The 72,089-nt window shown below is 40.0% G+C and overlaps 1 protein-coding gene across 1 annotated transcript; it reads left to right on the top strand.

The window, feature by feature from the left end:
* The first annotated feature begins 42,282 nt into the window (after positions 1-42,282).
* Positions 42,283-70,295, top strand: ST6GAL2 (ST6 beta-galactoside alpha-2,6-sialyltransferase 2). Its single transcript, XM_088530528.1, has 6 exons — positions 42,283-42,353; positions 45,782-46,784; positions 51,012-51,109; positions 54,032-54,133; positions 55,097-55,271; positions 69,008-70,295. Exons 1-6 carry the CDS (start codon positions 42,345-42,347, stop codon positions 69,274-69,276), a joined length of 1,656 nt encoding a protein of 551 aa, XP_088386654.1. The 5' UTR covers positions 42,283-42,344; the 3' UTR covers positions 69,277-70,295.
* Positions 70,296-72,089: the final 1,794 nt, after the last annotated feature.

The raw sequence follows: 72,089 nt of genomic DNA, 5'->3' as shown, positions 1-72,089 counted from the left end.
CCTATTGTTACAAAACTGTGCAGCTAAGGGGCAAGGTCAGATGATAGCAAGGGATTAAATTATCTTGTGTTAGAGCACTGCTGATTTCTTAGGTAGATGTTACTCCTCTCATCTAAAAGTTAGTTACCATAGGCTTCTAGTCTTTTACAAAGCAAAAATAAAGCACAAATGCCCTAAATTTTGTCAAAAATAAATGCCAAGATGCTGCTCTTGTTATTCCTTGATATAGCTTGGAATAAAGGCCCACCTAGCCCTGGTGTATTGTGGCTTCATTCATTCCTCAGCAGCAGGGGAAGGAGTAACATGTGATTCTTTCAGAAATGTCGGAATGTGCATCAGTTTCTTCAGAAGAAGATGTTCATCTGCTTGTTTCAAGGATGAATGCAAATAAAGGAACTGAAACAATGTAGGAGGAATAGAAAGCAGGAACACAAGTGTAATTCATAGCTCTGCCTCTGAAATCATGTGCTCATGCATGAAACAGGTTGCCTCTGACCTATTCAATCTGATCTGCTCAGTCTTTTGAAGTTCAAAAGCATGTGTTTTGATCTGGAATATATAGAAGCATAGATTGTACCTATGTTTTTATAGACATCCCTCCCCGCCTCAAAAAAAAATCACAATCTTGCTTTAATTTTATTGGTGAGATGAATATGGTCGAATCTTGCATGCCTCCAGTCACTGCAGCTGCTCTGTTTCAGTACAATCTGAGTGGAAAATGGCTCACAAAAGTACGTGAGTCATCTCCATTTCTTACAGTTCTGTGATACTGTCAGGGATGTAGTAAGCTGTACTTAGACTGCTCTCCAGCTTAGGTACATCTCTCTCAGAAAGCCTCCAAGAAACTGCAGGAAATTCAGAAAAAAAGCAACAAAAATGATTAATGGACTTGAGGGATTAATTTCAAAAAGAAGATTAAAAGAAATAAATATGCATAGCTCAGTTTTCTAAGTGATTAAGGGGAAATTGGATAACTCTATACAAGCATCTGCAGGTGCAAAGAAACTGAGAGAACCTGTTTAGGATGATTTAAGGAAATACCCGGTGATGAAAGAATAGCATTGATCAAAGGAAATGGAGACTAAACTCTTGGAAATCTTTTGTAACATCAGTTGTAACCAAGAAGTGGATCACTTCATCCTAGGAGACATTGGAAGTTTAACTGCTTTGACCATTTAAAGCAAGAGTGGACAAATTCTCTAGCATGCTTTAGGGATGGAAAAGATGAATAAAAGCAAAGGGAATCAACTTCTGAGAAGTAGGAACATACCACTGTGAAGAAGGTGTTCCTGTGCAGCTCAAGGGCAGTGAATCAAGTGCGTTGATTGTTCAAGTTAGTAGATTACACTAAACCAGGAGAAGAGAGAGGCATGCCAGAAGGAAGAGCTACCAAAAAGATAGACCTTGACAGGCTGGAAGAGTGGGCCACAAGATTTGCATGAGGTTTAACAAAGATAAATGTCCTACATCTGGGATGGAATAATCCAAAGCAGTGATACAAGCTGGGGACTTCTTTCAAGTGAAGTAGTTATTCACTGTACTTTGTGTTTATTAGGCCGCAACAGGAATGTGTTATCCCAGTTTGTTCACCTCAGTTGAAGAGAAACATTGATAAATTAGAGAGGGACAAAGAGGGGCCACCAAGAATATTAGGAAATGAGAGAACCTTATGTGAAGATAGGTTGAAGGAGTTGGGTTGTTCAGCTGGGAGATTAAAAGGCTGAGGAGGGACCTAGTTACTGTCTTCCAATACTTAAAACAGGGAATAGGAATATGGAGGTTCTCTCTTCACAAGAATGCACAGTGATGGGACAAGAGGCAAATGGAATGAGTTTCTTCAGGAAAAATTCTGTCTCAATAAGAAAAAAAATCTTCACTGTGGGAAAAATTAAACACTGGAATAGATTGTCAAGAGAGTGGTGTGATCTCTCTTGCTGGCTCAGCCAGAAAGGACCCCGGGTAACCTAATAATCTGAGGCTCTGACTTCATCAAGGAGCATAAGTCCGTTCTAGCCTAGACTTTTGTGTGATTTTTATGATGCCATGACAATGACCATATCATGCTGCACAGACCTGGATGCAGGACTGTAGAGGGAATTAGAAAGCCCACTCATGTTATATGGAAAACTTAGATGACCTGTCTTATATCCATTTGAATTTTGCTCAGTTCTTTTGCAGAGGCCAAGCACATCCCTAAACTTCTATCAGTCTAGACACTTTCTTAGTTTGCTTTCTTTTTAAGGTTTAACTCACTTCCCTTTTATGCTTACCTAAGGAAAGGCCTTTGAAAAATTCCTATTTTTCTTTCTGAATGGCAGTTGCTGAATTTTTTTTCCTCAGATCCAAAGAAATGGCATGAAGGCACATTTAATTTTAGTTCACTGTAGCCAGTTTGTTTGCTATGGGATGGAGACACATCTCCAAACTTATGTGATCCTAAAAGAGATTTGTACATAGTGAACCCTTTTCCTATCCCAAATAAAATTAAAAACAAAAACAAAAAATCAAACAGATACTTGAAACAGCAATCCAAGCTAATGATTCAAAAAAAAAAAGAGCAATTTTGAGTTAACTGAAATGTGTCAGCTTTGACCTCCATAGCAAACCAAATCTTTAATTATGAAGCAGCCAGTTTCAATAAGTTATTTATTTCACGTGTTTCTGTGTGAATCAGGAGATTGGCAAAGTTGACCCTCTCTTATGAACTTTTTAAATGCCAAACAGCAGCATTTTCCAATGCTGGGTCAAGATAACTTTATGCAATATTTGCCAGCCACCAAACTCCGGATAGTGACATAGAAGACCAGTCAAGAAAAGTTCAGGACGCATTAGAAAGATACAACAGTTGTTTCTTTAAATGCTCTTGTTTTGTCTTTGCTGTCCAGGAGGATTTCATCCCATATTTGGGCCTTTGCTTAAAAAGGCAAAATGTGTCCTTCCAAAAGAATAAAAGTATGAGCTGTGAAAGAGGCAATCTGCACGCCCTAAGTTAAACTCTAATGAAGTTATCTAGCCCAAGAGGAACACAGCAGATCCTCCATCTTCCTCTGTCAAGCCAACGTTTCTATGGGCCTTTAAATTCACACTTAATACCGCTTTGCAGCCTTGCAAAAGTGATATTTTTCCTCCTGTGCCAAGCATATTTATCAGTCTCATGACTTGCATTTTAAAAAGTTAGAGATTTGAGTGCTCTAGAGCACACCAGCGTGCTTTAGGGAGTTCCTGGATTAACAGGATACAAACTGTGCCCTAACTTATAAATATGTAACTATATTACATATGCAACCCTATTTGTAAAGTACAAGTTAGTCCATGTCATATAATAACTTGTCATTTAATTGTGGTGTTCATAAAGTTCCACACAGATGCTGAAAGGACATCCTGTTACAGAAGATTTACAGTCCTAAATTCTACATGGCTGAGATTTTCAGAATTCCAAACATAGTGCTGTTCACCTTGTAGAAAAAGCAGATGCAAACATAGCAGTTTGCTTGGCATTTAGGAAAGAAAAGATAAAAGCTTAATAAAAATCTTGAGAAATAAACTAATAATTTATAAAAAATGAATCAAACTCAATTTTCATAGGCTTATAAGTGCACATGCATTCTGGAGATTAGCAAGAAACTTAATTATCAGTATAGTGCCTTTGAGAAATTTGTCAGATCACGTATTTATGATTGTTCTGATTTTCTTCCTGCCGATGTCCCAGTCTGACTTTCCCTCTAATTCCTGGAATAAATGAAAAGAAAAAGCTTAATTTTAATGCCCTAGAGACTTTAAGAGTGACTTTCATATCAGAACAAATTTGAAATTATTTTAACATGGAAGAAAATAAATTTACTTGGTTAGTATTTTTTTTGTATTTATATTTTGTATTATTTCAGCTCTGATTTTAAATGAGTTCTCTTCACCTTGCTTTGCTTTCTATTTGTTTCTTCAATGAAATCCAATATCAGTGTTAGTCACATTACTAAAGTCTTTTGGAAAACTAACCTGAAGATTTTACTCCTATCTGAATCTGCATAGGTCTGATGGAATGTGATAACCAGCCCCTTTGCTATTTAACTGGTCAATAAACTGCAATCTTGTCTAAGGTTATGGACAATTTGAATGATTTTGAAAGAACAAAGGCTGATTTCAACATTGTATCTATGCATTACAGCTACTCTGTGCGTGTTTGGTCTCAGCAGTTTATCATGCTTTAATCAGGAAGGATTAATCAGGCAATAAACAGATGTTACTGTTTCTGTAACATGCACCCCTGTATTCCCAAAGAGGGCTATGGTCTTCTCTAACTCCATGATTTGGGTATCACAATGTCAGAAGCACAGCAAGCCCTGGTGAGTGCTCACAAGGAGGAAGTAAAATTCCCCGCACAATTTAGACTTCAGAGTGTGTTTTCATCTCTGCTTCTGACTGCTGGTGAGAAACCTGATTCTGGGATATGTCTTAGAAAAGCAATGTCAAAACTCAGCAAGAAGATTCAAGTCATTACAGTCAAAGTTAATGAGACATTTCTAGCTCAGTCTTCTGGAACAGCCCAGTAGAAGGGTACCTGTGGTAATATCAGCTTCAGACATGAAAAAATGTCATGCCCTGAGAAAATCACAATTGTTTTAAAAGTACTTTTCTTCCCAAGTTCTGTATTCTCTATTTGCTTTCTGTTTTCAGAGCCTGGAAGGTATTGCACTCTCCCTCCTTTCAAGAATTTCTTCCCAACTGTAAAAGCTAACATTGTCTTTTTGTGAGATTGGAAGCAGGGGGGTACTTGCTGAAAACTGAAATTACCCTGATGCTAGGCAGCCATGCCTACGCATAACACCTCCTGAGGGCAGGACATGCCTTGTGCTGGTTTGCCCCATGAGTCTAGTATCTTCAGCTATCTCCTGGATGACAAATATCTCCTGCCAAAGCTCAGTGCTGTCACCAGCAATGTCCTTCATCACCCCTGTGTCCTTCCTTCTGCCTTGCCAGCCAGAGTGCCTGGAGGTCCAGCCCCATGCTCAGCCCTCCAGCTGCTGCAGCTTCTCCATCATTCATTCTTCCACCTGGCCAGCAGTCTCAGGCCCTGCTTCTCAACCTTCAGGCCTCCCAGTTTCTGCATCTCCTTCCATTTTGCTGAAGTCCTGCTTGTATCTGCCATGTAGGTGCTGAACCTTTCTTGCTGAACCTATGCCTTTCTTGGAAAGACCTAGGCCACATTCCCTTTCCCAGATTTCCTTTTCAGAGAGTAATGGCTGCTTGGAAGGGAACTGCAGACTTGCTACCACAGCTCGATATGCCTCGTTTTCACACTATCCATCACAACCCAGGACAGGAGATACGTGACCCGAACCTTTTACCACCCAGCTGCATTTGTACCCTATCTCGATCCAGAATTAGTAATGATCTATGTGCATTATTACTCTTCTTTAAGTTTCTACAAAATGTAGCTATCAATTACATGCATATTAATACATAACAGTTTCAATTTGAAAGAGAGGTTGTGCATTGAGGTTTATACTTCATTCTGCTATCTGTAGCAGGCATTTCCCTACTAATGGAGGAGCAGCTGGTCTACAGTTATGCTAAGCAGAGGGACTGCCTTAGTTTATTTTACTAGTCTGTCTTCTGACTACCCAAACAGCATCAAGGCAGGAAAGGGCCCTTTGGAGAAAGGTATTAAAATGTGTTAAAATTCTTCATTGAGTTTCCTTACAAACATGCCTTGGGCAGGGTAAGGGAAAGTCTGAACTAAACAGATCCACTGGGCTTAGAGGAATAAGAGGAGAGACATGCCGCCAAGTTGAGGTCCTCCCATGAAGGTCATGTGCCCAACAAGGGTCTTGCTCCAACAATTGATTCCGCCTAAAATATCTGTGGAAACATCCTCACAATGGCAGGAGGGAGACAGAGGCTAACCTATGACTACCTGTAAATCAACTTTCCATTCATTCCTGTGCATCTCTCTGGAAAAACAGCAATGCTATCATTGATCTCTGGACTGCCAAAATAAAGTCACTCTTACCTTCATTTTTGTCTAGTGATCAGAGTGATTTGGGGACAACTGGAAAACTACAGATGTTCCATTTCCCAGTCAAATAATGAGCTATAAAGTAATTTTAGTGAAATATCTGGTATATCCCAGCATGTCCATGAAGACTTGGGGAGAAGCAGAGTGCACTTTGAAGCAGCAGATAGCACTTCGAACACTGGTCAGTCAGGCCACCAGTTGAAGGGGACATCCTCTAGGGACCAGCGTTAGTCAACATTTCCTGAGTGTCCTGCACAGAGATGGGTAGGGTCAGGCCTCCTGTGAGTTGGCAGCTAGAACGAGAAGAGAGTAAGATTTTCCATTGCTTGAGGGACACCACTTCAAAGTAAAGGCTACATAATCAATACTCCCATCTAGTGGTGAAACTATACCCTATGGCTTAGACATGTCAGTCATCAACCAGTTTCCCAGGTGCTATAAAAGCTGGATGGACCACATCCCAGGGCAGTGCCACCTCTGGGACTTCTGCAGGGCTTTGCACCTTGACATAGAAATCCACATACATTCAGAAGTTGAGGAGACACCAACTAATAATCTCAGTCACCTCAGTCAAAACTACCGTGTTAATAAATAAAAAGATAACATAGAATCATAGAATGCTTAAGGTTGGAAGGGACCTCTAGAGGTCATCTAGTCCAACCCCGCTGCACACGCAGGGTCACCTAGAGCACAGCTGGAGTATTATTATTATTATTATTTAGGGGAGGAGATGTGGAATAGCATTCTCAACATTTCTTGAGTAAATTTCACTAAGACATAAGTGCCTGCATTATTTTGGCTTTGATTCCTAAAGCATGTAGGATTCCTTTCAGAATGCTATCTAGGGTTAATAACTAGCAACACGTTATCATTTGTGGTGTTGTTATGTTGATTACCATCCAATTAATATGCTGATATTCTAAAATGCTGCTAAACTTGTGATTATTAGCCAGAACAAAAATGTTTTTTTTAAAAAAAAAAAGTTTATGTTTGAAAGCTTACAGTAAGAGGTGAACAATTGTTGTGCTCAATTTGTGACATTATGAGAAGTCACCCTATGACACCATTGTAAACCATTTCGCAAGGTCTGCTCAGTTCTTCCTAATAAGCTTATTTTCAATTGTTATGCTTGGAAGATGAGCAGATCAGAAGGGAAATAGTTCTGTTCTTCTCACCGAATCTTTTTTTTTAAAGGTACAGCAGCTGCCTAAAGTATATACCCAGAAGCAAAATTCATTAATGATGCTGAAACACTGGTTCCTCACAAGAATGAGTTGTACAATTGGGAAAGAACTTTAAAATATCATCTCCTGTTAGACAGTAATTGCCACTGCTCTGTTTTGACCTCACTGCCATCCTTTTTATAATACCTATGTGTGATCATGCAAAATAGGAAAATAATTATAATGTCTGTCTCTTACACACCCTTTCCATCAATATATTTCAGAGCACTTTACGCTATCAGAATCCCCATTTCACAGAGCCATAATTCCCAAATTGCAGTCCAGTTGTGACAGTGCTAAACATGAGCCCAAGGACAGGCCATTCCTTTAATTCCTTTTGATGATGGAGTGCTCTGGATTAGACATCTGCAGTAGCTGGAGAAGAAGAAGACACAGCTGTTCTGCAAGTGGCAGGACTTTGACCCATGCATTTGACAGAGCTTGGTTCAAGCTTTTCAGAAGTGCACAAACAGGAGCTACAGATTTATTTGTTAACCTGAGGAGGAGAGAGAGAGGGGGGTACATGGATAGTACTTGGCTAGGCATCAGCAGAATTTCTAAACTATTTTCTCCAAAAGCTAATCCAGTATTGGCAAACTACAAATTTAATGACTTTGTACATGATCCAGAGTGAATCCATACAATAGCTGATGACAGATTTGTTAATGGAGGATTCTGTGTTTATTGGTGGAAATGAAATAATCCAATACTAGACAGTCAACCTTGAGAGAAATTCAACAATAGCTGTTTCAGGTTGAGTGAAAGTAAGCAAAAGCACTGCCGAAACTATTGGGATGCCACAAGTGCCACTAAAATCTGTTTCTAATGAGAACACAATGTGCAGTGCATGCACCTTGTATGAATGCTATGCACCCATATGTGAAGGTGACCCTGCGTGTGCAGGGGGGTTGGACTAGATGATCTCTAGAGGTCCCTTCCAACCCTAAGCATTCTATGATTCTGTGATTCTAAGGGAGCATCTGTGGCAAGTACGAGAGAACACACAAGCCAGTTTGGATGGCTGTCACAAGAATGCATGCTACCAGAATGAAAGAAAAATCACTTTGCAAAATGACAGCAATGCAGAATAATGCTTGCATGGAAAAGAAACCAGAGCTGTTGTCTTAGAGAGGAAGAAAGTTAGAGAAAATAAAGACTGGATCAGAAATAGTATCACCTCTCTGGTTCCAAAAAAGTACAGGTTGTGACATATAGAGCTTGTCCCTACAATGAAATGCCACTGCAAATACCGACCTAGATTCAGGTGCATCAGCCAAAACATTGCTTGCAAAAGTGCACTGGCAGTCACGTCTCTCCAAACCTTGCACAGATGTCAACTAGAGATTTTTGATAATGGATAGGATGGCTGATCATCCTATAAAGTGTGTCCATAAGCATATTGCATGCACAAACACATGTGGATTCAATTTGCAGGTTGTATAAAACCACCACTGCTATATTAAGGACTTGAGAATTTTTGTTGTCGAGACATAACTTGATGTGAATCTGTATCATGCTCCAGACAACAAAGGAAAGGAACAAGAGCATCATCAGAGCATAATATTTTAATCTCTTTATTTCAGTTTAGGCTAACCTTAAGAAACTGAGAGCAAGATGTGCTACTGTTGCTGCATGTTCTACTTAAAAGGATATTGGGGATGGCAATTTATCCTGCCAAATTTACCTTGCCTTTCAGAAGTGTTGGTAGCACTGAGATCACTTGTAGCCTGAGTTTCAATGGGATGCTGGCAGGAATCCACCTTCATCAAAATAAAGTAACTAATATAAATTCAGGTGGATGCATCAAAGCAATGACTTGTGGCTCTGTTACTTCAGGTAGAGCAGTGAGTGGTTTACATATTCAGCTCCCCCCATCTCTACAGCAATAACCTACACACAGACTGAAAAAAAGCGAGAAATGTATGCAATTGTGTTCAGCTGTGAGGGTTTCCATCAATATGTGTGTGGGAGAGAAGTGATTGTGGAATCTCATCATATGTTACCCATCCTGTCTGTGTTGTAAAACCACCTGAGAAACCTAATATAAAAATAGCTTTGTACCTCTTTGGATCCAATTTTAATAATGTGGCTTGACATTAAGCACCAGGACTCTCCAATACATAGATTAAGCAGATTTTAATTCTTTATTAATTTAACACATCTTCTTATTATTTTACACTTGGTAGGGAAGGGGAAGATGTAAGAAACCAAAAGGAGATGCTACAATAAATACATCTTGATTAATTTCATCACAAGATTGAAATTACTAGTGACAAAGAATCATCAATAAATAAAGTGACCTTGAAACCTCCAATTACGTGAGTCATTTAAAAGAGAGAAGACATGACAAAAAAGGCAGAGCACTTGACTGTTTATTTTCACCTCCTCTGCATTCCTCTGTCAAAAGATGAAGAACAGAAAAGCACAAGCATCTGTGCTAAAGAAATATCTATGAGCATTAATTAATTATAATACTACTCCTCCATGTGCTGGATATGGTGTCACTCTCTCATGAACCCTTTACTCCTTCCACTATTATCAACTCCATTATTCGAGATGCTTCTCAGCAGGTGTACATGACGCACTCTTTCAAAAGCTTCTTTGTGATGAAAAATTCGCAATGGCTTAATGCATATTCCCTTATGCCACAGATCATTAAAAGCCCAGTCACATAGCCAGTTCAAAAGCCCAACAATATTCAAGCTGACAACAAGACCCAGCTACACTGATAAAAAGCCTGGCTTATCTGTTAAGGCCAAACAAACCACTTGAGAGTACGGCCCAGCCTAAGTGGGCTGAGGTCTACCCTTTCACCATCCCAAAGTCTTCATGAAGGGAGCGTGAAGCAGGGGTTAATCTTGCACCCAGGGTGAGAGACTGGAGAGGCCTGCAGAGCTGGGGCAGGGACCTTTGAAGAAAAGCAGAGCAGGGCAGCTTAGAGCCTCCTTTGCAGCCACTGTGGCTTGGGGGATAGCTTGGCAGAAGCTGGTGGGCTCTGACGCAGAGCACCACTTGCTTGCAGCAACTCACTGAATAACTGCAATCCCCAGGGTCATTGGAAGAACACTGCACTGTGCTGAGGGATACACTACTGTATCCTGCATGCCAGAAAAACCTCCCTCTGCTCTCAGGGATTCTCTGTATTCAAGTGAAACCTTTAGCTTTTAAGGAAATTTTCCAGGACCTTGGTGCTGCATGGGCAAAAGAACAGAGACTTAAAGTGAAGACACAGCAGACACACTATATATATAAGATATATGTATTATATATATATAGCAGAAATGACTAAATGTGTATCAGTCTGCAACTACTGGTATTTCACTTCAGTACTTGTTACATAGATCCATGTGTTTTATTTGCAAAAATAAAAATACTCCCCATATGTAGTGTTAAAAGAAAAAAAAAAAGCCTCCAATAGTTTTTGGCACACTGAATAAGCATTGCATGTTCAGACACCGTGTTTTAGAGCCCACTTCCATAAAGGCAAGTAACTGTGCACTGTAGTAAAAGATGGAACTCCCATCATTTGTTTCACTCTCGTTCCTCATTGAAATCTTACCTTTCCCAACACAAAACCACTGCTAGAAACTGATCTGTTGCCACGGTACAAAATGATGAGAAAACTGTAAATGAGAAATCTGGCTGCAGACACTCAGAAAATTCCCTGCCAAAAGTTGCTCTATTTACACACATACACAGTGCAGTGTATATGCATTACAGATGTGGAGTGTAATTAATGGGCAATATTACCTGTCTCCTGTTTTCAAAGTTGTTGTTTCAAGATGATGTCACATACAGAAAATAGTCCCTGGCTAAATTATACTCCCATGGCTGCAGGGAGAGAAGAAATTTAGGACTATTCACAACATAAGCACAGGTCCTTTGCTTCATTTTTACCTTAAGAATGACATACAAGTACATTAACTTGTGCTCAGACCCTTGTCTTATTTACAATTCTTTTATACTCTATTTTCATATATTTAGGGGAAGTCAGACCGAAAACATGTTGTTATAGCTATGTACAATCTGTTCTTCCTCCTTTCTGAATGTTTACTTTACAAGGCTGTTTGTCAGAGAGGCAGAGGACAAACAGAACCCCATTTTATATTGGTAAAACTAAATTCAGACTGGATATAGTGCAGAAATGGTGTAGCCGTTCTTTCAGTGAGGTGTTTGATCCTGCCTCAGAGGTTCATCCTGCCTCTATAGAAAAGAATAACAAATTCCCATTGGTTCCAGGGTTAGAGCAGAGTTTGGTTTCAAAACATCAGCTGAATAGCTCTCTGGTGAGCAATGGTGTCAGATGCTCACACCCTTCATTAGGATAGTATGCTGCAAGAGAAATTTTTAAAAAAATTTGCAGCTTGTTTCACTAACTACACCATGATGATCCTACTTCTAAGGCATGATATACCTCTATGCAAATTCATTTATGAAGTGTAGATGCTCCATTATAATGCAGATATGTTTACTACTATTCCCACACTGTTTGGCACTCACTAGGCTTTTTTTTTTTTTTTTTTTGGCATTTGGATCCCACCACATAGGATTTATGTGCTTTGAAACTAGTTACATCTCAGTGCGCTCCTGCACTGCCTCAGGCCCCAGGTATGCTGGCACAATTCCTTGGTCTTACACCTCTTCATAGGAGTAGGATCCCATTGATAGCAGGATCTCACATATTCCCAGAACTTAGAGACACCCTTTTTCTGACCACCTGCTGTGGTTTTACTTTGGGTTTACTCTCATTTTTTCTGGGAATAAATGATAGCTGAAGCAAGAAGACGTTGTTAGAGTTGAGGAAAACGGTCCTTAGCAACTACAGGAAATGTACAGATCTAGATGGACCAGGTCTGCAAACTCTTATCTATATTTACCAGATTGTTTCCTCACCACTCAGGAGCTTTCTTTGTCCTTAGGTCAAAGTCCAATTCTCTCTTGTTGCCCTTCTGTGTATGGCTCCCCTTGCCTTGGCTCCTCCCTTCCTTTTTCTCCCATTGCTTTCCCTTTCTCTCCCTTCCTTTCCCTTTCCTCCCTTACCCCGCTAGTCTGTATTTCTACTCTCACAAGTTTTATTTCTGTTTCTCCAAATGGCTGGTGATAGATCCCCGTCTAAGCAACAGTTCCTTCTGACATGGCCTGTTCAGACTTTAGTAACAGACCTAAGGAATCGTCCTGTTGTTTAAGGTATAGTGGCCAGTTATTAGTCCAAGAGGATTTCCATTTAATAGAGAAACACAGATGTCCAGCCATTTCCCTTAACTGGATGCATGTCACTCTTCCTTTAGTTTTCCCCCAGCAGGCAGATGGGCCAAATGTTCCAGAGGTTGCAATTTGATATTGATATGCATCACTGTCCCTGATGCGAAACAGAATAAACTTCATATGGAGGCCCCAAGCTGACACCATTGTTTGCTGCAAAATTCCCAGATGTTATGATTCATATGTTTTCATGATGCTCATATGGATAGAAAAATATATTATATTTTCCCTGCAGTCAAATGAACTCAAGGGTTTCCAATTATGGTCACACTTGCAGTCTTATTAGCACAAAATTTAATTTGCATTAATCAGACTGAGGTGGGTAGAGCGCGAAATTAACCTGACTTTATTTTGCATTGTACAGTAAACTGACTTAGTAGCATCACTATAGAAATCTGAGTTGTGAATCTGAGTTGTAGATGAGAGGAAAAATGGAGAATAAACAGGGAAATACGTAATTACTACTGTACTAAAAGGAACAAAATCTTCAGTTCAGTTGTTGGGAGAAATGTTTCATTTCCTTGATAAATCAAAAGGCCCATTGCTCTCAGTTGCACTGGTATTTTGTCTCTGGAGCCGAGAATGGAGGTTGGACCCAGAGATTTTTCTTTAGCATCCCCTCCGTTCTGAGAGCTATATATGTTAGTCAAGCTTGCCAAGAACTTTCCAAACTGCTATTTTGCCAGAAAATTTCAATTTAATGAAAATAGAAAGACATTAGTTTCAATGAAATTTCCATTCCCATTTCAAGAATCCTGTCCAAAACTGGAGGGAAAGAGGAGCCCTCAATAGGGGCTGGCCAGTAGCCACGGCTTGTACAGCAGGAATATGGGCTTCAAGTGTCTGCTCCTGGAGAGGGAGACTAGGCACTTACTCCTGAAATCTTTCACATCCAAAGAAGTGCTCTGACAACTGGCTTTTCTGGAAATGCATTTTCCCTTGAACATATTCAAAAGGCTTCTGTTTTGCCTCAATGAAGAACAAATTCTTGCCATTTTCTTTTTCTCTCTCTCTCTTTTTGTCTTTTTCTATTTTTCAAAATGAAACTCTCACTTTCCAGCCAACACTAACATTAATTCCCTTTTACCAATTTTCTGCCACCTTATCCAAGGCTGCTAAATGGACCTTTGAGATGGAGACTGCAACTACAGCCACCTCCATCTGAAAGAGCATTTCCCTATAAATAACAACAAAAACAAAACAGCACTTCTCAAGTGGTGGTCTCTAACCTTTTCGATAAGATTTGAACTCATTTTTTTTTCCCCATCCCCTGTCAGGAATAGAGAGATTTCCTTCTGTCTCATAGCTGACTGCAAATTTAAGAAGCAAAGTAGCACATCAAGAAAGCTGCAGAAAAGGTGGGGGATAAAAGGCACAGGTTCTGAGAAAGGAGAGAGAAATGCATCCATTTCCTTCAGCGAACACATGGAAAATTGACAGAGTAAAGTTCAGGGTAACATAGGAGGCTCTGGGCAAGGTGTTATTAACTGAGAAATGCAACGAATCCTGACATAGGCCTCAGTCTATGGACCTGAGAGAACTAGCATGCCAACACCAAGCAGAGGACAGCGTCAGGTCCTGGCTGTGACAGAGGCCAAATCCACTCTATTTTTGCCCCATTTAGCTCTGCCTGTCAGCTGATGTTGGACTGGCACAAGGATTTGCGGAGGCAGAGTGCGGAAAAGCAGCAGAGGGCAAGCTGGAGGCTGCGGCATCTTCAGCTGGGGCAAGAGACTGAGGAAAAGGGATTACAGTGGTTACTGCTGTGGATGATATGTGCATAAATTCCACCTGTCTCCTGACAACAGGACAAATCCTACTCTAGTTTACACCCAGTGCCATAAAGGGGACAGAATGTTCCCTGCGCAAAACAGTCCTCTGAAGATTTTTTTTCAGGAAAAGAAGAAATTTTATCAGCAAGTGGGAAACACTGCTTACTATTTGCTATCTTTAAACTGTGAAATGTACTGGAAAATAAAGACTTTAATTAAAATTGTCATTTAAATGCCTGTTCCTTGTAGAAAAGTGAGAGCATTTCAAACCATAGCTTATATGTTCTTATTTACTTTCCTATTTTTCATACAATAGCTTCTATTTAACTAATTTCTGCAACATTTTAATATATTTAGAGAGATAATTGAGGCATATTTATGTGCCTTACAAAGCAAAATAAAGGTGTGTGTTATACACTTGTCTTTCCAGAAATGAGATAACACAAAATAAAAGGAAGAATGAAAGGTATTTTTCCAGACTGATGTCAGAATTCCTTTTTATAGAATTGCCTTTATTATTTAAACAAACCACGTAATGTTTTCACTGTAAAGTTCTAAACTTACAATAATACCAGACCAAGGTAGGAGCAGGTTTTGCCAAGTCTTTATATTGGCCATGGGGAGTGAAAATTGCTGACTTTCTTTGCTACAGTAATTGGCTGAAAAGTACTTACTTTTATTAGTGTTTGAGCTGTCTTAAAATATATTCTTGCATATACAAGGTATGATGCATAGCCTGTATGCATGCAAATAGCCATTATTTGACAGCATTGTTCATATTTCTTTATTATTTTTAAAAACATTTGGAAAGTGTGCTTGATGAGAACTGCTTTGCTGTACTTTGTCTATCTGCACTCTCCTGTGGAGAACAGGTTGTGGTTTTTTTAGGTATGTACAGCAGAAAGCAAGACAGCATTTCCCAGTCCAGCTACAAAGTTATAGGAAAGAATATACTAGCAATAACTAGCTTCAAAGCAGTGAATAGCCAAGACTCAGCCTACTGCTAGGAAAGTTCCCTTGCATCTTAATTCGACAAGAAAACAACGACCCATTTTGAAGTCTGAAGCGAGGCCTAGCAGAAAACTAACATTCTGCACTTCTTCCTAGCCAGGTGTAAACTGTTTTTGGCAAAACTGTCATGCTTCAGGGTGTGATTCCTGCGCTTTCCTTATATCAGATGAATCCACTCATCATGAGCTTAATATATTGAACTGCAAGGTAGCTGCAGCAATGAGGAGAGGATGAAGCTCTCTCTAGATGCCTCCAAGGATGAACACCCTGAACTGAACCTTCCTGACCATTAACAGAAGATCAAGGAAAGAAAGTGAGGCTGGACACAAGTAGCTCCTCATACTCAGGCAGGTGCAAGCTGGCCATGTGGCTCCTGCCCCCAAAATCATTTAATCTGGCCTTTCACATTAATCTGGCCTCTCTGTGAGCAGGATGGGCTCTCAGCCTGGGGAGGAAGCAGGGCATGAATATGTATAGGCCTCTCTGTTGATGGGCCATACCACTAAAGATATATTTCTTCTTTGGCATGAAGTACCCCATATTCGTGTTTTGAAAAAGCTGTTGTTCCAAATCCAATCTTTTTTCCATTCTCCTGTCTTGATGATTCAGCAGATGTGGCACTTACTTTTTTTTTCCTTCGGAAAGCTGTTACCTAAAAACATGTTTATTTCAGTTAACCTTTTCAGCAGAAGAAACAGGCTGCTGCAGCTCATCAATACTGCCTCCATAAATCACTGCTGTGCAGAGTGCACGCAGAGATTAATTCCAAGTAATTTTGTATAAAAAGAAATCCCCCCAACCCCTCTATCTCCAGGCACCTATTTACATATTTGGAATATCCAGTTTCAGAATTTCAGTGAAGTTGCACATTGGCTGATTTTTAATAAAAAACATAGAAAGGCTGCAAATTATTTCGGGATCGTTGACTTCTGTTGAAAGCTATGAAAGCTAGACGGAATCAAGGCAAAAAGCACCTAACAAGTGGTACTAATAGGAATAAATACGGAAGGGAAAAGTAAAAAACAAACAAAAACCCAGAATCTTCCAGAACTTCAGTGGAAAATTACATGAGATCACTGTTTGAGTTCACCAAAACAACCCGATATTAGGAGTGTTTTACTGCACACGTCCGTAGGATGCCACAGTCTTTTTTTATTGGAAAGGCTTTGCAATCTCATTAATGTGAAGGATGGAGCTTTATGATGCTTGTGACTTTAACTGTGATTCTACCCATAAAGTTCGAAAAAGTGTCTTCCAGAGCCACTGCGGAGAACTGGGCAGAGTAAATCAGCTGGGGTCAGGTGGATGGAGCACCAGAGAGGACAGGATGGGGCTGCCTACCCTGCTCATGCCAGTCTCAGCCGTCTTACTGATTTGTGCTACGAGACAATTGAAATTGCTCTTTTTGAAAGCTTGAGGGTGACTTTGGCTGCACGGAGACACTCGGTAAAAAACCTGAAGATAGCTCAGACATCTTCATCTTTTCATTTCAGCTTTTTAAAATCTCATGTGAATCTGATTCCCCAACAAGGAGCTTAGGTATAGTATAGTTCAGCCCAGCAATGAGAGAAAACTAGAAATAATGCCCCCATATTTTGGTGTCCCAGGGCTGCTTTGCAGGTGATGCAGCTTAAGCTTGATGGTAGGCTCCAGGTTCACACCTACTGAATCTCCCTCTACCACATGCTGAGGCTTAACTTCTGACCTGTAGCTGGACTGTCTTTTCAGACACATACTTCTCTCAGAGACTCTCTGTGCTCTGCTGGGAAGTGCATTCCCCTTGTCTTTTACCACTCTCTTTCTGGCAGGAAAAAAAAACCCAAAAACAAAAACAGAGTTCTTAGACAGTTTTTGTACACTAGTAGTTTTTGGCCAGGTGGTAGTAACTACTGCAAGTCCAGTCTGACACACCTACGCATCTAAAACTGAGCCAGCTTTACCCTTGCGCTGGTGAGAATTTCATCAGGATATTTCTGAAGGGCAAAGAAACAGCCTGCATTGGAGAGCAGGCAGTTCAACCAATCATCTCCCACAAGATGATATGAGAAAAAGAAACCAGGCCACAATCTCTCCTAAGGGAGATTTGCTAATTGAGCTCTGTAGGCTCAGCTCCTAATTTTGTGCCTGTGCCTGAACAACTGCAGCAGCCGAGTGTGTCTGCAGTGCACAGGAACCAACAGCAGTAAGTCAGGTTTATTAGAAACCTGCTTGGGGGTTGAAACACAAGGTAGGTCAGCACCAACTGGCAGCAGTAGAAGTGCAATGGGGAGAGCAAGCCCAGCTGCAGGAGCCTTATCTGGAGGTAGCACTTTGGAAGAATTAGGAGCAGCACCGGCTCCAGAGGCTCGGTGAGAGCAGGCTGCAGGGAACTGGCTCTCTGCTTCTCGCTGCAAACCAGGACATTGTGCACTCCTCCAGGCTATGGAAAGAGAGGGAGACCTCAGCTGAACACGTCGCCTCAGGGGCTAACAGCAGCAAAGGGAACTGAGGGGTCCTGAGAAGTGGGAGAAATACCATCCCTTACAAGACTAACCTTAAGAGGACCTTTTTTGTTGTTGTTATTCAAAACCAGAATAATTCTAAAGTATAACTACAGTTATTTGGGTGAAGCTACTTTGGTAAAATCAGTGGAAAATAATCTCTTTTACTTCACTGGAGCCATATTAGCCCTGGCCATACTTTGAAAGTGCTGAATGAATTTGTCCCAGGGCTTTAGAGGGCTCTGTGTTCTCTACCCTGCCAGTTTAAATGATGGCTACAAAGATAATGTTATAAAACTTTTTCCAGAAGAGGCAAAAGCTTTTTCTGTGTCACAGTTTTTAATATACTGTGACTCTTACTCAGAGTAAATTAGGTTATTTATCCCCTTTATTTATATGCACCGCTCTAACAACATAACACAACAAAGTGATAGATGCATCTATAGTGGTAGTTAAACTCCGTAACAAAGAAACAGCAACTGTGTGTAACTTTACCCTATTGTTGTCAATTTATATAAAAGACAAATTCTTCAAGCTGTGAACATGTGCAAGTAAATTCCCTACCAATCTGGACTTTCCAGCAATTACTCTGTCCTCTGATCTCAAACCTTCCCCTAGGCAGCTCTGACATCACTGGGGCCCGATGTTAATCTCAGAGGCTTTATCCCAATTCACTTCACTCATTTCCATGGAAGTTGTTCCTTATCATGCGACTGTCAGTGAAGGCAGGATCAGGTCAGCGGTAAGAAATAATGCAGAGCTCTTCCATTCTGCAGCTCAGAGTCTAAGCCAAAAGCAAAATGTCAAAGGCAAAAGCAAACCTTGGTGGACTGCAGACTAACTCCACCTGCGCTCCGCAGATAAATTTTACATTTAAATATGTAGGTGCTACCCCTGCTGCAGTCAATAAAAACTGTGCTCAAACAGCATTATCTGTCACCAGCCTGGTAAGCAGCCCATCCCAGACTTCCTTTGCTGAAAGGGGAGAGGAGCCTTTGGGTGACAACCTCCCCTGGCATCATGCTTAAACTATTTTAGTCTCTGGTGTTGCCTATCTTAGTGCTACCAGCTCCCCATTTATATTCACCTAATTTATGCTATTCATTTACATTCTATTCCAAATTGAAATTCTATTTCACTGGTATATTAAAAATGAGCCTAACAGAGAACAGCACTTTAAAAACAAACAAACAAACAAACAAAAAGTAACAGATGGAAAAGTCTGTAGAATTCTATAAGCATAGTTTCCAACTTTAAAACTAAACCAAAAAATAAAAAAATCAGGAAGCAGTATCTACCTTGCACAGTGCTTGCAGTTTACTGTACCAGCTAGCACATCATTTTGAGATAGATACAGAAAGCAAGGAGAAAAAAAAAAAAGAAAATAGAGAAAGTAGCCAAATTACTTGTTACATTTCTAAATGCAGATTTCTGAGTATGTGGTATGCACCAATATTACTGGAATATCCCTCAAGAAACAATGTGTCCGTAAAACGAACATGTACGTACATCTCAGCCCCTTTCATTAGGAGCACTTTCTGCTGTCATCGTCTCCCAATCCAGTTGCATCATACATCATGTCATATTGATGATTTGGGGTTTTATCTCTTTGGAGATGTTAACTCAAAAAATTATTTTCCTGGTGTCCCAGGCTTAGGGGAAGAAAATTACTGTTATTCATTAATTGCTTTGCAATTCAGGAAATTTCTCTCTTAAATGGAACAAATACTTCTCAGTTTGGCATGGAGTGCAATTTCAACATTTTTTTTTAATGTTAACCCATTCTTGTCTTTCACATTCGTGTTTCATTTCTGTATTTTGAACATTATGTGCTAATTTAGCAAATCACATCTTTTTACTTTATAGTAATTACTGCTTTGATTTCAACACTTGTTTTATTGCTTTGAGGACATGGCTTTTGCACACATGTTGTTCTGATCATCTCCTGCCCAACAAATATGTGCACTGCAAAGCTACAGTCTTGGAGGTATTTACACAGATGCATTACTTAAAGAACAAAGGAAGCAGAATAAAGGCTATCTAAGCACTGCACTAATTATAAGTAAAAGCTTGCTATTTGCAAAGTCAGGTACTATTTAACCTGAACAAAGACAGCAAAATCTGCTTTTAGATTTTTTTTTTATGCCCAGCAAGCTGAAAGAGCATAGCAGGAATAGCATTGCAAGCACGACAAATATATATCTTTCTTTCTAGCGTTAGCGAGACGTTGGATATACAGGAGGGGCGATGAGTGACATTGGATACTTAGAAATCCAGAGGTGCGAGCGGGTGTTTACTACAGCGAGTTCCTCTCAACATTCATTTTATCTCTCGTTTCCTTTGTGCTTGCCGATCTGAGAGTCCGGCACCGCGTTGCTTCCCAGCCCCCTTTACGAACCAGTTAATGTGTTTCTTCTCGGGAGACCCTTTAAGCTTAAAATATTTCCTTAATTAGCGCAGCCTAATCTTGAAAAGCCAAAGCCGTCTGCGGCGCTTCCCCTCAGCATGGGCGCGAGCGCCCATCCCCTCGCGTCGGGGCGGGGACGCCAGCAAATAACCTCGTCGCAAACTTTCCGCAGGGGCCGCAGTGAGACCTTCCCCCCCGGCTCCGAAACAACCCCCCACCACCCTCAAGCCCCCCTTGGTACCGCCTGCCACATGGGGACCCCCCAGGCCGCGTTTTCGTGCTCGACACCCGCGTTTTGTGCTCGGAGCCCCGCGGCGCTTCCCGTGCGCGGCTGCCAGGGGTCCGGCCCGGGGCGGGGGGGGGGTCCCGCTCACTGGCACCTGCGGGGACCGCGGGGCCCCAGGACACAGAGGAGGGTCCGGGGGCTGCGCGCTTTCCCCGCCGCTTTCGGCTCGCGCAGCGCCGCCCCCGGCGACCCCGCGGACCCCCGGCCCGGGGGACGGCACCGCGCAGCCCCCGCCCTCCCGCGGCAGCGCCCGCCCCCGCCGCCCGGGGCCGCCCCCGCCGCCGCCGCCCGGCGCACAAGGAGCGCGCAGCGGCGCGGGGCGGCCCGCGATGCGCGCCCCGCCGCCCATCCCCGCGGCCGCGCGGCGGCTCCCGTCCGTCCGTGCGGGCGGCGGCGGCGGCCGCTGTCCCCCCGCGCCGCGGCTCTAGCGCGAGGTAACGGAGCGGAGCGGGGCCGCGGCGGCGGCGCCCATCCCCGTGCCGGGAGGGGCCGCGGCGGCGGCGCGGTGTGGGCGGGAGGGAGGGAGGGGGGCGGCTCCCGCGAGTGGCGGCCGGCGGGGACCGCGCGCCCCGCGTGGGTCCCCTCCTCGGTGCGGCGCCCTCCGCCGCGCCCATCCCGTGGCGTCGCGCCGGGCGGCGGTGCCGCGATGCGAGGCAAGAGCCGAGTCCCGGCCCGGCGCTGCCGCCCTGGGGGTAGGTGGGCAGGCGGCCCCCCCACGCGCGTACACCCCTCCCCGCGCGTTTTCGGGGGAAGGGGGCGGCTCTCGGCGGAGCCCGTGTAGGTGCGAGCCGAGCAGCGGCTCGGGCTGGCGGCTCCCAGGCGGGGAGCGCGCGCCGAGAGAGGCGCTGAAGGCAGCGGCGCTTTCCAGGAATTTAGACGAGACTTGTGTTTTTCTTTCTTTCCTCCCCTCCTCGTGGTTGCCTTCCGAGGCTTTTTGTTCTCTTAGCTCCGGTATTTGCTCTTGCCCGTGGCGCTCGTAGCGAGTTAGGAGCCGCATGAGCGCAGGGCAGTCGGTGCTCGCGGAGGAAGGAGGGCTCCGCAGAGGCTCCTCAACCGGCTCTGCGGATGGGCAGCGTTGTCTTCCCCAGCTCTGGATAGCCGTTTCTCGCGTATTCCCCATCGTGTTGTTGCGTTTCAGTTGGTATGAGGGGGAAAAAATCCCATTATGTTACTCATTCGAGCCGTTTAGATGTGAACTGTCGGAGTAAGATTTAGTCATTTCCTTTTTTTTTTTTTTTTTTTTTTCTTCTGGAAAGAAGCGTTTAGTAGTAGACTGGACGCAATACCAAACCTCAAGGTTAAAGTTTTATTATTTATTTATTTTCTCCCATCAATCTGGTCTCCCAGTGTTCCCTTTTCAGTTTCGGCAGACTTTCTGAACTTTAACCCTTTGCCATGAAAATTTCCAGGCTTGCTGTCTTCTGCATCCAGGTCATTTGAGTGTATGTAATGTGGAAATTTTGGAAATTTTGTGCAAAAGTAATTCAGCTTGTTTTGATAATGTGCAACTTTTGGGTGGGGATGCAGAAAGAGTGAGTTTTTTTTTTCTATGTAAAGATAAAGCTCTTGAAGGTGTTTATTTATTTATTTATTTTCCTTCTGATTAAAATATTATTTGAGCAGAAATCTGAAATCTCATGATCTCGTGCTGATTATATAGATTCTGGCTTTGTGTGTATATCTCGCCAAGGCCAAAAGATGCACTATTAGCAAAAGATGGGTGCTCTGCTCCTGAATGAGAAGTATGCTCGGAGAGGCTGCAGGTGGGGTCCTGGCTGCTTATTCCCATGCAAGGATTTGGGGCATGGATTCTGAAAGGGAGGATTGTTGGGTGCTTGGAAATACCTGTAGGAAGAGATGCTCCGCGGTGGCATTTAGGACCTCCCCAGTTCCTAATGTGATAGTAAGCAAACCCTTTTTCTTCTGCTGCTCTTCTGGGCAGAGAACAGGATTTCCCAGCATTGTCCAGGCAGCACATTCATATTTGGAGGATGTATATAAAATGTTAGAGGGTTGTTGTGAAGTTGCAGACTTCTGCATCTCTATTTTGCCGTGTGACTTCTCCTGAGGAAAGGAAAGGAGCAGCTCAAGAACTAGGTAAAGTATTACAAAAACTTGCTAAAATGAGCTAAAGGATGCTAGGTTTGCATATGTAAGTATCCTAGTAAGAAAATATTAAAGATAAAGTTGCATGTTACCTGAAATATAGAGCTCTGCATAAACAAAACCTGTGCCATGCTGATTTAGAATTATTTTCTATTTTGCTTTCTTAATTTATTCCTATGGAGTTTGAGATTTTTTAATTTCAGATTAGTAAAACTAAACAAGATAAAACCGTAGCATGATCTTGAGAGCATCTTGAATTGGTGCTGTGGTTACTGCATGTACTAGTGCAGCGTGCTGGATTGTACTTCAGTTCCTGGAGAATTTCTTGCCTGATCAGAAATTGCATGTAAATTTCTCTGCTGTAATTTTTGACTGTGTGTTGGGCACTTCTCTGTGTGTGTTAAGCAATTGGTTGCTGGTCTACAGAAGTGTTTGTTGGTTCATTTTCACTGTGTTTAGCTACTAACGGTTTTAAAAGAAGCCAAAATGTATTAAATACCCCTCCAATATTAATTGTCTTAGTAATTTGCTGTAAATGCTGTTAAAATGGTGGGGAATGGATATATAAATGCTATGTAGGCAGTGTGCAGGCAAATCCAGGAGAAGGGTGAGCAAGAGATATATTGAGATCTGTGAAGATCTGCTGAGATGCTGCAAAAAAATAGTGAGCAATTCTATGACACAGTGAATTTGGAACAAAGGCAGAGGGACTCGATTTAAAGACTGCAAAGTCTGGCTTGGCTGCTACTTTCATAGTGCAGAAATCATTTTTGTTGAATAAATCTGATGGGTTCCTCTGAGTAAAGATTTTAGCCCTCCAAGAGCCCTTCCTGACACTGAACTCTATCCCTTTCCTGTGTTTGAAGTGTATTTGAAAGACTGGCTGGTAACATTCATGCTGGTGAATGAAAAAGGAACTTACAACATGAGATACTATTCTTCAAATTATTTCCCCTGTTGTTAGTTATTGCAAAGTACTAGGGTGCCACAACTTGAATATAATCAGTGGAGTAAATGGTTTATTAAGCATCATGTGACCTTTTGTCTTGTTTAATTATAGAAGCTTAGTGCAGTGATCTGTGTACAGCATTCAGCAAAAATAATTGCTTTCAGACTTTTATCTGATCACAGTTATTTTTGGAGTGGCTGTGTACATGGCTTTTGCTCCAACTTTGTACCTTTTAGGCTCTGGTTAGCGGCAGTCGTGCCGCTACATTTCACATTTTGCATAGCTCCAAATTGTTGCTTTGATATTTTATTAGTAGTAATTCAAAGCAGCCTTTTCATGTGCCATTATATGTCTTGGTCTTCCTTAACGTTCCTTAACTGACATTTAGGTATCAACAAAACCACAGCACAAATGGGAAAGTTGCAACTATTTTTATTCTGAAAGTTTTAGGAGTTTTTAAACAGCTACTGATGTAAAGAGAGCATTTCTTCCAGTGTTGTACTGTGTCTTCAAAATAATTTTAGGAATGTAAAAGAAGCAATGTAGGGTGAAGTCTGTGCCATAAAAAGCTTGTAATAAAAGGTTCAGATCCAGCAAACCCTGCTTCATGTGCTTAATTACATATATAAATTCCATAATGGATGCCACCCACCTCTAGCAGAATTCATGCTGTTGCATTTAGGATATAAGAAGATCATATGAAACACCGAATACAATCACCACATGAAACCTGAGAATAATATGAAAAAAAAAATGTTTATTATGAGTCTTTGGAGCATTTTGTATTTTGGATCCAGTCTTGAAAATGTGCAACATTAGCAAACTGATTTTCTTGATCAGTAACATTTTTGAGAAAACAATTTTGAAAAGATTTATTTTAATTTGGTCTGAACAATTAAACAGATTTTAAATAGCATGTAAATAGCTGGCCTCGAAGGCGAAGTGTGCCAAAATTATTGTTTGTTGTATTCATTTTTTTTCAAGATTGAGTATTTCCAGACAGATTAATGCTTTAAGCTGTTGGTGTTCTTGATGGGGGTCCTTGACCTTGGACCTTGCTCCTAACAGATGTGCTGACAGAGCCTGTTTGTTTACTGGCCTTCAAAGCCCCCATTCGACACTAGTCCCTTTGGAGAGGCCAGAGCTTCCACACCGCTGAGGACTGCTGAAAATTCCGTGTTTGCTGAGTGCAGGCAGCAGATCTGGCCTCTGGGATGTGCCGGCCTTTCTCACTGTTACCTCTTGTTGAGGATGCAACCTTACAGCTGTCCCTGTGTGGTGTTACACTGTGCTCTGGGCAAGGTTGCACCTCATAAATCGAAATACAAGCAAAAAGTAAATGTTACTCATTGCATAGCTCTGCAATTGTCATCACGGTAGGATTTGCTGCAGGTTTTGTACACTCTATTTTTTTATGTATATTAAACTGTATCAATACTCTACTAGATTAAAGTAGTTTGTAGCTAAGAGTGTGAGGTGATGTGCAGGTTCTTTCTGAAGGTCGAGCACAGTGCCAGTTGACTGTTAACCATGGAAGGGAGTCTCAGTGTATCTCTCCTTGTGAAAGATGTTTGACTCTCAAAATGTAGAGAACTAGCTGCAAAGTGGTGATTTGTTCTGTAACTTTGTGAATCCCTTCTGTTATTGATGGAGCCAAAGGTGCAGAGGATGTAAAATTTGATGAGGGATCGTTATCGGTTCTTCAGTCTAAAGTAGCTCAGCTAGACTAAGTTGTGTATTTAGGCTTGGTACTGAAGTTGCCCTTCGGTTCATCACTGAAAGAAGTGCTTTTGGCTTGGTCACTCCATACCCCTTCCTCAGTGAAGGGTCTGATCATGGATGGAATACTAAGCATATAGTCTTTTCTGCCCATGCTGTTGTCTTTGAAGGGATCAAAGTCTTCACCTTTTGTGTATAAAAATATAATGATGTTCTCTCAGTAATGGTTCAAAATGCCCTCATGCTTTAGATAATTGCATAACCACAGAGTGCAGAGCTTGATGTTCTTTGTTAAACAAGCATCCACAAGACTTTATTAAAAAGAAAGTTCTTACATAAGGAAATGTTAGTTCAAAATATTGCTGCAACACAATGAATTACAATTCTCAAAAATATTGTAAATCTTTATAACTCATAGTGCAGAGCTGGCATTGCTTGGCTTTGGGCTGGTGACAGAGTACTGGGTGTCTCACCCTTACACAACCTTTGTAAATCCAGGTCAGTAAGAAATGAAAGCTGTTACCATCTGATGGCTGCCTAGTCACCTGTGAAATGTGGTTTCCAATACACAGGTTTCCAGACCATAGGAGCCGCCACTGCAATTAGATAAACTGAACTGTTGAAAGAATTGTAGAAAGATTTGCTAGAGCAGCGAACATTTATCTTAGTCTAAAAGTGACCCTGCCAGGCAAATATTTCCAAATACTTATGGGATAGAGTGGGGTGACTGCTAATCGTAATGCATCTGTTCAGAGAAAGTACATTTCACTGTTAGTCCTGTTGACCTGTCTATTCTATAACTGCTTTGTCTGTAAAAATAGAAAGAAGAAAGATGCACAGCAGCTTCACTGAGGGCCCATCTCCATCTGGTGTTGTCCACAAAATGTGCAAAGGCTTTGTTTGGTTTAGGCTTTTATCCTATGGAAATATTATAGAGAGCACTGTTTATCTCCCAGTAAAACTAATCGTGGCCAGGTGTGATAATAATGACAAATTGACTGAGAAGTTGGTTATTAATTTTAGCAAGTGTCGTCTTTGAATGCAAGCTTACATATGTGAGTTATGACCTTGGGCCTACAATAAAATTATATATATATATATATATATATATATATTCTTTTTTTAAAGTTTATAACTGTTATTGACTGGTTATTTCTTTTCATGACTTGAAACATCTATGCTTTATGGAAAGTGTAATTGGGGAAAACAAACAAGTGTTCTTTCTACCCCCAGAATACCTTAAATCCCAATCAAATGTTCAAAATGCTTTTTTAAGAAGATAAGAATTATTTAGCCTGCAATGTCACACAGTCTGGAAGGCCTCTAGTGTCTTCAGTGAGCTAAGGCCTTGAAATCAAGTTCCCTAAAATTAGTTAGAGATTTCCCATTGACTTCAAGTGGGCTTTGGAGTTGTACCTGTGTGATTCTTCATTTGTATTCCAACTGCAAGCTCTTTTCAACAAGAGACAATAAACTTGGGTGGTAGGAAATGAATCTCTTAGAAAACATATGTGAGTCAGGTCACATTTTGATGTTTTGAAGAAGCTGGTTTTAAAAGAAAGCCTGCTTGATCTAAATATATCGTAAGTCATTACAGAAGAAGTGTTAGGAATAAGAGCAGCACAGGAATATTTGGAAGCAAACAGTGTACGCTGTGTCTTTTTTTTTTTTTTCCCTCTAAATAGTGGTACTAGCTTGAAAGTTGCATGATAGCTGCAAAGAGAAAAAATACTGTATCTTAGGAATACAGATGTGGTTTATAGCAAAATTAAGTGACATATTTTAGACATTTAACTTACATAGAACATGGTTTTGCATCCACGTACTGTATTATAACTACTTCGACCCCATGCACAGATTTTTTATTATCAGTGCTGAGGAGCAGAGAATAGCAAGAGTGGTTTTGCATTGATGAATTTACATGACTATAGTTGTGTGCTGTTAACATTTTCATTATTATATTCCACTTTTTTTTTTTTCAGAAACTTATAATTCACCCGTAAAACACATGTTCCCATTTAAGCCATAGTTAAAATATCTACTTAGTGGAAGGGAAAGTTTTACTAAATATAAAAATAATTACTTTGACAAAATGGAGAATAATATGGCTTTAACAAAGATCTCTCTCCCTCCTTCCTTCCCTCCCTCTCTCTCTCCATAAGTCTCAGTAGCCTTAGAATTAAAAGTGCGGTTTAGAAAACTGGAAGTCCCTTAAAAATTGTTTCTTTCATTATCTTGACAAATCTTGAAAAGTAGTTTCTGTGCCTGCACAATGATTATGTTTCAGAAACAGTTCTTAGGGATTTTATTATGTGCTGAAACATATGTTTATATAAAAAAAAAAAAGACTATAACCTGCTGGAAAAAAGTGTCTTATAATAATAAACCTGTCGATGGGCCATATGCTACCCTCAGTATGTTTGAAAAAATAAATTCTTATAAGAGTGCTAAGTAAGTTTACAGCCCAAGTGTTAAGTTAGGGTCAGACTGTGACTGGCCTTCTGTGGATTGGTAGGGGAGGGAAGTGCCCAAACATCCTCCTCATGCTCTTTTCACTAGTTCACTCAACAGCCTGTGGTGTGGGCCAGGTACCGAGGCATATGATGCCTTCTCACAGTGGCAGAGGGCTGTACTCAGCCCTGGGTTGGAGAGTTTTCTCTCTCTCTCTCTCTCTTTTTTTTTTTTTTTTTTTTAAATATATACAGTAATGGTAAAACCAGACTGAGCTTTGCATGGTCTCCTGAGAAAAGCAACCCTTGTAGACAAATTATCTGCATTTTAAAAGGTGACCGAACAGATAAATGAAGTTGATACAATAAGAGTGCCGGTAAATACACAGTTGGCTAAGAAACGTGGAAAGAAAACCTCATCTCTTCCCATATGCTGTGTAGATTATTTATATTTCATTGATTTTTTTTTCTGTGTGTGTGTGTACTCATATCATAAATTTATCTTTTTAAATTCAGGGGACAAGATGATTGTAAAGTCTTTTGTTTTTTAAGAATAAAAGTGAGATGCAGTAGGTTGAGGAGTGTGTTATTCTTAAAAGGCACTTCTGGGCAGGATCAATGTTTGGTAAATGTAGACACTTTGAAGCCTATTCTACTTTTGATGCACTCACATAACTCCTGTGAATGGGAGTCATGCATGTGCGCATTTCAAAAAGAATAGGTCTCTTTGTAACCAAGGCACTTTCCTTGTAGAAAAGTACTTCACTGAGAAGTGTTTTTAATGCCCTCATGTCTTCCACCACTGATCAGCTGTGCAATGTATGTTTTTGTGGCAACTCAGCAGGTAATAGTCATTTCCGAAGGAAATAACAAAGATTAAGGAGATGCCTGGTCTGTGTTTAGATTTCCAGAAGAGGCACTGGTGAGGCCTGCAAGCTTCTTGGGAATGCTCCTCTTCAGTTCAGGGAAAGGTAGCTTCCCTGTGGAGATGGAAAAGTCCAGCCAACTTCTTACACCCTGTTGGGCCTGAAGGAAGAGGCTTCAGTTCTGCCTCCTGAGCAGAGCTGATGAGGTGATTAAGTAGCCTGTAGTGGTCCAGACTGGATTGCCTGGGGTATGTGTAAGCCAATGTGTGGTGTTAAAAACTGCAGCGCTCAGAATTTGCACAAACCCACATTTAGTAACAAAATAGCCTGTAACTAGTCAAAGGCACCAGTAGTAGCCAAGCGAACTTGGAATGTCAAAGCCACCCATTTTTAAGCTATGATGAGCCAAAAAAAATTAGGAAGCAGTCCAAGAAATGAAGAACACCTCACTTTTTTGGAACTCTTATATCTCCAAGATGCCTTGGCCAATCTACCTCAAACTTTCCAGAGAAGCTTTCCTTGGCATAAGATCATGGCTGTGAAATTTCATGTGGCTGGGTTTTAGTTTGTTGAAGTTACGAAGGTTAGCGCTGGAGTTTGTTATAAAAAAGCTAATCTTTCCATTAGAAATATTTCTGCATAGTTGGCACTCATTCCACCTTAATTGTTTATTGCTGTTTCTTCTTCAGGCTGAGTATATTTTTGTTATTCATTTTAGATGATTTTTTGGGGGGAGGGGGGGAGGGGTATAAAAGACAGTTTGCCCATGGCTCTGTACAGGTGTATGTGGTGAGGCAGAAGCATTAGCTCCATGTCTTTAAGAGGCCTGTCCCCATATCACTATCACTTCAAAGTTGAGTGTGGTTTTTTTGTTTTGTGTGTTTTTTTTTTTTTTAAGCATTCAATTTGAAAGCTCACTGTTTAATAGAGTTTCTCCCTATCTTCTTGGCAGAAGGGAGCCTCTCTGTTGGCCTACTAATATGCTGTCCTCCAGGCAAAAAGTGTTTCTGGTTGATTGCCTTCTTGTTCTGCAGGGTTTCCCAAGTATCACTTCCTCCTGCTGTGGAAAGCCACAAAGATGGCAATAGCCTAAGATTGGTGGCAGTTTTTGCTTTGTATGCTCTTGAGCTGTTCTTCATGGTGTCTAAGCATTCTCAGCCTGAAAGGTTTAGCTGCCAGAACTGCAAAATTTCAGAGAAAAACCATGAAGTCGAGAGAGAGGAGAGAAAATAAATTAATAAATACAAAGGCTGCATATAGCTTGGTGGGTCTGGTAGTGGCTCTTATTTTCAGGTTTAGGGCACAGTGACTGAGAAGGACCTGGTCATGAACCAGCCCCTCCGCTGCACCCCCCGAGTGCTGTTTTCTGGATGATGTGGAGACCAACACATGCCATTGCAGTTACCTGCTGTTGTTAGATGAAGCCAAAAGAATGCTAACGAGAAAAGGTCTTTAAAGACACTGTGTTTAAAGACACTGAATTAATTTGACCAAGTCCCTTTACAGACAGAGGGGGAAGGGCTGGAACAGATGTCAAGCTGGAATGAGCCTTCACCCTGAGGCAGGAGTTGAATACTTTTGAAGCTGATGCTTGATTGTATTTTTCTTTCCCCCGTTAGTCTAGAAGTGTCAATAGAAACTGAGCAGAAGTCAGGAGGTGCTGCTTCTGGAGGAGACAAGGTGCTGTTGATCACGATTTGGTAGCACTTGGTCTCTGCTGCAGGCAGGAGCTCCCAGTGCCTGCCGGACGAGTCCTACATTTAACGAATCCAGAAGGTCCTCCACTGCTGACCCTTGTCCCTTGGTACGCGCTTGGCTTGGTCTTTGTGCTGTTTGCCATTCACACTGGTGCTAGCATTTGTACTGTAGAGAGGTTACTGTTTCTTTCCTAACGTGTCCCAGAACAAATATACAATTGTCTGTTAAGATACGGTAGATTATCATGGGTTAATCCCTGTAAAAGGATGTCTACATAAAATAGCTATGAGCAAGTTTTCTATTTGCTCAGGCTTTTTATTATTAGGAGCACTAAAAAGACCAACAGAGCCAGCTAAAAATCAATCTGCCACTATATAGACAGCCAATGAAAAGAATGCAGTGTGGGTGTAATGTGATCATAGCCACTTAAACCAGTGATCAGATATACTGCTACATTCTGCAAAAGCTGCAAGCAGCAGAGAAACCCTGCTGAAAACTCCTGGACCACGGAATTAAAACAATTAAGCCTTGCCGTTACTGGAATATACGTTGCTCTTGCAAGGTCGTCATGAGATAAATAGGGGCACAGCTTGAGCACATTGTATACATGGAACTTTGCTTTTGTAGTGTCTGACTGATGGGTTCTTAATTTTAAAAAATAATAACTAGCCCCAATTCACAGTGCCCTGAGGATCCTTCAGCTGGTTCATAGAATCACAGAATCACAGAATGCTTAAGGTTGGAAGGGACCTCTAGAGGTCATCTAGTCCAACCCCCCTGCACACACAGGGACACCTAGAGCACGTGGCACAGGGTGGCATCCAGGCGGGTTTGGAAGATCTCCAGAGAAGGAGACTCCACAACCTCTCTGGGCAGCCTGTTCCAGTGCTCTGTCACCCTCATTGTTAAGAAATTTTTCCTTAAGTTCATGTGGAACTTTCAATGCTTCAGTTTCTGGCCGTTTCTTCCAGTTCTGTTGGTTGATATCACCAAAAGCATAGGCATCAAGGAGAAAATGCTAAGCTAGATGTGTAGGTATAAGCATATTCTCCTGATACCTGAGTTCACTGAAGCATCACTGCACCGGACTTTAGTGCTTGGCGTGGAGACTCCTGAACGATTTCTTCAGTAAGCAGGGCCTCAAAAGCAGAGTTCACCTCAATGAATTTTTATCCTCTTGACATTTCTAGAAATAGTGTATCTGCATTCTTCTCAGGCTGCAAAACTGCAAAGCTTTGAGTTACTGCTAGTACTACTCCATCCAGTGTTTGCAGATCAAAGTTTCCAAGGAGGCCCATAAACTCATTACACAAGCTGAGAGAAGGGCTAGAAAACTGCGTAGCCTGTGATATTGCAATATTGCAGCATTGTTTACTGCTGCAGTAACCCCTGCTGTGTTGGGAAGGGCTCAGGCGTACCAGTACCATGTCTAATCAGTGAAGCAACCAATAGTCATCTATGGCCTTGACTGCTGAGCAATTTAGTGTGGCTAAGATAGACTTCTGATCCCGACTTAAAGCCAGGAAGAAGCTCAGGAAAGTGAGGTCTGCTGCCTGAAATTGTTTGCTCTCTGATAGATCTGCTTCTACCCTGTTTCTGAATTTGCTGATTTCCTAAAGAACAGTTAAAAGGCATGATCTTTCAAGTAATTAAAATACCACTATTATATCTTTGATATTGTTTCCTTATCTGCCTACATTTATTTAACATCATTTAAGTAAATGAGGCAGGAACATTAAAGGCTGGGCCGTGATACAGCTGTACAAAGACAACAAACCTGCTAGGTGGATGCCAAGGAGTTTCATATTTCAGAACTATATTTCCAGTGCTGAATGGACCCAGTAACTATCTGTGATAGGGAATTAAGTCTTTCTTACCGTGTTAGTAGGTTAAAGTCAGCCTCTGTCTCAGAAAATCCTGTATATCTGTTTTATTTTTTCTTCCCTTAATTGTTTGGGATCATCTATAAAACAGAAGTGTGGCCAGTAATAGCTCAGGGAACTTGTTTACCAGTGTCCAAGTTTCTCCCAAAGTAATAATGTGATGCTACATCATGGATTTGGGGTGTAAACTGATTTTTTTTTTCATTCAGATTTTGCTAAACTGAACAGAGTTAGATTTTTCTTTTCTGAAATACATTACTTTCCTAACCAAATCATCCCCTTTGCTTTCCATTCATCTGATGTGAGTTTACAGAAGAAAATGTCAAGTGCCATGCATGAGAAATACTCATGAGGATGTGAATGTGACTTGGATGCAGGTATGTTGCCCAAAACTTCCCTCAGAATAAAGACGGATTGGGTCAAGACTTGCAGCAACAGTAACTGGTTCATAGATCTTTGAGATAGATCAGGTTAGCAGTGCTGCTCTTCATGAGGTTTTTGAAATCAAGAGGTAGTTATACTGAAGAGGTTGCTTCAAAGAAAGCACACAGTTTGTCAGATGCATGTTACCTGTCATGACCAAAATGCTGAAGAAATACTAGCTATACAGGGAGTACATATAATACATACACTTTATGTGTGTGTGGTTATTCATATATATGCATATATAATATATGTTATTATATTACTATACATGTATACATGTATATAATGTGTGTGTGTATATTTATACATTTATACATTTATATACTGCTTTATATCTACCAAAAAAGAGAGTGTTTTTTAGAAAGTAAGTACCTTGTATTAACAATCTGTATTTTCCCCGGTCCTTTGATGTCTAAGGGAACTGAAATTGATTTTAAACTAAAGACACCAGTGCGCCTGTTTCTTACAACAGTGTGCTTGGCAGAAAAGTGATATATTAGAATTCACATAAGCTTGGTCTCTGTGACTCCTGGAAAGGAAATTGTATATGTTACCTGCTGACGAAAACGCTGGCTCCTCTACAGCATGCCCTTAGGCATGTTCTATTTAAGTGCCTTGAAAATACGCAATTATTCTTCATATGCTTGTCCATATTCTGTATCCTCATGGAGACAGTGACATTTACAGTATCTGCAGGCTGGAGTATTGCTTTTGCCATAGCTTTTAACTTTTTTAGTAAATGGAGCATTAAACAGCAATCTTGGCCTAACAATGGCGTGAAAGATTTAACAGACAAGTTGTTACCTGCATGTGATGATAAATTTACAAAATACTTTCAAAATATCAAGCTTTCCATTTGCTCGATCTTATCCATACGAATCCTTTTTCTTTAACTTCATTAGTATTATAAAACTGTAAGTCTGCTCATTCTCTCATCGAAATGATTCAGACCTGAGGGACACTTGTAATTTGGAAGTAATTAGTAAATAAGTCAGATAAATACTACCCATTGAGAATTATGAAAGCACATTGGACAAGATTCATAAAGGGCTGTATCAAATTCTAACAATTAAAGCTTAAAAAATTATCAGTAGTTAGTATGATAAGTCCATTTCATCATAAATTAGCTCACTGTTAATAATTTCTGCTGCTTTCTGAACAATCTGAACAGATCTTGTAATCTCAAAAAGTGGTTAGAATAGTAAGAAGGAGAAATTCTGTAAAAACTACAGCGTCTTTACACTAAATTGTGACTGTATCCAGCTACCTGGTTTGTGGCATGAACTTGGTGTGTGCTGGCAGCCACTATTTGCATGCACATTCAGAAGCAGTCAGTGTAGTTGTGTATACGGACCTGGGCATCCTGTGCGAAAGGGGCACTTGCTCTCCCCTACTAACTCTCATAGTATTTTGGGGGTTCTTACGGAGGGAGGGTTATATATAACACTTTCTGTGCTATTGTTTATACCTTGTTTAAGAAGAGAAGAATGATGCTCATTTTCTTATGCTCATTTTAAAGAATCAACTTGTGGGACTATTGTTTTAGTTCTCCAGATCAAACCCTTAAAGGAGGAATGCAAAATGTGAAATATAAAGCATGTTCAAATAAATGTAGTAAGTAGACCCCATCTATGATGCAGCTCTTTCCCTTAAATCATGTTAGAAATCTCTGTATTCCTTCATTTAAATATCACTGCAGGAATGTGAGATGCTACATGAGTCTATGGTAGCAACGCAGAGCTGTGGTTATATGAGCATATAAGGAAACATGCAGTTTGAAAACATGATGCTTCGTGTTTCTTATGATCTACAAAGGTTTCATATTTTGGGATTCAGTGATGTTTTTGTCTTGCAATTCACTATATTTACTAGTAGAACTATGAACTTATGTAAAGCATAGATAATTAAAGGCAATGCAAGTTATGATGTGTTAAGGAAATACATTGTTCCTATATAAAGTTCTTTCTGCTTTATAGGATTGGTGGATTACTTAACCAGTTCACCAAATTGCGTTTGGTGGTTGGTCGGCTTCCTACTAATGGCAGGTCTCCTGCTAACGAATATGAATGACCAGTACTTGGCTGCACTACTGTTCCTGCTCATGTAGTAGAGAATCACAAGAAATTATTCTTTTACCTCATTTCCTGAAGCACAGTAGACCAGACTGCTGCACTACAGGATGTTTTGTATAGAATATTAAAAAAATCTGAGAAGTTTTGAGTAGATTGAATACAGCTGAATACCGGAATGAGTCTCATAACTGCCTAACATCCTTTATGATTGCTGCCAGCATATCTTTTTCCACTTCCATACCCATATTTAGCATGAACTTCAATGCATTTCTTTCCCGTAGTTTTTTTTAAAAAAGTAGGAAAATCTTGCTCTTGCAGGCATCTTGTATAGTATAACCCATACCTGCTATAGTAAATTTAACTGTAAAATGTCTCTGATAGAATGTACTGACTAAAAATGGAGATGCACTTTGAGAAATAAAAGCAAGAATCATCCAAGTGTTAGAAATGCTAGATTCTAATTCAGACTAAATGTTAGTTCTTTTTTATTTATTTTTTCTCTGAACAGGATTGAAGCAAGCCTAAAAGCCATCAACACAGTCTGCTTGACAGGATTGGGTGTTGCTAAGGAATCAATCTATGTTAAAGCAAAGATTTCTTTTTTAGAACACTTTTTATGGTGACAGAGAAAACCTTCTTACTGTGATTGATATGGGGCAATGAATTGCCTTCATTTTATTGCTTGCTCTGTGTCCTTAGCATTTAATGGTTGAAGCCATAGATTGGGGCTATATTGTGCTAGGCAAGGGTATAAAGCACATACAAGTTGGTCTCCATCCTTGCAAACTTTTTTTTTTTTCTCTTGATCCTGCAAATGGTTGGCTTCAGTGCGTCTGCTGCTGATAGCCAACGTGGCTGGTGGAGGAATGGGGAGAAGAGCACATTTTCCCCAATGGCAAGCATGTGAAATACTAACAAATACTTGTATGGAAATTTTGAGAGTTTCACCTGCTGAAGAATTGAAGTAAGGGACTATATTGCACGTATGCTGATTAGCTTCAGACTTCAAAATCAATATGTAAATGAAAACTTTTTTTTTCTGTAGAGGTAAAGGCATCTCAGCAACCTCCGCCAAGTGTTTTGTAAGTGATGTATTTATTCTCTCACAGCTTCATCTGTAGTAGCCTGTAGATCTAAAAATATATAGTTTTATGTTCTGGTGACTGTTACGATGGTGTAAATTTGCAGTAAGTGGTAATTCCTCAGACATATCCAGCTAGTATGAGATCAGAATCCGGCCTTTCCCAGTTAAACAAACAGTGTGCAATCTTGCACACCTGCCAGCACTGCCTTTCTTCTCACTTACCTCAGGTTTCCACTGCTGTAAGTGTCGGAGCTTTCAGAGGTCCTATCTTTTTTCCACTACCTTCCACCTTGTAAAGTCACATGTACTAGGGAGTGAATGGCAAGTGTTGGAGGGGAGGAATGGAAATATTTTACATGCATTGCACGTGGGCTCTAATGATTGCACATTTAATAAAGCGATGAAGAACTCAACCCGTAACCTTCATTTAATTGCCAGTATTCCTCATACTGGTTTCATAATATCCTGTTTCTCTGCAAAACTTTGTCAGGTAGCATTCAAGTTCCAGTGGTTCGTATCGGGTTACGGATAGCAGTATCCCAAACCAAAGAGGTTTCTTAGGATGTCCTTGTAGTTTAAACTAATGTTGCGTTCAGCCATGCATCAAACAATGCCAGAATTGTTTGTGGGGGGAGGGGGAGAGGGAAAGAAAACTTTAAATATGAATTTTATTTTGTTTTATGAAGCCAAATAAAACATCCCGGCTAGATTGGCTTATCATCAGCATAGTCATGTTAAGCATTAAAATGAATTAAAAAGAAGCTTTTCAGGCCAGGGAACTTCAATTTTGGATTGTATTTGTAATATAACAAGGGCTAAACTTACTTTATGCTTTGGTTTGGCAGACCTATTCCCAGGGTGAAACTTTTCATTCAAACTTTTAGCCTAAAGCAAGTCCATAGAAGGCATGTTGTATGTATAAGTATATGGAAATTAGACTTTAACAATGGCAATTTCTTAAGTGATCTCTTACAATTATGTTGCCAATGTATAAGTAAATAGGAATTAGTACTGAGACAGAGCTGAGAAAGGGACAACAATTTATTTATCATTGTTCTTCTCTTTAGTGTTTTTCAAACAATAGGTTGTTTGTTTCTGGAACAAGTATAAAAAGACAAGCTAGAGTCTAATAAAAAGATAATAAAAAGCAAACCAAAACAAACTGCTATAGTCTTTGCTTTATTGGAATGTAGAGCAGAAACATATTCTATGGATGTAAAATTTACTGCTATACAGATACTCTGTATTTCAGAGAAAAAAACATGTTTTACAGTGAAAAACCAAACTTCCCAAACCATTTGTCTGGAACAGTTTGTGGGTTTGGTCAAGTTTTTGTGATCCTCTTGAAACCGGCTTTTGTAACCATGCGTTCCATTCACGTGGATGTTGGTATAAACGTTTCTTTCAGGAAGCAATTCAGATTGCTCTTTTTCAGTGCAATTACTGCTGCATTAAGTTCAAGTAATACAGTATCTAGAAACATTTATAGAGCAGAGAAAAGGACCCTTTTATTCTAACCTTGCCAAGAGCAGAAATAAAACGAGCTGGTGTGTTCTCAGGGCAGAACTGCATGCGGATTTGTAATGTCCTATTTCTCGTAGCATAGTCTTGTGTGCAGACTGAGATTTGTGTGATTTAATGAGACTGATTCATTTATCCTGTCGGGCTTTAAATAAATAAAAACCTCAAAGCACTTCCTTCCTTTCTGGAATTATGTATTTTTGCAAGTACAGTATCAAAAGCTGTCCCTTAAAAATAAGTTGCCCCCTGCCTTGCTAATACAACCATGTATGTTAGTTGGATTTTTTCATGTTTTATTAGATGCTGAGTTAGTTTGTTTCAGAGCATTAAGAGTTTCCTGTGATCATGTTTGTTTACATGATATCAGAATATAGTATGAGCTGCTCTAGACTGCAGTTTTGCAAGAGGGAAGGAATTAAACTCCTCTTTTGAACTCCAAGGAGTGGGCAGGAGTGGACTGGTTGCATGGAAAGCCAGGCTGTGCTGAAGAGGGGCAGCAATCCCTGCTTGTGCTCTCTGTCACCAGGCACCTATTGTGGCTCCAGGTTTGAACTGCCTTTTCATGGGGTTTGTGGTGACATGCTCAGGGTGGCCAAGGGGACCCACTCCCCCACTAGATCTCCAGACTTTTTTTCCCCTCTATCCCCTCAGCTGCTTGGGAGAAACTGACATCTTCAGCAGGAGCGGGGTCTACCTGGTGTGCTCTGGAGGGAAGAGTTTGATAGCTCTGATATGAGGAAGGCTTTCCTTCCAGGTCTCAACCCTTCTTGGTGCTGCAGTGTCTGTGCCTCTGGCAGGCTTGTTTTGCTCTTTCACAGCAGCTGTGAGCATCTCTTTAGTCTCTTTACTCATGGCCCCTGCTTTCCTGCCCTCTGCAATGTCCGGCCTTCCTTCCTCCCTGTCCCTGCTGCACAGCATCCTCTTTCTTTCTTCCTTTCTCTTTATTGCTGTCATCTGGGTACTCGCTTCCTCCTTATGAACCCTGCCTCAACAATAAAAAGTAAATACATTAGTGAGGTGGTTAGGAATGAAGGGAAGATGAGCAAACAAGTGGTGGCCATCACTCTTGATGCCTGGTTTCTTCTCCTGGCTTTCCTCTGCCCCCAGCTTTCCCATTCAGCTTGTCCTGTCTTTGCAAATGTACAGCACATATCTTCACAGGACCCCAGTGTTGATCAGGTCGCCTGGGAAGTAGCTCAGTACCCATGCAACTCCTGGTTTGTGGGGCAACAGACCCTCACAAATGCATTGCAGGAGAAAAAAAGAAGAAAAAAGCCTGTTTCAGAGCCTGATTCCTGAGACTTCTTTTGCATAGAGGAGCTACATGGATGCAAGAGTGCAGTCAGCTGGGGTGCTCTTTGTGCAAAGCTGGGTCCCTCCAGGATCATCTGGTGGCACACGAAACTCCACTTTGTAGATGACTTGAAATATCTTTTGATATTTGCAGAGATTTTTTTACTTATGTACATAAGAATTGTTTTAGTCCTCCCTCCATGCATGGACCAAGAGGCAGTGCTGTGGCAGGGGATATGAATAAACCTTAATTACCTCTCTAGTAATTATGACAGTGGCCAAAGTGGTGACTCTGTACCCTCTGTATCTGTGTCCTGCAACAGGAGCAGACATATTTGCTAGAACAGCCTTGCACCTTTGGTGTTGTGAATAGAAGCAAGGCACTGCAAAGATATGGCAAGAGCGAATGGCAAGCATAAGGAAGCAGGTGAGGCCGAGTGTGGAGAGGATGATACGCATATGCGACAGATTCTCTGAGAGGCTGCAGGGCCAAGTGTGTTGTGAGACTAATTTCAGTAGAGCTATGTGATACTCCTGCCCCTTTGTAATTCCATTCAAGGAACCTGAAAATGATTTACACTGAAGTTGTTCTGAATTTCACATGTAGTGAATCTAACACATTTCTCTAGAAACCCTCAGTGATAATACCAAACCTGTAGTCAGCTTGTTACTAGACCATAAAAGCCAAAGAGGTTGTGTTTCCTCCCCTGGGAGATGGGAAATTTGGGAGGAAATTCTGCTTGTAGTGTTGAGTCTCAGTGTCCCTCAGAGAAGGCGTTGTTGTCATGGCTGGTGAGAGAAGGTGCCACAAGATAGATGGATGGGGATAGAGCTGCGAGGAAGTCTCCATGGAAGCCAGATTTTCCTTGGCACTTGGTACTGTGATGATCATTTCCATTGGCAGGAGGGAAACCTGCATGTGTGGTGAAGAGTTAGTGTGGTTATTTTTACTTCCCTCCTGTCAGCTCTCACTCACATAAACCTCTGCGTGGTCTCTGGCTGTGCAGGCAGGACTGAAGGCTGTAGGAAAGTGATAGCTGGTTTCAATGTGCAGCAGCTTGAACCTGATGGTGGAGGTTGGCGAATGGGTATAGATGAATAGGAGATAGCTTTGACCTCCCAATAAAGCCCAGGGATTTATGTGTCTAAGCCTCTGTGCTCCTACAGAATAATCTAGGACGAGTTCCTTGGCAGAAGCCCCACTGAGCATTTCTCCAGCTGCCAGGTTGCCAGCTCCAATGAGTTTTACCACAAGTCTCACTATATTTGGTAATTTTTTTTACAGTCTGAGCTACTGGAAATGGGTCATTAGTGGGAGAAAAAAAAGTCCCTCCCTTCCCACTTTAGCTTAAAAATTAAGTGTTTTTAGGCTTTCTGTTATGCGCCCGAATCCTCAGAAGCAAGCAAGAACCTAAGACTCTCTGTTCAGCATTGCCTGGGCTTGAGATGCTTGGCTCCTCTTTAGTGAGTGATTCAGGTTATCGATACCATCATTAGTGTCCCTCTCAAGGAGCCTTCCCTAAGAAGCAGATAACCAGATATGGGTTAAAAAGGCACAGAGCAATAATTACATGAAAAAATGTACTTCTGAGTTGCTTGCATGTTTCTTCTCTGTTTCATAAGGCATTTTTTATGTTGCCACAAAAAGTACTGAATGCAGCTTGACTTCTCTGAAAATAATGTTGAAGGAAGAAGCCAGATTTATTGGGGCTAACAAGGAAGTTGTCCAAAAGAGATTCATTAATTGGAGGCCTAATCACAGCCAATAAGACGAGAGCCCAAGCCATCAGCAGACTAATATACATCATTTGGCAGTCACCACTCCCCACAGGCTTGCCTGTCTGTTGCTGCCGACTGTACGTCCTGCACTGCAGAAATGATGTGCTAATGCTAAAACCAATTTGGCACTTCCCACACGAGAGGATGAGTGTGCTTCCCTACACTGGAAATGCAGCCTCCAGCTGTCTTGCCCTATGCCAGAGGTTTCTTAATACCCTGGAATTAGCTGACTAAGAGATGAAGCAGACTAAAGAAGCATTTGCTATCTGTTCGGGCTGCCTAAGCTTTCCATCAAATAAACCCCAGTCTGATTCTCAACCCTCTGGGAATGGCTGCCCACAGCTAACATTTGCTACCCCAAATAACCCCGAGGTGACCTTCTTGCTGCAAAGCTGCGGCCAAGAAAAACCCTGTTTAACATAACAGTGCACAGCTTCGAACATCAACTTGAACCGCTCTGACCTCAGAGCTGCTGGGGGCTGTGCAAATTAATTTAACAATAGGCAGCGTTGAAAGGGAGGAATGTTTCAAAGGAATAATAATTAAAAAAAAAAAAAAAAAGGAAAATCTCCCTCATCCATCTCTTCTCATTTTAAGAAATAGTCAGGAGGCCTACTTGAGAAAAAATAAAACTGTGCTTTTGTTGCAAAGCAATCGGCAGTGTGGTGTGTGGGGGAGCCCTCATTGGTTTCTTGCAACTTAGCGTGGCAAAATGAAATTTCCCATAAATGAGTGCTGCTTCTGGAAAAACAACTTCCTTTAGTTTTAACTGAAGAGTTGACTCTGCTTTCTAGGAGCTTCAAAGATACGCTTGTGGTTTGCCTTTCTTTTTCGTAGATGCTCTTAATACTTCTGTTAAGCAAATAAGTAAGTCTCTGCTTTCTGCTCAGCTCATTGATTTGTACTTTGTGTCATGCTTTTGTATTTTTAATCCAAGCAATGTGCCTGGCTGGGAAAAAACTCCCTGTGCATGGGGCAGTTGGAGTTTAGATCAGCTAATGGTTGAAAGAGCCCAGCAGATAGGAGATGTGGCAAAATAAGATCTTCAACTATACGGGCAACTCGCTCTGCTGAACAAGTAACTGGATTTGTTTAGGTCTTGTTTTTGTGGTTGTTTTTTGTTGTTGTTGTTTGTTTGTTTTCCCCTCACCTACTTGCAGTCTTGTGACTCCAGTCTCCTGTCAAAGCATGGGTTCTAGTGGCCTGTAAGCAGGGAGAATTGTTAAGGAACGGGTTGTGAAGTTGGAGACAAGAAGCAGTGTTACTGATAATTTTAAAATTGGTATAGATTTGCTCTGACAGCTTGAAAAAACTGCCCAACGAGTGCAGCTGAGAGGGATACAAGTTTATTCCTGAGGGAGCCAGTGGACTTCCATAAACATATTCATGAAACTGCCTGCTTTTCTTTATTGAGCCAGTAGAATTCATTGTCATTTCTGGTTTGCTACACAGAGGACTGTTTTTTTTTTTTTTTTTTTCAGTTGAGGTGCCTTGTCTTCAGGAACATCCGTTGTGAGCATCAGCACATACTTGGATGGTTTGGGGACAATTCCCCGCTACACGAGAAGGGAGTGTGGCCAGTGTCTGCAAGGTGTGAGAAGCCACTGGGGCTGAAGGGGGATGTGACTTAATGTTTAGTGCAGAGGGAGATGAGATGAACTGAGATTTCTTCAGATTTAGTGCAGCTTTCCACTCAGAGCCTTCAAGATCCTGTAAGGTTGTAGGGGTCCTCTTACAACTAATAGAGTAATGACCTTGAATTCGCTTCCAGCTCAGCTGTACAGCTGGAGGACAAGGCTTTTCTTGTGAGCAAAAAACATTAAAGCAGCACAGAGATTTGCCTGCATAGCTCAGGTCTTCAAGAGATTTGAGTATCCTTTTTGAGGCCCCACTTGCAACAAGGGATTGTAGATAAGCTTCTGTAGTAGTTAATATGTGATGTTTTCCAATTTATTCTTACTGGTGTCTCTCCTTTTGCTTGCAGTGTTGACAAATTCATTGCTGTATGCCGATTCTTTGATTTGCACAGATAACTTTTTGCTGCATGAAAAAGGTAAATATGTGCATACTAATAAGTTTTTCATGACCATGTAAATGTCAAATAAAAAAAAAATATGATTTAAAAATATTTAGTAATGCAACTCATCCCTTTTTTGTATTGTAACCTGAATATCAAATTCAGGACTCCAGGTTAATTCTTTCTGCTAAGGTCGTCTCCTGTACCAAGCACACATTAGCACAGACAATTAAAAACTTTCATATTGGCACCCCTGAATTAAGAAAACTAAGCCATTCTGTTTCTCATAGTGTTCTGGCATTAAAATATAGCATAACCTGGGAAAAAAGTGAGAAAAGTATGAGATTTTCTGATGGATTGTGTTTAAATTGGTGGTTGAACTTGTTGCATGAGTCAGTGGAAAATATTAGTGACCTCTTCCCTTGTAGCTTATACTTCCTGCAAGCTCTTCTGTTAAAAAAATCTGCAAGATGCTTCCTTTGCAGATCCTGTAAGAAATGTATATTCAGCAGGAGAAACATCTGACTGAGCAAAGGCTAACTTATACAGTGGTTTGGAAGCCACATGTTGAAAAGTGCTAGGGAAACACAGTAGGGAAAATGATAAAAAGGGATGAAAGTCATTCAGACAGGCAGAGAATGCTGATTTAAAAATGCAAAACATCCCAACCCTGATGAGTGGGCAGGTTGCAATAACTTCAGGGCAGATCTCAGTTGCACAACAGTTATATATTGAAAGGAGACTCCCACAGGACGTAGCCTGTAGTGATTTAAAATTGGAGGAGGTGGGGGAAGCGCTGAGATACTGAAGAGAACAATCTTGCAGCAATAGAGTACAACTAGGAAATGGGTCACTTGGAGTAATAGCTTTTTTTTTTTTTCCATGTGGTTTGTGTAAGCCAAGCCAAATGTGTGTAGAGCACAGGGTTATCATACTCATGATTTTTTTTTCAGCGTATTAGAACTGAATTTACTTGCAATAAAATTTGGCCATCCAGATGTGATATTATGAATCATCCCTCTGTTTGGATGCTGCTCTAGCTCCTGGAGTTGGCTTGCTTTTCTGATGTTCTAGGCTTTGTCTGGGCTCTTAAAACAGACTGTATTTGGAAATGTAACGCCATGGCCTCACATTCCAAAGAGGTCAGCAGAAATGCTGGTCTAAAGTATCCCTGCTAATAGCACCTGTGGTTTGCTCTCGCCTCGGCATCATAGTGGGCAGTCTCCTCATATATGCTGAAACAACCGTATGCGTGGCCACCCAAAATGGATAAAGGAGCTGACCCAGTTAACACAGAAGTACTCTCCATCACATATGTTTCTTCTCCCCCAGCCTTGCCGTATCCGTTCCCTGCTCTGGTTCCTCATTATGCAGCTTCCTGCATGGCAGTGTTACACAAGCTGGAGGCAGTGGCATGGTGTAAGGACAGAATGAGGAACTCCAACTGGTTCATTTTTTCAGGATATGAAATACAACCTTAAAAATGGGTTATAAACTTCACATTCATCATGACTTTCAGAAAAGTGAGAGTATATGATGCCTACGATTTTGGTCCTGGAAAGTTATCAAGGATAACCAGCCAGTGTGGAGTTAGAGATGTGCAACTGTGTGTGTTGTTTGGTAGTGGTTTGATGAGATGGTGGCCTTGAAAGCACAGCCTCTTAATGAAATTCAAGCCAGCCCCAACTCTGCTTACCTTTTTCTGACCACAACTGACTGATACAAGTGGCTTTTAAGGCCCAGTGTTAACTGGTCATTGAAACAAATGGGTTAGAAACAAAACTCAAAGAGAAAGGGATTATTTTTAAGCCAGATCAGGTAAGTGATCTGTCACGCAGTAGTATACTGCAAGGTTGCAGTTGAGGTAGTAGATGAACGTGATGCAGGGAGGTGAATAAATGTCCTATGCTAAGGGGAGAGACGACTTTCTTAAGCTAAATTAGAAGGCAATGGCACTTGGTTATGCAAGTGACGGTGTGAATGAGTTCATGCTTCCTTCTTCAGACAAGGCCCTAGGAAGCAGTCAAAGGACAGCCTGCAGTCAGGACGCCTTTTAGTGGATGTGCTTATTGAATAGTGAGACTTTGACTTAGAGCACTTGTTGAGTTTTTAGTATAACAACAGATAAAACCAGGGTGTGAGGGAGAGAGGTATCTCCCTGTCAGGTTCTCAATAACAGTGACTCATTTTGGCCAGACCTGCTCCAAGGCACTTCAGGAGCTGGTTAACCTAACTCTGAACCTCACATCCACGGTGTGGGCAGCAGCTGTTCATACAGCTGTATGTGTGCGGCCTGCGAAGTAAGGATATGTGGGCTTGCAGGGCCTGTTCAGGAAGGTCTGTGGATTCCTGAAGCCTCTTGAGTGGCTAGCAAGAGTCATGCATGGCAGGCCCATGACAACCCCATACTTATGTTGATGAAAAGCGATAGATAACTTCTAGTCTTCCCAGGCTACCGTTCCCTGACTACCTCCTTCTGCAGGTGACCAGCTGAATAGCATAGAAGGACATAATGCGTGTGATGGCCCCTTGATCCAGGAATGCATTAATGTGTTTTCCTTGGAAAGCAACTCCCCTCAGTCAGGCGGGATTAGTAGAGCACAGATTTCCAAGCCTCGCTCTGACTCCTCTCCCCGTCCCCTTTAAGAAAATTTCCATCTATATGTATATATTCAGTTAGTTGTACCAGCTGTCGTGCTCTTTGGAAAATGTGGACTCCTCACCTCTTAACATGCAGAATTTCAGAATATTCCTCCAACTTATCTTAGTGAGCATGCAGCATCTGCAGCAGAAATATAATAGTTTTTCTCATATTATGAATCCAGTTCTGAACTGCACTCCATTCCCAACAAGTTGTTTGCCCCACTGATGCTGTACAGTTCATACTGGCCGAAGAAAAGACTACCCTCCGTCCTGTCTGTGAGATACTCTCTCCTACACCTCCTTGATAATACCCTGTCTTTTCAGGGACACCAGCAGAGGAGGACCTGGGGGACCGTATGCTCCTTTGCTCCCTGGCTGGTCCCTTTGTGCCCAGGCTGTTTTATAGTCTCACTGCAAAAGGACTTTTCGTGACAAAGAGAAAGCAGCTAATGTTTCCTCTAATATGCATGCAGCTAGGCTTGGGGCTTTGATTTAGCTCTTATTATGGTATGCTCCTTACAGCAGCAGAAGCAGGCAGGCACATGATCTCCCTGAAGGCAGGATCCAGTGTTACTGTAGAAACTGGTCACCAGCTCCTTTTGTAGCTAGCAGCTGTCACTGTGTGGTTAGAGCCAAAGCGTGTCACTCCTGCAGTGTCTGCAAGCCCTGGAGTCTCTCTTTTTTTTTTTCCCCTGCTTCTGAATCCCCCATGCTACAGAATAGAGATTTATTCTGCACTTTCTATCAAAATTTGCTAAAATATTTCTGAACTGTGTCTATTTTTAGAACTCTTCCTGATTAATATTTGATGTTCTTTCCAGGTTTCATTTCCCTTCACCAGTACTTCAAGGCACAGAGGAGCTGGTAAAGGCATTGCCATGAAACCTAACTTGAAGCAATGGAAACAACTCATGCTGTTTGGGATCTTTGCATGGGGGCTGCTTTTTTTGGTGATCTTCATCTATTTTACAGATAGCAACACTGCTGAGCCAGTTCCCAGTTCCTTTTCTTACATTGAAACTAAGAGGCTTCTGCCCATCCAGGGCAAGCAGAGAGTCATAATGGGAGCCATACACGATCCATCATTCTCTGAAACTATTGATGAGAATGAGGTGGTACTTAATGAAGATCTTTTAGGTACATTTAAATCGGGGACTGGAAGTATTAAAAAATGGACTGATTTAGAGGATGCCTTCAGAAGCGAAGATGATTTTTTTCCATCCCAGATAGGAAGAAAATCCAAAGGTGCTTTCTACCACACGAGTAATGATTATTTATTTGCTGCTGGTCAGCCTCAGTCACACAACAGCCTTCAAGAAATAGCAAAATTCATCTCTGCCAATGAGGGTAATCCAAAGGAAAATGTTTTACAGAATAACTGGAGCCACCAGAGAAGAATGAGGAGAAGGAACACAAGGCACAGGAGAAGCCAGATGCTTGACGAATCTGACGACTGGGATGGGCTATATTCCACGATGTCGAAATCTTTTCTCTACAAGCTTTGGAAAGGGGATGTCTCTTCCAAGATGCTAAACCCTCGTCTGCAGAAGGCCATGAAAGATTATTTGAGCACCAATAAGCATGGGGTGCGTTTCAAAGGGAAACGAAACTCCAAGCTGACAGGAGACCAGCTTTTCTGTGAGCTGAAAGAAAGGGTGAATGTGAAAACAATAGATGGCAAGGAAGCTCCCTTCTCCACTCTTGGTTGGGAAAAGCACGTTCCCCAAATTCCACTGGGCAAATTGTATACACATGGCTTTGGGAGCTGTGCCGTAGTTATGTCTGCCGGTGCCATACTGAACTCCTCTCTAGGGGATGAAATAGGTGGGTGAAATGCATCTATTCATGTGCATATGTATGTACATGTATGTATTCACGTTCATTTTTCGAAAGATTCATTCTTCTCGGGCATAAGTCTGTAAAGTCCACTTGTTCTCCCTTCTCAGTGTTATATCAGTGTAAACTTATAGATGCAAGTAAAGGTATCCCTTTTTAGAATGATATAACTGAAAGGAAAATCTAGCCTGAAGTCATAATTTAAGTAAAACAATGATGCCCTTTTATTATATTACAGTTAGTAGTATAAAGGAGGCATTCGTTTCATCAGATCTGCCATATATGACATTTTGCTGTGATGTGTGTTTATTTCTTCAGCAGATTTAGAACCATGTTCAGGCTTTTATACTGAAAAGCTGTGTTGTGGTGGATTTTCTGGTGGATCACAGGAAAACTGCTTGTGGCATTCCTATCCCAGGCTGAAAATTGTTTCTATGACAGGAAGCAATACAGCATCATCTTCATCTGTTGTGTTTTTAGAGGTCCCAAGCATAGAGAAGTTAAACCCTCATGGAGCTTCATGCATTAACGTCAGATCCTCTGATCTCTTTCCCAAGTGTGAAGTTCAATGAGTTCTAATACCTCCTCCTACTGATTTTCCACTGCTGCACTGAATCAATTTGGTTTACAGGTGCTGGGACACCAACATTACACAGAATTCCCTACTTCCTGTTGGTAGTTTTGTGATAGCTATTCAGAAAAGGATTGTGGAGTCATAAAATGAATCCAGGTCCTTTTTTTTCTTTTTTTTTTTTTTTTTAACTTTTCCAAAATGAGTGTTAAAAGTCATGTTAATATCTCAGTAATTCTTCATTTTAGTAGTACATATCCAGTATTCTGGAAGTATTGAAAGAAGGATGAAATGTCTCACTTGTTTCTGGAGCAGGAGTTATCACCTTCCTTTAAAAAACTTTTGATGTGCACTTGTTAATCCTCCCATCTTCCAGGACTTCACATCCCAATACCAGCTTTATCACCCTGTATCATTTTTGACACAGATGGGTTTCCTTTAAATCTTTGGGATATACTAAAACTTTTATTATCAAAATGCTCTAGTAAGCTTAAAGCAGTGCAGGTGCCCTGCTTGCCTTCAGCTAAAATCAAACTACAGTAACCCCCAGTTCACAGAAAACCCCACTGATCTAGAAACCTCTGAGGTGATATAGTTTAACCATTCCTTCCTACACCTGGTTTACACCAGTACTGAATAGTGTTATAATGGGGGAATCATAGCACTAATTTAGCTGCACACTCTGTATACCAACATAAAAAGTATGGAATTTGGTGCTTGAAGTAGTATCTAGTGGTCCTTATGCTCCTGTAGGAATTCGTTTTCTCAGAAATACTATGAGGACAGAAAGTCTGTGCCATTCACTAACAGAAGAGCTTTTGATTTAATTGGAAATTTTCCTCAGGTGTCACCTGAAGGGAAGAGATATTGTGTTTGCCAAGGCCTTATGTTGCAGTTTCTGCTCCTGCTTGATCCCAGATCACCCTTGTCTGTTTTACAGGGCAGCCTGTGGGACAGCAAGAGTCATAAAAGATTTTTGTTTCTTCTGATTTATCCTCCAAGCCATTTGGGCTAGACAGGGAGTGTGACCCAGGACTGTGACAGGATACCTAGCTGCTCAAAGCTATCCTAGAAAGGCCTCATCTGTGTGTATGGCTCTGAAGCTCCTTGGAAGTGCAGATATGCTGAAGATATAGCACCAGTGTTTACCTCTTAAAAGGCTGCTCCGTGGGTAAATGAAGCACCATCATCCACCTTTTCCTACAAGGAGAAATTATGCCTATCATGTGCAGCCCAAATAATATATGTCACAGATGAGCTCTTGGTCTTTCCATGTACCTTTCCACCTTCCCTTCTAGTCCTTGACTTTGGGGGAGAGGCCAGCTTTTTTAAAGAGGTTTTTTTTTTTTTTTTTTTTTTTTTTTCCTCTTGTGCGTGTATAGCAGTAGAAGACTGCCCCTTCCCAAGGTTCGCCTCAGGGCTACCATCTCGTGTTCAAAAGACTAAGCAGCCTGCCAGTTTGGAGGCACCTTCAGGGGCTAATCTTACTGCTCTCTAGAGTCAGCCTAGCACCAGTGCTGAGCTCCTTGGTGTCCACAAATGCATGGAAAAGACCTCGTCGTTAACAGGCGAGGAGAACACCATGTGCATGAGTTCAGCTTCTCTGTGCAAGTTGGTTTATGGATTTCCTGCAAACAAAGGCTTTTTGCCACTTATCCTCCTAGAAAAGAAAAAAAAAAAAAGAAAGAAAAAGCCACGAGAAAGTAGTATTACAGGACCTTTTTCTTCCCAGGCCTTGAGCTCCCTCTTCTGTGTTTCTTTTAGAAATACACACAGAAATTTCAATTTGTTCTGTGTACTTGGCCTCCCTTCTAATTGTTTTTGAATGAAAGTTGGTTTGGAAATACTGTGCAAATACTGCAGAGTCCCATCGTGATCATGTTATTTAATAGGAGAGATGACTGGGTTGATATTATCCCATTCATCTAAGAAAATAACAGACCGCCAAACAAAAGTCAGACATTTTATAACTTTAAACTCATTATCTCCAAAAACTAATATTAAAATCAGTTGACCTAAAACCAGCTATTATCAGTATGTGACTGTATCTTGATTAAGTATTTTACAGTAAGTCTTTGAAATTTGATATGAATAACCAGCATAAGCAATGTTGGAAATGTAGCACACTCTCAAGCTGTGAACTATGCAGTTCTCTTTTCTCCAAACAGTTCCCAATTCTCAGTCAAAAGAATGTTAAAAAAAAATGTTGAATACAGGTCCAAATATACATTTTCAAATTCAAATTCAAAAAAAAAAAGTGTTTTAAATGTGAAAGACCTTTGTCTTCTCAGCAATGTGGAATGTCTGTATCTTCTGTTGATTTCATGTCTCCTAGCTCTTAGACCAAGAGGCTTAGGTTTAGCCAGATGGAGCCTGGGTATTGGTGCCTATGTAGGGAAAAAGCCTGCACGTTTCAGCTTTTGAGAGCTCAAGAGACATCTGGCAAGAACTCTCTTTTCAGACAGGCCATGTTTAAGCAACCTAGTCTGCCTGAGAGTTATACTGCTGGCTTCATGTCACAGGCACTTTCTTGCCATTTTTTTTTTTTCCTGAAGGAAAAGGCATGAAAGGAAGGAAAATCAGTGTTTCATGGGATCAGGATCAGTTTCATGGGATCATTAACGCCTGTTGGTTCTCTTTAGAAACCATGCCTGAGCTACCATCCACATTTTAATACCACCTTTTAAATCACTAGAGGTTTAAATAACCATATAAATTATCTATAGGTACACATTCTGTTCCAGGACATGTTGTCTGCTTCCATTGCTAGAAGGGATAAACTGTGTGACTGAACAGGGACTGAACAGGCGGATGCTGGCAGGAGCAGTGTGTTTCTAGGCAGTGGATGTTGTTTTTTACTCTCCTGTACACCTTTTGGGCTTTGAGAGCTCCTTAAAGGAAACACTGGAAGAGTAATTACCTTCTACCCAGCAGAGAATTACAGTATCTGCCCTTGACCCATACATTGCCTATGGCTACTTTTTATTTTTCATAACTCTGAGATTAACAAGTGTGGGGAAACTTTGACAGTTCAGTTGTTAGATCTTTGCTACCAAAGGCTCTTCATAGTTTCTGTATTACAATTGGGTTTTTAATTGACATCCCTACATAGCTTTTTCAAAACCTGTATTAACCTTTGTAATAGATAGAAGGTGCCATCAATAGATCTAGGGTGGCTTGATGTGTTTAGGTCTTATAAGATATGGTGAAACATAAGGTTATGGTTAAGCATTGTTATTCATTCAAATTTTCAGTTAGATATCACTGTAATAAACACACTTTTGTGTAGAATAATTCATTGTAAACTTTGCAATAGAAACAGTGAGTAATAGTGTGTGCTGACTGCACTAATAACCTTTCAATACTCATTTTATCCAATTAAGTAAACTGTTTAAGGATTGTAAGCTAAATAAAAAGATTATTTTGAGCTTTTTCCAGTGAATTTTAATAATTTTAGTAATAGCATATGGCAGATGCAAGAGGATTTTTATTTGTTTGTAGTAGAATCTTTATCATCCTTAGAAAATAAAGATTAGGGAAAATGTATATGTTTTATGCTAGTTCAGATCATTTTTCTCCTGTTATGTTATTTCACTGTTTTATTTTCCCAAGAAAAACATTTTGGCCCCTCATTGTGCTCCTAGATTCTCATGATGCTGTTCTGAGATTTAATTCTGCTCCAACACGCGGCTATGAAAAAGATGTTGGAAATAAAACAACTATGCGAATCATCAACTCACAGGTAAGGTCTTATTTTTGTGAATTTGAATTAGTGTTACTTCTGTACTGTGTAAGATGACAGTAATTTTTAAGAAAGCATTGAACATTTTGGGAAACAGTGATTTAGCAATCATGATGTAGAGCAGGTAAAAGTTCTCCTGTACAGGAATATTCACATATGCAGTTGGTGTACAATGATTGCAGCAGTTTTATGATATTCTTGTTTCAAATAATAAGTTTGTAGAGTTCCGTATGTATCCTTGTATGTAAGTAAAGAAGATCTTTAGTAAACACCACCCCACATTGCCTCCAGGATCTTCAGAAAGTCTGAGATGGGTCTCAGAGCTCTTTTCTCATACTCTCCTGTTCCCCAATTATTTTCTTGCTGTAAGGTGAAAGAGATGGAACCTGAGCTGTCTCAATGCATAGCTTTAGGCAAGTCCCTATTCTGTAAAAAATAAGTGGGATAAAGTAAAATACGTTAATGAACAGTAGATATTATGCCTGATATGAGGTTGCTCATCTGAATGGAAGCATAAAACGTGATCTTCTGCATAAGGGTGCCAACAGATAAAGGGTGTATTGAACTATAGTGACACCTTATGGTTGAGAATGACTTTTAAATTTTGACAAAACTGTCTCCTGAACTCCAGTTTTAGACAAACTTCATTCTGCTTTATGAAATGCAACTGAAAGACAACAGAATTACAGCAAAATTTTGTGAAATATTGTGAAAGGACAAGTTTAAGTAATCAATGGCCATGGGTATGGTTACAGAGTTAGTACAGGGGAGGAAGTAGAAATATATCCAGTCGGCTTTGTTGCTGAAATTGTAGGATCGCGGAATGTTTGTCTAAGTGTCATTTGTCTTACCTCTGTTTTTTAACACTTCTTCATTTTACTGTTGTTTGCTGTTAATCAAAATAATTAGTACCTGAGTGTCCGGCTTGCTGGCCGTGTCTGAACTCCTGTGCCAGGCAAGGAGAAGAGTTTAGAAACTTCATTTATTCAACTAATCTTACCCAATTTCCTATAAGAGAAGTGAGAAGTTCCTTGGGAGGGTGATATGATCTTAGTTAGCTACACACTGAATGGGAAGAGACTAAATGGCTGAATTAGCTGATCTCCGCTGCCAGTGGTGCACGAGGGTCTTCCTGGGTTCAGACACTGCTGGGATAGAGGCCTGCCATGGTGATAACGGAGACTTCCGTAGTCTTCTGTGCTGCTCTTTGTGTTTTTTATTCTCCGTACGGCCTCTCAAGAAACCGCAGGGCATTACTAAAATTCAGACCAGGTCGACTTTCACAGCTTTCCTCATTTCCTTCACATATTCCCACCACCTTGCTGCTCCTTCAGAGAGGTGAGAAGCTGGCCTTGACTCTCTGGCCTCCTGCAGGGAGCTCGCTTGCTAAAGGTTATTTTCCATACAGAAATTCAGGGTGTTATATCCTTACAGATTGTCTGACCTTTCTTCCCCTCTTGCTAGTGGAAATCCCTTACTTGATTGAAAGGCAATTGTGGCCCTCTCCTTCCTTCATGTTTTCTGCTGAAGAGGGCTGAGGACATGAAGGAAGCGAGGGCAGCCACAATGGATATTGCTATTTCAGGGGAAATTCAACTCATACGTCTAAATGCAGGCTCACTAAGAATTAAACTTGTGTAGACAACCCCTCTAAAGAACTCTTGCTTACTGAAAGTGAAATAAGAGCCTCCTTTGTGTGATAATTGGAAAACAAAGCTTTTAAAAGCTTGACCCTCTGCTCTGTTTACTCTGCACTCCAAAGAAAGTATGTCCTCAGAGAAAAAGTGCTCTGAGAAATGGAGTTTAGGGGAGCTGATGGCAGGAAGACTAATTCTGCTGTTATTGTAGAAGGCTGATGGAAAGTCATTAAGCTCAAAGTTTATGGTAGGGAGAATATTGCTATGGCAACAATATTATTTTTCTGAAGAAAAATATGTGTAATCAAATATGGCTCATTGGAACCTAAAGGGAAATGAAAATTAGTATGAATTTATTTGTCTGGAATGCTGATTAGTTTAACAGCTGGAGCCAAATTCACGCTGTTTCAACTAGTGTTGAAATTATTCCACTCAATCTTTCCTGAGACTAGATGCACCAGGGATCAGAGAGAGATGCTCAGGAAAGTCACTGGTGTGGAGAGTCGGGAAAGGATAAGCCTACGGAAGTGAAAGGGAAATGTCCAGTGTGGTAGGAGTATTAGACAGTGCACCAGGAGGTGCAGAAAGGAATTATCTGAGAGCAATAGATCAGTGATATGGCTGTTACTTCAAAAATGGCATTGCTGTGTGCCTCTTCTAGGAATTCTTATTGTAGGTAGACAAGCTCTTACTGCCATGGCCTAATTTGTCTGTCTGGAGTTATTTCAGATAAGACTGTGGCTTTGATAAAATGAGAAAACAATGGAAAGAAAAGAAAGGGGGAAAAAAAAACACACACAAAAAAGTATCCATGGAGGCTGTAGCCTTTCAAAGAAAGCTGCTCTGTGTCCGAAAAGAGGCTCTGTGTGCAGTCTGAAATACCATTGCTTCCAATTTACAGTTCCAGAATGTACTGTAATGTTCATACACAATTTTGCAGCATTTCAAGTGGTCTCATCACATCCCTCACTGATAGAGGGATTCACTATTGCTACAAATTGCACCTTCAAAGTGTTTACAGTGCTGTTTACAGCTAAGCTCTTTTACATATATATATATATATATATATATATATATATGTATATATGTATATATACACACACTTACAGACACTGGGTTTTTGTTTGTCTGTTTTTGCAAAACAAGTTCAAGTAAGTTGCTTAAAATCAACCAAAATTAATGTAGAGCAAACAGCAGAGTGGAGAGGAGCATTCATTTTGGGGGATGGTCCCAACTGCTTTTGGAAAGCTTAACTCTGCATTTTTTTTTTTCCATATTTGTGCAGATTCTCACCAATCCAAACCACCACTTTGTTGACAGCTCTTTGTACAAAGATGTTATCTTAGTGGCCTGGGATCCTGCTCCCTACTCTGCAAATCTGAATGTGGTAAGATGCCTTCTTGGTGCTTTTCGTAACCGGTCTAAAGATAGACATGTATGTAGTGTTTTAGTCTCCTGGTTCTTACTCATCACAGTGAACCCCAAATTCTTACTCAGAGCGCACACAATTTCTGCATGAGTTAATCTGTTTCTTGGTTAGAAGCTTTTTAATAGCCACCCCTTGTACTGGGATGTGCATGATAGGCTAGGTGACTTTTTTTTTTCTGTAAAATACCATTATTTTCATATAAAAGTGAGATGGTGGGGTATTTGCCAAGGAGGAAACATTGTTAGGTTCAGTAGAATTGCATCCATTTTTTCCCACCTTCCCCTTTGCCTTTCCAAACAAAACCTAATAGAAGTCTCTCTCGGCACCTTCCCCGTTTCTCAGGCCTCCTCCCCACCAGTCTTCCCCTTGTGTCCCCTCACCCGTAGCCATCGGTGCCCTGCCACCCACCCTCCTGGTGGCAGCAGCAGACGTCCATGTCCTTGTCACTCAGGGAGTTTCTGCCTCGCTGGGTACTGCACAATTCTAATGGACCGGTTGATCGGATGGTTATTGGCAGGGGGAGCTTGGAGCTGAGTAGCCTACAAGTAGGAAAAGAAAACCTTCATCCACTGAACTGCCTTATCAGCTGATGCTAGAAGCCTCCTGCACAGGCTGCCTTAAGGCTGCTTCACCCGCTGCTGCTAACAAGGATGGAGGCACTTGTAGAGAAAGCCTCACCCTAATGCCCATGTCTTGGGGTGGCTTTTTGAACCTCTGATTTAATATGCACTTAGGAGTGGGAAATGGTGTTGGCTCATCCCACTGCAGTGAATTGCTTATTGTGGGTCCTTGTGGGGAAAAACATACTGATTTGCTAACTTTTGTTTCTGTTTTGAAAACCTGAATGAAGCTAGTTCCTGCTACTTTGCTTGTAGTGTTCAATTGGATACCACTAAACAATTTCTTACTTTTTCTTCCCAGTGGTATAAGAAGCCAGACTACAATCTGTTCACTCCTTACGTACAGCATCGCAAGAAGAATCCGCACCAGCCGTTTTACATTCTCCATCCAAAGTTTATATGGCAGCTCTGGGATATCATTCAGGAGAACACAAAAGAGAAGATACAGCCCAACCCTCCTTCTTCAGGTTTCATCGGTAGGTGTATCAAATCATGGCCCTATAGGCACGTCAGATTAAAAAAAATGTAAAGGTGCATCTTGCATGAGGATAATTTCTTTATGCATGTACTGTTAATATTGCTTAATACAGAAACAGTGACTAGTTGAAATGTGCATTATGAAAAGGATAAAATAGTTGGGGCTTTAAAAATCTTCTTTCTTGCCCATTGCATTCAAACTATGCATACTGCATATTTAAATCATACATATATCTGTGAGAAAACTGTATTATTCCATATTAATTTGGGGGTTGCTTCTTAAAGTGAGATTTTTGGAAGTGGCTGTAAAAATTTCTGTGGAAAAATCTGCTCATGTGGAATGATTTCAGCAGCATCATTCACATTTTTCAAAAACAATTCCTGCAGTAATGAAGTTGTTGATAAAAATAGGATAACAGCTGCTGATCATAAAAAATGATTAAGAGGCTCTTTCTGCTGTCAATCTGTATTTCCACTATATATAAGAAACACTTCAAAGACTGTCCTTGAAGAAAAGAGATAATTTCATTGAAAGAATAAAGCAGAAACCTTCAAGCCCAAATCCTAAACCTTCCTGACAAAAATAGCCCCCTAGTAGAGAACACTATGAACATATAAATCATTACATAAGTAAAAACATACACAACGAAAGCTGTAGATATAAATATACTCTGTGCATAAAGATAGAAATGTGACTCCTTCAACTCTACGAGTAGAAATTTGACTCCTTCAACTCTGCTAAGAAATGTATTTTTACCATTCTTTTCCAAAGAAAATGTTTAGGCATTGTGATAATGACTGCTAGTATTAGCTTTAAGATAGCTAGGTGATAAGCAAGCTTATTGAGTCATATTCACCTCTTTGATAAATAGCTACTTCTTTGATAGATGCATTTTAAATATTTTGTTAGGGAGAGGCCTCCTGTCTTAGTAATCTTATTTTATAGATATTTATGCATTGCACGTATAATGTAATATAAACTGGGAGCCAGCACAGAAAATACAACTGTGTATTGTCAAAAGTGGACATAAAGGGCATGATAAAGCATGCATAATGCAATGCAGCTTGGCAGAAATCCGAAAGGGCAAGATGATCTTCAGATCAGGTATCTATCAACAACTCATGCAGCAAATATCCACTTGGCAGCTAACAGACACAATGAGTGGACTTGTATGATGGACATATATTCTGAATGTCGAGTTTCTACCTGATTATTATAAAATCTATGCAATTTGTTTCTATAAAATTAATAGAGTGAATGGTCAAGTTATAGCCATCGTGAGATATGAAAGTATCTTAATTTCAGGAGGAGATGGGGGAAATAGTTCAATAAACAGCCACACTATTAATCTGGTTGTGCTCAAAGCATCTATCTGAAGGAAGATAGGAGTGTTCTGAATATATGAATTTTCACAGGTGGAGGGACCTATGTCATTGAATCCAAGCTGCTTACAAATTGGACTACAGGCAGAATAAAAACACATTATGCTTTTTCCAAGACTTTTTCTAAGTCTGCACGCCATGCTTTGTCATTAGAACAAGTACTGTTTCTGCATAAGGATCCAGTCTGCAATCTAGATTTACACTGGCAAATCAGCAGAGTCAGTGGAGTCAACGAATGAGGAGCTGTGTGTAAGCATTGAGATTACTTGCGGACAACAAGACTGTTGCTGCCAGTAATGTGGAAAAGGAGAGAAAAAAGGGTTCTATACAAGTGAATCACTTTTGTTTTAGCCTTTTTAACACTCTTTAGCCACATTTCACAGAATGAGACAATTTCTAAATTAAAACACAGAGGCACCACATTCCTTCCTTTTAGGAATGTCAGAAATGTAAGATGGTCTTAGGGTGTGTTTTCGTTAGTTAAATTCTCATCTGACTATTTCTGCTGCTTATTACTATTTGGAGAAGGAAACAGTGGGACATTTGTGGGGAAGGAATACTTTCTTACATGCTGTGGCTTTAGGGGAACAAGGGAATGGGAAGGGGCAGAACATTTTCCTTGGGTTTTCTACCTCATGGTGGAAGCTGTGGGGAGAGATTTTTGCCCTTCCTCTCAGGTGTGGGCTGCCCAGTCTCTGAAATGACTGGCATGAAATGAAAATGTTCCCTTACAGTTTTTAAATATTACTGCGATTACACATGTCACTGCTTTAAGCCATTTCTGAAATACTAACATAAAACTCATTAGCAGTAAAGAAATATTGATTCTCAAGGAGAAGTTTGGGAGAGAAAAGAGAAGGGAGTATTGTATGGGAGAAGCATCTATGTATAGGAGATGCAAATGAAAATACTTGTTGTGAAGGTGCTATTAAAGTATCCTGGAGGAGAAATCTGCTTACATTTTGTGCCCTCTAAATTGTTATAGTCCTCTTAGGGTGAATTTAATTTCTGTGCTCAGCAAATATGAGCTACTTTTAGTTAATAAGAAATTAAATAATGTTTGCACAAACTTGTAAATAAAAGATATTTTGCTAAATATATGCTATTAGTCTGGACTGATGCGTAAGCTGTTCAAAGATTGCACTTAAGAGTTTATGCTGTCCAAGCATAAATGATCCTCTTTGATGGATTGCTGTCCTCTTTTGAATGATAATAAATTACATCTAACACAGCTTTACCAATGTTATTTGTACATAGGTTTTCATTTTTTTACTCACTGATCACACTAGCACAGCATCCCCAAGTCTTTATGACATCCAGATGGTCAATAAGATTTCATAGCAGAGCAAAAAATACAGCAATTAGCTATCACACTTTTGCTGGTTATCCTTGGTATGGTTATTGGAAGCATTGGTTATATGGGAATGATTATTTCTTTTTTCAGAATTTACACAAGGGGGCCAAAATCAGGTTATCACGTGGTGGGAACAGAACAAATTAAAAGGTATACATTTTCACACATGACATAATTAAGTTGTGATATTTATTGCCACAGGATGTTGTAGGTATCACAAGTTTACAGGGTTCCCAAGTGATTAGACAAATTCACAGAATGCTACTTAATTCAGAGATACAGTGTTACTATCTCCAGTTTCTTGGGTTGACTTTTGGCAGGAGCTTTCACTTAGTGGGTGGAATTTTTATCTATCGTTGAAAAGAGTGAGCAATGTTTCTGGGTAGAGATGGTGTTTTGAACATTACTATACTAGTGATGCAATTCCTAAAATCTGAAGTTAGCACTGGGTAAGATGAGGTAGTTTTAGGACAATGCACTTATCTACATACAAAGTGATTGTCTAAACTCGTGACAGTCAGCAGGTAAAAGGGTGGTTCATTAGGAAGGTCTGAATTAAACAGTGTAAGGGCCTCTTTCTCTCCTCTGACTATATGGATAGCATAGATAACCAGCTTGGAGATAGACTTAAATTACGGATAAATTATGCAAGCCTAAAGTTGAGTGAGACAAAAGCTACCAGCACCATCAGCTTCCCCCAGGAGCAGAGTTTCTCGCTTCCCCTAAGTTCAGGTTCCAACATTTAGATGTTCCTGTTTTCCATATTCTTCTGAATAACATGTCAGGTTGTGGTGATCCATTAGTCACTGCTGCCATCCTCTGCCTAACCAGTGCTGTGAAGAGGCCCTTTTGTGGCTGCAGGTTTTTCCAGGAAATTTCTAACTGTATTAGCACTGTTCACTATCCAATTTAGTAGTATGCCTCAGTCAGGGCATGACTAGAAACAGGCCAAACTCATCTTCTAAACTGCAGCCAGTTTGTCAGGTGTCACATTTGAGGGGTTACCATTGTCTAGAAAGGAATTTTTCTCAGGTATGATGGCATCTAAACATGCAACCATCAAATCCCACTGTGGATTCCACTGAAATATCCTAAATTGGCATTTTAAAAACATCACTATTTTTAGGCAGGATTTTTCCCTATCTTTTGGATGAAACTTGAAACTGAACAGTGGAATCTGTTCACTTCGCATTAATGCTGATATTCTGTCAAGGCACAATATTTTTCACTGTTAAATAAGAACACAGTCTTCTTCCTCTCTGAATATATCAAAGTTCAGTTTTTAATTGATACTTATGATGCGTGTATCAGCTGCCTCCATTTCTACCATTCTGCTGTTGGAGAACTGTTCCTATGCTCTCCTTGTTTAAACAACCTAGTTCTGACTTTACATTTTTATCATCTAATGATGAAGTCTTTTCTAACTGCTCTCTCTGATTTCTCAAAAGCAGTATCTTTTGCACATTGGATGTTATTGTATATTAGTATTCTGAAAGTGTTTTTTAAATAATATCTAGGTTATTTAGGTTTTTCTATTTTTTGCCACTATTCCAAGAACTATTTGAACCTGTCTATTGTTTGCCAGCTGGACTGGCCATGAAGTCTTGGTTACTGAAGTCAATTGATACATTTTGATAGCCTACCTCATCTGTAATATTACTTGAAATTCATATTTATATAACCTTAACTTTATGCTGACCTTTGCTCTTTTCCAAAGCTAGATGTAAGCCCTGACCGTGCTACTTTTTTTACTCCCTAAAGAGGTCTGTGTACATTGCAGGTTGTCCATGTAGCTAATAATCTTCGCTACATGTTGTAGTTTAGTATCTCGGCTGCCCAGAGATGTTGTGGAGTCTCCTTCTCTGGAGATCTTCCAAACCCACCTGGATGCCACCCTGTGCCACGTGCTCTGGGTGTCCCTGCTGGAGCAGGGGGCTTGGACTAGGTGATCTGTAGAGGTCCCTTCCAACCTCAAACATTCTGTGATTCTCTGACTTATGAAGCATAAAACACAAAATGATAAGTAAGCCCAGATCACTTTACTATTGAGAGAAAAAAATCTCAAAGAAATTTTTTGAGATTTGCAGATTACATCACAGATTTAAAACAACTATTCATCATTAATTGTTGATAACATTATTTTAATATTTATTTCCATGCATATGTGAAATAGTACAAGCAAAAATCTCATTGCAATGTAAGCAGATCATTGTTTGGCTAAGAACTGACATTTAAAATTGCATCAGAGAACATGTCGAATAGAAGACAACATTTACTCTCTAACTTTGCTTAGAAAATTACACTTGCATAAACTGAGAGACACAAGTAGGTATACCATGAGTTGGCTTTATTACTGTGATTTAAACTCAGCTATTTGCCAGTAGTTGACTAAGGAACAAAGTGTTGCTTACTCTTTTCAGTCCATTTTTTTTCAGATATCATCACACAAAGAAATAATACCTCCAAAAAGATAAACTTTAAATTCTTACCCCACAAGCAAAAACCATGCCAGTATTTGAGAATCTTCTGTTTCCTGATGCATAAAGAAAGAAGAACAAAGTCTCTTCTTACAGCACCCTGAAGCACACTAAACCATCTTTAATATTTTAGTATATCATCCAAATTTGAATAATACATTAAAAAGCATATGATAGTACTGGTCAGCATTTTCCAAATTATATTCATACTACAGAATACATTATTGCGAGTAAAGTACAACTTTTTTGCATTTAGCATTAAGTGCTAAGTATGTTCCTTTCTAGCTCTAATACATAATGCAAAACTGCACATCAAAAACAAGTATTGCAGAACTTTTTAAGCTTAGGCACAGAGCCACTTGCTGACAATTAAATTCCTCAGTTTTCCCTATGTTCAGGTAATGTCCTCTTACAGTATTTTTTTCATCATTTGTAGAATAAAGAAAATATAAAAGAATACTTTTTAGAATTACAGTGTTTTAAAATTCAAAGCTACTTTGACTGCATATTCCGAAAGAATAATCAAGGTACATTTGGCCCAGTTTCAAGAAATAACAAATTTTCCTGTGGTACTGGTCTCCATCAACAAGCTGGTATGTTTACACAAGGGAGAACCACTGTCGCCTTTAGAGAAGTAAGCCAACACATACAAACTATACATGGTAAATGCTTTATGTTTATTTATAATACCTTCAAGCGTGTATAATATCAAACATAACCTTATTGGTGAATCTAGCTCAATTCTCTTATGTAATAAAATTTCTGTGATGTGTGCAAAATGAGATACATTATGAGTGTAATAATCACATTATGTCTATTTGAATGTGTTCAGTTTCCCTTACATTTTGTTAAAGTGATGGTAAAATCTTGGTGAATAAATTACAGTTATTATTTTAGATGCTTTCATGCAGCATCTCTTGTAGTCAGGTACATTATATTTTATTTACTTATAAACTAGAGAATGTTCTTTTTAAATTATTTGCTAACCACAAAACCTATTTGTATCACACAAAAGATGCATGGTGGAAATTGAAAACCTCTTGAGTCATTAAAATCGCCAAGAACAAATTAAAATACTTTTTCTCCTTTTGATTATAATCTATAATATATATTCATTTACATAAGCCATCCATGCAAGAAATTTATTCCTAATTTAATTCTATCTTTAAATGTTTTCAGGAAGGATTGTAAAAGTCCAGAAGTTTAGTTATACCAATTAGACTGAATTTAAATCGTACCTAAAAATTCCTGTCACCATGGGTATCTGCCAAGAAAGAACAGAAAATACAAATCTTTCTCAGCATTTAAAATCTTAATATGTAATATTTTGAAATAATAATATTTAGAGATATATAATATTTTACTGACATCTATCATAATAGTGTAATGAAACTGCAAATTTTTTCTTCTTTCTTGTTTCTTTCACAGCTGCATCATTTGAGGGGATAATATGTATTTAAAACATTTTGATGAATATTATAAACATTTTAAACATTTTAAATTTAAAACATTTAATGAATATGCTAGCAACTGTATTTTTCATTGTGGAATGCAGGAATATTGTCACTCGATTATAAAAAAAACATAAGTAACATCCTTGAGTGATGTACTGTAAAACAGCCTTTTTCTACATAGACAGAATTATTTTGCGTTTTTCCATTCTACAGATGTAAAAAGTGAGACTTTTGAAAGAAAAAAAATATCCAGCAAAAGTATTAGGATAGATTAGAAAGGCCTATAGATAAATATGTTCAGTCAAGATTTTGAATGTATGGTTTCACCAGGGACATTTGTTAAAGTTAATATCATGCCAGATGATAGACCGATGTTTTCTTATCATGAAATTTAGATAGGGTATTTAAGATCTAAGATTAAAAGCACAAACATCAGACCCGCAAGACCTACAAGTAATTTTGCCTTCTGTTTGCTGATTTACAGTGATGCCTACAATATATTTCTGCATGCTTCAGTATACTTTTGAAAATAGTCAACAGTTCTATCTCCAACCTTAGAGATATTCAAAACTGAACAGGATCTCAAGCAACTGCTCTGAGTAGAGAGATTGGACCAGATGATTTCCAAAGCTCCCTTCCATTCTGACCTACCTTACACTTCCCTTAGACTCCTCCACAGATCTCATTACAATGTCATCACTTCTTCTGATGCTACAGCAGGTTCTACTGCTACTGTAATTCAGCAGTTTCTTGGCCATGTCACCTGGGCACAGTAGTAATATTGTTAATGCTAACTTTAAATAGAGGTTTTCATGAGCTGATTTAGGGCCTGCTGATGAAAAGCAGGATCTGTTTTGGCCTAAGCAGACTTTGCACTGTGCCCCATGAACTTCTCTCAGTGATCTAGGGAATAAATATCTTATATATATATATAAAATTATATATAAAATCTTTGCAGAGTATAGATAGTTTATATAGATGGCTCTCCTTTTTGGGTTTTACCTTTTGCTAAGACATGCATGTTCTCAGGTCTTCTCTAAATATTTCACTATTTCTCTTCTTCCACTTTTAGTCCTGTATCTCAATCCTAATGAGTATAAAAAAGTAAAGGCAAATCTAGCCATCTCACCTCAACTTGGCATTTGCCCATAAAATCGACTTCTCTTTTTAGTACAGTGCAATGTTGGTCACAGCAGTAGGACTCGTGTCACCTAGCTTTAGATATCCCCAGTGCAGGTCTACATTTGTGCTAGTCAGCCTCAGATTTATTAGAGCAAAAAACAGGCATCTGTTATTTCACCTACATGTGAAATATTCATTCTGTACTCAGCGCTTAGATAGAACTACAGGTATCTGATAGAAGACAAGTATCTGTGTGCCCTAAAATGCTGCTATTGGGACTCCCTTTATAGTCAATAGCAAGAAGGAGAAACTTCTGATGAATGATTCATATGTTCCATTTTTAAATGTCCACTCTAGGATCGGCTTCCTTCCACCACATAATAAAGGAGGCTGTGATAACTTTCTTAGATAGGATATCTGCAGTACAGATGGGCACATCTGATGGATGAATCATTTCCTATTTTCATTTCTTCACACGGTGTTCCTGGAAAATCCAATTGCATTATTTCTCTGAAAGCTACAGAAGCTTCTGACTGACAAGAGGGAAGAAGAAGGTGCTTGATTTCAAGAGCTAGACTCTATTTTCAGTTTCTCTCTAGTCACTAGAGAGAAACAGCACTCACAGGGTACAATTCACCCCATCCTAAAGTAGGCACTTAAAATAAGTCAGATTAATTGTGCCCTAAAAATGCCTGTCTCCTTCCCTGTCTATAAAGACTTCACAAGACAGCTATCTCAGTGTTGGGACAGCTCAATAATATTAATTCTACCCAGGCTATAAAATTTTGGGATAATGATTGTCTCACTGTGCTCATTAATATCCCTTTACATCTTGCATAAGACAGTGTACTGTTTTATGAGTAGCACAGCGCACAATTGTGCATTGACTGAAAACTACCTTAAGGACTGAGAGCAAAGACAGTGAGTATATTGTACAGAAATTCTTTATCTTACAGGCTACCAAATAATCTGTTTTTCATTTGTGTTGGTGCTTGTTATCAAGGAGGAGTGCTGAGATGTGAGATGCACTTGTAGATTACGAAACTGGGCAGTGATGTGAAAATTAGACAGGCCGAAGAATTAGATAGGCGTATACTCTTATTGGTAATATACAGAAAACAAGTAAACAAGGGACACATGGAAGCTATGTGTTTCCATGTGTGGAAGGAAATAAGCAAATATAAAGAGATTCAGCTTGAAAAACCTATCAATCAATAATTCAGAAAGTGGTGTGGAAAGATAACAGATGGGAAGGACCTGCTCTGCAAGGTAGGACTTTGCAGAGCAGCTTGGCAGCAGAACAGGTTAAGAGAAGCAAAATCAAGAATGGAAGCACAATAACACAACATTTCTTAGTTTTAAAAGTTGCCCCCAAAACATTTAAGATGACCAAAGGTAACTGAGAAGAGAAGGGAAGACGGGGAAACTGAGTGGTGACAAATTGAAAATATAGGCAGTTTGGCACACCTATAGGTGAGGGATGCAGATGTTAGTAGTTCTTTGCAAGGTTGTTGACACCAAGCAAAGACAGAAATTAGAGTGGGACTAAAAAGGAATGGAGTGCAATGTCAGAGCCATAGCCTGGGGAATTCTGTTGGAAGATCCATCTCAGGGACTTCATAAAAGGATGGCATTAGAAAGTGAACAGAGAAAAACCCAAACATATCCTAATAAGATGACAGTCATAGATGTCCTCATGGTTTAATCTGCTATTTCTTTTAAAAGGGCCTGATATTTTTTTCCTTCTAATTCACGTTGTTTAGATTTCGGTGAATGCTATACAACACTAGGAGTGTCCCACTGTGGAGGAAGTGGGTTCACATTCTGTAAGGCACAGGATAGAACAAACTCCTTTATTCCATATTTTAGTGTAAACTCAACTCGTAAAGAAGCAAAACAGGCCACAAGCACCTACCTCCCAAGATCTACTTTTGTTGTTGTTGTTTTGTTGTTGGTGGGCTAACCCACCTTCTGTTTTTGAAAGACACAGTGGGAAGACCTAGTTTTAAGAGTATTTTGTGGCTGTGACTGCTGAGTGAAGGGACTTGCTTCCTTGGATTCAAGGCAGCTCAGACAAGAAGTACCTTGGGATCTAGCCCGTAGGTTGCTGAAAGTGCTGGTTGTAGTGCACTTCTGATCTCTCTGGCTGGTGGTATACAGTATTTGCAGTACTGAAGGTAAGAAGGTCTGCCATTGGCCAAGGTTTTTACTCAAAGGTGTCTGTGAGCATTTGGCATGTGCAGCAGAGCTGGAAGTCTCAGGAGTGCTCCCATGTCCACCAGGACAGAGTATACCTTCCAGCCCATGGACATCTCCCTGTATTCATTTGTCTCTGGTTTCATTCTTTTCTGAGAAGGTGGTAACAGCTGAAGAGAACAGTTAGAATTTCAAATTTCAACATTACTTTTGAGAATAGAGAACTTTATTCCTATGGCATAGATAAATAGGCTTATACTTTTAGTCTGTCAGACCTTCACCTCTAACTAAACTAAACAGGATAATACAAACACTGTCTTAGGAAGTCCTGAATCACTGATAACTTACCATGAGTAAGTAAATAGTGAATTAGGGTTTAATGATGAAGAATCCTTTCTGTATTGCCTTGTTTCCCTCTTTCTCATCTGCTATTTTTCTTTTTCCCATCTACTGCCGGTCCTGTTGAAGACCAGGGTACCAAGCTAAACAGACAGTTGATCTGAGCCAGTGTAGAAATCCTTCTGTTGTCTTCTGTGGGAAATCCATCCCTAAATTTAATGTTGTGAATTCCTCTAGGCAGCTGGGCGCCTAAATGTGAAATGATATAGTATATGTTGCAGACCTTAGTGCTCATATGGAAAAATCTAGCCACATCCCCCAGTACTTCAAGGAATGAATTGTATGTGGAAATGAATAGAGAGTGGACAAGGCATAACATTCTTACAAATAGGCGTTCTGGAGATGAAATTAATTCTGAGCAATAACTGGCTTAAAGTAAAAATAAAACAATAGGCTAAGCTCAATACAGAAAAACGTAAGAGATATTTGGCTGTGGAACAGTTTCTCAAGGGAAATGGCCAAAATCTGTCACTTTGTCTTACTTATGGCATTTGTTAGCATTCTAATTTGAAATCGTGAAGAATAGAGTATATGGAACAATGCAGAAAGGCAAGAAGCTAAACTATAGTTCATCATGCCTTTCAGATTGATTCTGGAGGCTATCACTGATCCACAGACCACTAAGAACTAAACCTTTATCACTTCTAAGTGCTCCAGTTTACAGGAAAAGCAATAATATTGCTTAAAAAGATTGTCATTATTGAACCACTCCTAGAGTGATGTGACCATCTTTACTGTTATTAAAGAAATGATAACAGAGGCCCAATTTTTTGTTTTTGACAGTTTTCCTATTCCACAAATGGCAATTTCCTTTAGGATTTTTAAGATTAGCTGAGTGAAGTGGCAGTGAGGTAAAACATATGCTAGTTAAAACTTGTTCTTTCCATGAGAGCACATTTTCCTATGACATCGGTGGTGTATTTTTTGAAATTGGCTCCAGGCTTGGCTCTGGTTGCAAGAGAGAAGTCATTTAATTGTCTGTTTTGGGACATGGTTCATTACTGCACACATTTCCACAGTCCACTGTTCTCTTGTTCAGCTGGATAGCAGTTACCTTGGAGTGGCTGGTAGGCTCTCCATCACTGGAGGAATGAGGTTGGCAGTGGAAAAGCAGACGAAAGCATTTGTAAAACTGAAACAACAAACAAACACATAGTGGCAAAGTAGGCTAAAATTCAGAGCATCTTTACAACAGTCTGAAGGGAAAAAAAAAAGGTCAGACATTAAACGTGTACTTTTGGGCAAGTTGTCATTAAATATCTTTTCATTTTGAATCCATGCTTCCTGCTGCTTAAGATTCAAGTTCTCTTATATTTGTGGACTTTTCTTTTGGAATTGATATTCTTATCTTCTCTAAGACCACTGATTGTGTAGAATTTAAAGCTGCAGAACGATCTAAAACATTTTCTGAACCTTTCATTTATGATAAAAGATTTAATCACAGAAATAATTGGTTTTGAGCTACTTCACACATCAGGAGGAAAACATCATTTTGATAATCTAATGATACACAGCAGGAAGAACATAAGGTTCTTTTCATTAGTAAGCTGTTGAAATCTCTCTGTTCCCAGTCTGCAAACTAAACTTCAAACAATGGCTTTGCTTAATTAAAGAACCAAAATAACTTTTATGTTAATTCATTTCACTTATGAGAATTACCCACAGCACCTTTAATGCTTTATGATTTCAAAGCTCTTGTACAGAAAAAAAAACAATTACTTCAGTTCTCATTTGTAAGTGCCAAGTGAACAGCATTAACACAGCTGTCTCCTTCTCTGAGAGCTAGCAGTTGTATTCAACAGATAGAAATGCAAGTTGTGCAACAGGTGCTTTGCTATGTGTTCTATAAATTTTGATTTTTTTAAATGAAATCATAAAAAAGTCTCCAAGTCTCCATTCATCTCCATTATTTTCCTTTTGCTTGGCTATGTCAAACAGAAAAGACTCCCATCAACTGTGACTGATGTGAGAATGTTACTGTTTAGACAATGCTGGTGATCACCAGTAGCTCATACTAACCCTTTGAAAATGTGCAAACTCAACAGTAAGATTTCTTTGATTTTCAAAGCTATAAAGAGCCCTTTATTTGTGCAGATTAACCATCTTATGTCAGGAAAACAAATTTTGCATATGCCCCCCTATCATTCCCCTGTATCTGTCATGGCCTTGGGGTAAGCAGAATAACAGCATCCTCTGATTGCAGGTGACCTTTGGTTAGCTTTAAGCAGTAAATGAATTTCCATTTGGCCTTTCTGAGTGGCTATTGGCACTGCTGATAACAATGTTATTGAATTGTTGCACTAAAAAATGCCCTGGCATTTTGTAGGTTCATCTTTGCTCTGTAGCAGGTGGTCAGATGCTTTTCCAGGTGACAGTCTCCCCCTAACAGGGAATTCACAATTCACAGAAAGAATGGACTTTTTCACCATCAATACATGGCTGATTCTGCTCCTGTTTGTCTGTCTGCATCATTTTGGCTGCCATCTTGACAATGTTTGTCTGTATAGAAAGAAGCAAGTGGATGGAAAAAGCGGAGTATGTTCAATTCAAGACTGAGAAAAAAATATATTATGATAAAGGGTGGAGTACTCAAGGAATATAGTAATATTGTGCTCTTGTTAGTGATTTCAACCAACCATCCAAAAGTCAATGAAGAAACATAGGTGATACTGGCCCATCTTTTTATCCGTGTTTCTCTTTACCATGATGTACAAAAAAAAATCAGATTCTTCATATCCTTGAAATTAAACGTGTGTAAATATTTCTAAAAAACATGCTATCTGAAAGCACAGAGAAGGGTAAAAAGAGCCTATCTCTTTATATCACCTATACATGGCAGGTTAGAGTTTAGCTGTGAAGTGATAGAAATAACAAGAAAGGCAGAAATACCAAGAAAAGCTCCTAAAAAACGAACAAACAAACAGGCAAACAGTTCTGTGTGGGTTCCATACTCTGTAAGTGAATGTAAAGATCACGTCTGTCTTGCTAAGTAGCTTCAGGAGTCAATAATGTACAAACAAGGGATGTGTTAAAGCGGCTTCCTCCCTTGCAGAGGCTGCTGATGCTATGCCAGGCATTTACAGGCTTCTCATTCTTTCCTTATGTTCAGTGTCCTATCCTGTCAGCTCTGCAGAGGATTGCAGTCTTCATGTATCAGTGACAAGTGAAAGCTGCTCTACTAAAATGGAGTGATTACCTCACGTAGTGTCTTAAGCAAGCACAAAGCAATGCGTGGGGGTACAGCACATGAATGAAAGCGAGGAAGTAAAACTAGACTGGATGATTGCAGTGGAAATGCTGGGAGAAAGGTGAAATCCGGGGTTAATTTTTGTTCTTGCTTTCTGCTGCAGGTATCCTCATCATGATGTCCATGTGTAATGAAGTACACGTGTATGAGTACATCCCTTCAGTCCGACAGACCGACCTCTGTCACTACCACGAACTCTACTACGATGCAGCTTGTACCTTAGGGGCTTACCATCCACTGCTCTATGAGAAGCTGTTGGTTCAGAGGATGAACAAAGGTTTGCAGGATGATTTGTATCGGAAAGGGAAAGTCATTTTGCCAGGGTTCAGGTCTGTCAAGTGCCCTGAACGGAATAATTTCCCACACTTGTAAAAGAGAATCTTTCACAAACAATGTGCAATAAGGTACTACTGTTGTACTATAAACAAGAAGAGAATACTTGAAAAATACTTGCATCTTAGACCAATCTAGTCTTGAGTCTATAAATTTTAAGTAAGTAGCAGGCATGAGAAATACTTTTTTTCTGAGCCTGAGTATTTATTACTGCTTTGCAAATAGTTAAAGAAAAAAAAGCTTAGCTCACGAAGGATGCAAAGGACATAATTAGGCAGAAATATAATGTATTGTTGTGGGTGTGACTGTCAGAATTTGTTGGTGGTCTCTTATGCCACATGTGCTAGATTGTAATTTTTTTTTTAATGAACTTATTTAACTGTTACATCTGGCATTGAGAAACAGCTTGTATTGTTCCTGTACAGAGCTGCCAGCTGAACAATGCAGCATTTCTCGTGGCTCCGTGGGATTTTCACACTCTCCAAGAATGAAGTAATCACTACTCTGAGCTATGCATTCATTGATTAGGGTAGACTAATTCTCATTCAGACACAGGCTCAGTTACAGGCCTCTAGCAATATAAGGGGCCCTATGCTGGCTACAAAGTCAATGCAAATGGACATTGCTGTACACACAGCTAAATCAGTTAAATGACATGTCTTTGATGTCAGATCCCCAAGCAGAAGAGAGAAGACAGAAAATTCTCCTTTCTCCAGAAAGCAAAAAACATTCTGAACCCAGTCTGGAAAAATTATTCTCTGTGGGAGGCTTATCCAGAGGGTGTAGGCAAGACTGAACTCATGCTTTAAGGTGCCTTTCCCCAGTCAGCACAGATGAAGAATAGTCACCCAAAGAATACCAAGGGAGGCTGTGTAGCTTGCACACCTTACACCAAAAGCAAACCTAGATGGAGTGCTCTTTATAGCAAAGACAGCTTTCAGGTTCACAGACTTCATTTGTTAGGTATTTCAGTGTGATCCAGATCAAAGTCACTTGCTCACAAGTTACTGTTTTTAAGAAAGCAGAGGGAGTTTTCTAACAAAGAGGATATCTTCTTTTTTTTTTAATTTAACATTTGAAGGACTATACTGTAGATAAACTGTAATGCTAGCAAAATATGACTATGGCTGCATATGGTATTTTCCTTCATAATACACAAGCAGGATATTCTCCAAGGCACTTCTAAATAACCACATGGATACTAATGCATTTTAAACATTACTTTCCACAGCAAGGCTTCAGTTTCAGATTTTCAGAATGGCAGAACATTAATGTTCTCTTTTTTTACATCACTGTGCCCTTAGATACTATACACTTTTCTTAGGGTATGTTCAGGAGAAAGGTTTACGTACGTAAAAGCACAGCTATATCCAACCCCAGTCTATTCAGCAAAAGGCAGATAGCTTAAAGAGGCACTGAAAACAATCGCAGTGTGTGGAAAGTATGGTGGAAAGTATATTTTATTTTTGGTCTTAAGCAACAGAAAGGCAATCAGAGAGTACAAACACAATATTAATGACTATTTCCTCTCCAATAATAGTAATGTCAGTATGATCACAGAATCTATCTTCTCTCACTCTGCTATTATGGTCTGATAAATTTTCTTCCTCAAAAGCAAATTATGTTTCCTACATACAGTTTAGCCTTTGTTTCCTGCCTGGTCATTTTATTTGTTTTGGGTTTTTTTCTTTGTTTTTTGGGGTTTTTTGGTTTTGTGTTTTTTTAGCCTCTAAATTTCCTCTCATTGATAGAAAGTATGTCCAGATGATCTAAATTCTGTACTTGTGTGTTGTATGGATAGTAATGTCCATAAATAATTTTGGTGCGTATCGAAATGAATAAGTTTTATTCACACTAGCCTTAGCCTCCGCATATATTATATACTGACTTTTAATACTACGTATGGCAACTACTTTTATTCTTAAAGGATAACACCCATGTAGTTTTGTGGAGAAAAGGTGACCTAAATAGATCTAATAATCTGTTTCTTTTACATGTATTTGGTTCCCTGTTGGCAAAACATATGAAGTCTGGACAAGTGCTATCAAACACTTCTCTCTTTCCTGTATGATGGGTTAGCTACTATGTACCTGTAAAGGAAAGACTTTTTTGCTTTCAACGAAATGAAATAAGCTAGTAAATATGCTATTTTCCCATTAACAGGATATTATCAAGCTCTAAAAAAGATCACACAACTTTTGACTGCAACCACTAACCTTAAACTGTGATTTCCACAAAGAAGAGAAATAGTAACTGCATTACTCAATTATCCGCAGCAGGATTATGTTTTATTACGCCACCAGTAATTTGTTGGCATAATCCGTATAGCTGTTGTACAAAGCAATGCAAACTCTTAAAGTTTCTTGTTAGAAGTACTAAGCATACTTACTTGATACATCATTTAAATAACAGTGCAAAACCAGGGCTGGGATGTCAGAAAATAGACTGTACGTTTTTAATATGTCGAACTCTGCGGAAACCAGCCCTTCTACCAGAAATTCTTTCTTTTTCCATATGCCCAGACTCTTTCACCTTTGAAGATACTGGGCAACTAGCTCCATGAAAATTTGGTGCATATCTGCCCAGATCTATCCTAATTTATAAGGCAGTCAAAAGTCACAAGTCAAAAGTCAATATGGGTGATGTAGCATTAGGAGATGCTTCGGAGGGGTGCTACAAGCTCACAGAGGAAGAGCACCAGCTTGGGACATCCATCCTCTCAGAAAAAGTGGCCATCCTTAGAGTGGCTTCTGAACACTGGTTTCCACTGTGACTAGTTTCACTACTCTGTCTGCTCAAGCATCTTAAAAGAGAGCTTACTCCTCCTGCCTTGTCTTGTCCGTACAAGTTCA

This window comes from Tinamus guttatus, unplaced genomic scaffold, assembly GCF_059628265.1.
Source record: "Tinamus guttatus ecotype Peru unplaced genomic scaffold, ASM5962826v1 Tinamus_guttatus_pri_ptg000030l, whole genome shotgun sequence".
NCBI lineage: Eukaryota > Metazoa > Chordata > Aves > Tinamiformes > Tinamidae > Tinamus > Tinamus guttatus.
Note: the sequence above shows the minus strand (reverse complement) of the source record. Positions and strands in the feature narration are given on the sequence as shown.

What these genes read in the sequence shown, in the direction of transcription:
- ST6GAL2 (XM_088530528.1), top strand. An exon ending in CTCTCTAGGGGATGAAATAG is followed by an intron (nt 46,785 to 51,011) that starts GTGGGTGAAATG and finishes TTGTGCTCCTAG; the next exon opens with ATTCTCATGATGCTGTTCTG. An exon ending in ACTCTGCAAATCTGAATGTG is followed by an intron (nt 54,134 to 55,096) that starts GTAAGATGCCTT and finishes TTTTCTTCCCAG; the next exon opens with TGGTATAAGAAGCCAGACTA.